Source organism: Narcine bancroftii, chromosome 2, assembly GCF_036971445.1.
Source record: "Narcine bancroftii isolate sNarBan1 chromosome 2, sNarBan1.hap1, whole genome shotgun sequence".
NCBI lineage: Eukaryota > Metazoa > Chordata > Chondrichthyes > Torpediniformes > Narcinidae > Narcine > Narcine bancroftii.
The window spans coordinates 191,577,265-191,644,661 of NC_091470.1; the positions used below are offsets into that span (position 1 = coordinate 191,577,265).

At 47.4% G+C, this 67,397-nt stretch overlaps 2 protein-coding genes across 3 annotated transcripts; one reads left to right on the plus strand and one right to left on the minus strand.

Moving 5' to 3' along the window:
* Positions 1 to 5,671: 5,671 nt before the first annotated feature.
* Positions 5,672 to 36,436, minus strand: psmb8a (proteasome 20S subunit beta 8A). Of its 2 annotated transcripts, none has more exons than XM_069919746.1 (6): positions 36,031 to 36,436; positions 30,095 to 30,236; positions 28,410 to 28,560; positions 27,853 to 27,982; positions 26,114 to 26,318; positions 5,672 to 5,909 (listed from the first exon to the last, which is right to left on the minus strand). In XM_069919746.1, the coding sequence occupies exons 1-6, from the start codon at positions 36,166 to 36,168 to the stop codon at positions 5,821 to 5,823; spliced, it is 855 nt and encodes a 284-aa protein (XP_069775847.1). In that variant the 5' UTR covers positions 36,169 to 36,436; the 3' UTR covers positions 5,672 to 5,820. The 2 variants fall into 2 exon arrangements, with proteins under 2 accessions (XP_069775847.1, XP_069775848.1); XM_069919747.1 differs by having other exon boundaries at positions 28,410 to 28,521; positions 36,031 to 36,426.
* An 18,148-nt stretch (positions 36,437 to 54,584) lies between these two features.
* LOC138754849 (proteasome subunit beta type-9-like) lies at positions 54,585 to 65,842 on the plus strand. Its single transcript, XM_069919748.1, has 6 exons — positions 54,585 to 54,865; positions 61,759 to 61,826; positions 62,857 to 62,988; positions 64,118 to 64,244; positions 64,707 to 64,848; positions 65,601 to 65,842. Exons 1-6 carry the CDS (start codon positions 54,818 to 54,820, stop codon positions 65,726 to 65,728), a joined length of 645 nt encoding a protein of 214 aa, XP_069775849.1. The 5' UTR covers positions 54,585 to 54,817; the 3' UTR covers positions 65,729 to 65,842.
* The last annotated feature ends 1,555 nt before the right edge of the window (positions 65,843 to 67,397 follow it).

Genomic DNA, 67,397 nt, shown 5'->3' on the forward strand with positions numbered 1-67,397 from the left:
TCCTCCCCGTCCCCTTCACCCCCTCCCCGTCCCCTTCACCCCCTCCCCGTCCCCTTCACCCCCTCCCCGTCCCCTTCACACCCCCTCCCCGTCCCCTTCACCCCCTCCCCGTCCCCTTCACCCCCTCCCCGTCCCCTTCACCCCCTCCCCGTCCCCTTCACCCCCTCCCCGTCCCCCCCCTCCCCGTCCCCCCCCACTCCCCGTCCCCCCCCACTCCCCGTCCCCCCCCCACTCCCCGTCCCCCCCCACTCCCCGTCCCCCCCCACTCCCCGTCCCCCCCCACTCCCCGTCCCCCCCCCACTCCCCGTCCCCCTTCACCCCCTCCCCGTCCCCTTCACCCCCTCCCCGTCCCCTTCACCCCCTCCCCGTCCCCTTCACCCCCTCCCCGTCCCCTTCACCCCCTCCCCGTCCCCTTCACCCCCTCCCCGTCCCCTTCACCCCCTCCCCGTCCCCTTCACCCCCTCCCCGTCCCCTTCACCCCCTCCCCGTCCCCTTCACCCCCTCCCCGTCCCCCTTCACCCCCTCCCCGTCCCCTTCACCCCCTCCCCGTCCCCTTCACCCCCTCCCCGTCCCCTTCACCCCCTCCCCGTCCCCCCCCTCCCCGTCCCCCCCCACTCCCCGTCCCCCCCCACTCCCCGTCCCCCCCCACTCCCCGTCCCCCCCCACTCCCCGTCCCCCCCAACCCCGTCCCCCCCCACTCCCCGTCCCCCCCCCACTCCCCGTCCCCCCCCCACTCCCCCGTCCCCCCCCACTCCCCGTCCCCCCCCACTCCCCGTCCCCCCCCACTCCCCGTCCCCCCCACTCCCCGTCCCCCCCCACTCCCCGTCCCCCCCCACTCCCCGTCCCCCCCCACTCCCCGTCCCCCCCCACTCCCCGTCCCCCCCCCACTCCCCGTCCCCCCCCACTCCCCGTCCCCCCCACTCCCCGTCCCCCCCACTCCCCGTCCCCCCCCCACTCCCCGTCCCCCCCCCCCACTCCCCGTCCCCCCCCACTCCCCGTCCCCCCCCCACTCCCCGTCCCCCCCCCACTCCCCGTCCCCCCCCCACTCCCCGTCCCCACCCTCCCCGTCCCCCCCCACTCCCCGTCCCCCCCCACTCCCCGTCCCCCCCCACTCCCTGTCCCCCCATTCCCTGTTCCCTCCCCACTCCTACAGCCCCCTCACCTCACACCATTCCCTGGCCCTGCTGGAACACCCATAATCCCCACCCCTGCCCTGGTCCCTTTTTCCATTTCCCACCCCAACCTCACTCTCTGCCAACCTCCACTGAACAGGTATTTTCCAGCCCAGCATTTCCCTGGGAATCCCCTTGCTCTGCCTTGTACTTTCCCTCCTGCTGGGATAGGCACAGGCATGCTGCTGTCTCAGGCAGCAGGTCAACCTGCTGCACCACATGTCTGAGCAGACCCTTTCCTCTGGCCACTCTGCCCCAGAGTGAGCAGTTCAGCAGGAGGTGGGGAGGTCACCTTTTAGTGCAATGTGCAGACATGCTGGAGAAACTCAGCAGGTCGCGCAGCATCTGCAGGGAGTAATTGGTGGTCAGCGTTTCAGGCCTGGGCCCTTTGTCAAGGTCATGGTGGGGTGAGGGTGGAAGGAAAGGGCTGAGGGAGCACTGGCCAAAAGTGAAGAGGTACTAGGGGATACAGGTGGGAGGGTAGAAGAGGAAGAAACTGAGAAGAGATCAGGCAGAGGGCCAATGTTGCCTCTCTGGTATATGGTCCCATTGCCCTAACATCACACTATGCAGCCATTTCATACAAGACTGGCACGGGGAATGGCTGTTGTTCTGACATGGAGTTTCCACCTTCTCCCACGTACACTCCTATCATGGAAAAGGTTTTACTGGGCACAGACTGGCAGGTCATTAAATTTAAATTTAGACATACAACACAGTAATTAACCAACAACTCCCAGTACATTTTGAATGGTGGGTGGAAAACGGAGTCCCTGGGCAAAACCCACGCTGACACGGGGAGAACTTACAAAGTCCCGATGGCTGACGCTGTGACGGCGTTGCGCTAATTGCTGTGCTAAGCATGCCACTCTTATCTCCAACATTCACAGAATGTGGGATCATAGAGCAAAGAAGGTCAGTTGGTACCAAGGCAGCGTCAGAGAACTGTGGTGGGGTTCATTCAGGAGCCTGATGGCTGTGCTGTGCTTTCACTCTCCAGAGCCCTCTCCCTAAAAGGAGAAGAGAGTGTGTCCGGGGTGTGACGGGGAAGGGTCAAGGCCAGAAATGCTAGGTACCCTTCACTTCCTACGGATGCTACATGACCTGCTGAATTTCTCCAGCACGATGGTGTGCTGCCTACTGTGTGTCGGTGCCTTTCCTGAGTTGCGGGAGGTGTGGTGGAGTCCGTGGAGGGGAGGGAGGATTCCGTGATGTTCTGAGCTTCATTCACTGCCCTCTGCAGCTTCTCCCAACCAGGACCAGAGCAGCTCCTGTCCCACACTGTGATGACCCCAGCAGCGAGCCTGATCTTGTCGGTGCCCCCGTAGAGGGTGTTGGGGGGTCTCAACGGTTCCCCCATGGAAGGTGTTAGGGGGGTCTCGACAGTTCCCTCGTGGGTGTTATTGAGGGTATCTATTGGAACCTGTGTTGTGTGGGAGGGCCTTGATGGTTCCCCTGTGGATGATGTTGAGGGAGAGATCGAGCTTGACCCCAGGCTGGTCATTGGAGATATTTGTGAGAAATTGAAGCTGTCCACTCTTTCAACCTCACTGCTATTTATGTGGTCTCTGGTCCCTGACCTGGTCAGTGTCATCTCCTACATCATTCAGCTGTTGAGAGACATTGTTATCTTGGCACCCTGTCACTTTTCATCTCCCTGCCCCGTCTCATTCTTGTTTGAGACATGCCCACTTCTGTGGCATCATCAATTAACTTACAAACTCAACTCCATCTTTTTCCCCTGGTCCAATCCTTCCCACCTCCACCCACAATATCTCACATGCCCCCCCCCCCCCATTTCTTCAATGACTTCCAATTCCCTGAACTTGATCGCCTCATTTTCACCCTAGATGACCAATCTCATTACATCCCCATCCACCATAGCTCTTTGTTTCTTTCTTGACAAGAGACCAATCCCCCTCCATGTCCACCCTCTCCCACCTGCAAAATTTGCCCTCATTTTAAATAACTTCTTCTTTAACTCATCCCACTTCCTCCAAATCAAAGGAGTTGCCATGGGTACCCGCATGGACCCCAGCTACGCCTACCTGATTGTGGGCTTTGTGGAGCAATCCATGCTGCAAGCCTACAGGCAAGTCCCCTCAACTCTTCCTCCAGTATATCGACGACTACATCGGGGCTGCCACATCATCCTCGATGAGCTCGTCAACTTCATCCACTTCGTGGCCAACTTCCACCTCGATCTCAAACTCACCTGGTCCATCTCCGACAACACTCTCCCCTTCTTGGATCTCTCTGGTTCCATCTCGGGGACAAGCTTTCCACCAACATATACTACAAACCCACCAACTCCTGGTCTACACTTCCTCACACCCTGTCCCCTTCAAGGATTCCATCCCCTTCTCTCAATTTCTCTGTCTCTGCTGCATCTGTTCCTAAGATGAAGTCTTTCAGTCCAGTTCTTCTGAAATGTCTGCCTTCTTCCACAAACTTGGCTTCCCCTCCATTCAGCCCTCACCTGCATATCCTCTATTTCCTACTCATCTGACCTGGCAACTCCCCTTGTCCTTACATACCACCTGTAGCCTCTGTAATTTCTGTAACCTACAACATGATTCCACTACTATATGCATCTTCCCCTCTCCGCCTTCTATAGCGACCACTCCATCCATGACTCCCTCGTCCACTCCTCTCTCCCCACCAATCGCACCCCGCCCCCCCACCCAGCAACTTCTGCTGTGATCACAGGAGTTGCCACACGTGCGCACATCTCCCTCACCACCAATCAGGGCCCAAACAGGCCTTTTAAGTGAAGCAACTCTTCGCCTGTGTATCGGCTGGACTGATTTACTGCATCCAGTGCTCCTGTTGAGGTCTTCTCTACATCTTAGAGGCTGGACGCAGACTGAGATTGCTTAACTGAGCATCTTTGTCCACATCATTGACAGGGATCTCCCAGTAGCCAACTATTTCAATACTGTGCCCCACTCCCATGCTGTCATGTCTGTCCATGGCCTTGTACTGTCCCACCAAGACCATCCATAAATTGGAGGAACAACACCTGATTTCCTGTCTGGGCCTTCTCCAGCCAGATGGCATTAACATCAACCTCTCTGGTTTCCGCTTAACCTGCTTCTCTGTTCTGCCTCTCTTCCCTTTCCCCTTGCCTTCTTTCCTCCAGCTCTCTACCTGCTTCCCTCCCCATTCACAGTTATCCCCCCCCCCCCTTATTGCTTCCTGCCTGTGGGACTGTTCCCCCCTGCCCCTCCCCACACCATTTTGATCAGTGTTAATGCCATCTGCTTGGAGAGTGCACAAAGAAAGCCGCCCTTTCCCCCATCACCTCCTTCCAGCTGTTATCCACCTATGACCACTCACTTGTTGGCTATACTCCTCCCCCACCCCTTCCTCCCTCCTCTCTCCCACTTTTCTATTCAGGTTTTCTTCCTTCAGGCCCAAAACGTTGTTCCATCTCCCCCTAGTCTCATCCATCCATCTCCCCACACCCTTCCCTTCTTTCTCCATTCAGACAGCTACGCACCCACCCCTCCTCTTCTACCCTACCACCTGTGTGGTCAGCACTCCTGTCCCTTCCTCCCTCCATTTTTTTATTCGGGCGCCTTCCTGCTTTTTGCTCACCCCTTGAGGAAGAGCCCAGACACAAATTGTTGGTTACCCTCGACTTCCTGTCAACGCTGCGTGACCTGCTGAGTTTTTCCAGCACGCTTGTGGACTGCACACTGAATCCATCATGGCAGATTGGTTCTTGTTCAGCAATAGTGGTGTTGGATGCTGTGGCCCGTCTAGTCCCAGTGGTAGATCATACTGTAGCTTGAGCAGAACCTGAACTGCTTTTAATCTGTGATGCACAAACATGTTGGAGACACTCAGCAGGTCATGCCAAAGGCAGTCGATGTTCCGTGCCTGAGCACTTCATCGGCAGTGTCAAAAATCAAGCAGACGGATGCCCGAATGAAAAGGTGGAGGGGAGGAAGAGCAGTGGGAGTGGGGCACACATGAGCACTCAATGGCACAAGGACAGCTTCTTCCCCTCTGCCATCAGATTCCTGAATGATCAGTGAACCAAAGACACTGCCTCACTTTGACTTTTTGAGCTCTATTTTTATTTATTGTTGTAAGCTGGTTTATATGAATGTTTGCACTGTGAAGTTTCCACAAAACAATGAATTTTGTTTGACTTATTCGTGACAATAAATTCTGATGAGCACAGACCTCAAATAGCTGAGAAGGAAGAAGGAGAGAAGGTAGCTTTGGGTGTGGAGAGGGAAGGGAAGGAGGTAGGGAGCTGGGGCAAAGGAGACAAAGGGATGTGGAAAAGAGACTTGGGAGGTAGAGTGGGGGGGGGGAAGGAGATCCCTCAGGAATTTGTGTGGGGCCACAGGAGACGGAAAAGGACCTCACTGAAAACTGTGGAAGGACATGCTGGTGTTTAAAAGCCAATCGAAGGGGTACCCTGAGATGAACAGAGTAACTGGAAGTGTCTCTGGAAAGGGCAATAAATTTGATCAAGTACAAAGTGAGATTTCACAAACATTTTTATTTTTCATTGAAAGCTTCACATCCAGGAATGGCATCCACCTGCCTCCTTGATACACTGGGATGCTTTTTGCTTTCTCTTTCATGCTGGAAGGTGCCGTTGATTTGGCAGAATGGATGGTTTCCACAGTCACTGCTGCTCTGCCATAAACTTGTAGTGCAAAGTCCCAACGTCTTCCTGAGACACTTTAATCCACCCACTCTTCTGCATGTGGTACACTGAAACCAAGCAGAATGGTCAGTGTTTGATAACATAAACCACCCCCCCCCCCCCCCGCACCACCACCACCTCACTTCCCCACGTAACAGCTTTAGGACTGTGTGTGGCACATGCACTCCCACTCGTTCACATTCAGACACACACACTTGACAGTCACACTTTACACATTCTTACTTGCAATCACACACAATCCCGCCCGCTCATAAACGAGCACTTACAATGACACTCGCTCGCATTCAAGGTCACTCGTATTCACGCACTCACAAATCATGCCCGCTCACAATCATTCACATTCACGTACATTCGCAATCAAGCCCACTCATGTTCACACACTCAAATCATGCCTACTCGCAATCACACATTCACAATCAAGCCCCCTTGCATTCACGTACTCACACTCGAAATCAAGCCCCCTCACTTTCATGCCCGCTCACAATCACACATTGCCAATAACGCCCGCGCACTCATATCACAATCAAGCCCACTTGTGTGTTCGGGGTATCGGGGAGAGAGAGACTGGGAAAAGGGAGTGCTGGTGCAGTGTAGGACCCGGCTGTGAGCTGCTGTGATGGATTCAGAGAGGGCAGTGTGTGGGTTGGTGGGCTTGCTCTCAGGATAGGTGTTTCTGTCAGAGTCACTGGAAACAGGCCCTTCAGCCCAACAAACTGAAATATCCCTGCCTGCCTTTGGCCTCGTATCCCTCTTAACCAGCGGTTCTCAGCCTTTTTCTTTCCACTCACATCCCACTTTAAGTCATCCCTAGTCCATTGGTTCTCTGTAATTAGTAAGGAGTTGCTTAAGGTGGGATGTGGATGGGAAGGGAAGGTTGAGAATCGCTGCTCGAGACCCAATTGTTACTGAAATATTTTGCTTGAGAAAAATTGTCATTGGCCCATTTTCTTTGGAGATCTGAAACCGTGCACATAACGAGTCAATGAGGGATGATTAAAACAGTGGTTTTCAAACTTTTTCTTTCCACCCACATACCACCTTAAGCAATCCCTTACTAATCACAGAGCACCTATGGTATAGGGAATACTTAAAGTTGTATGTGAGTGGAAAGAAAAAGGTTGAGAACCACTGATCTACACCCATCCCATCTATTGATTCATCCAAATGATTTTTAAACATTGCATTAGTACCCACCTCAACACCCTCCCCCCACCAACCTGGCAGCCTGAACCCTCCACATTCTAGGGTGGGGTCAAGCCCAGTCACCATCTCAACAACACCCACCCCAACTGGGGACCGATAATGACCCTGTGTCTCTGGACAATGGTATCAAATATTCTGAGGTCTATCCGAAAACATGCCCACTAAGTGATGCAAAATATCACAAATTGAAAGTTTGGCCTGCCTTTCAACGTAGTCAGGAGTCGGCCATTTGGCCCATCAAGCCCGCTCTGCCATTCAATGTGATCATGGTTGATTTGATGCTCAGCTCATCTCCACCCACCTGCCTTTTCCCCATATTCTTTAATTCCCTGTCTACGTAAAGATACCCAACCTTGTCTGAAATATATTTACTGAGGTCACCTCAAGGGGCAGTGAATTCCATAGATTTACCACCCTCTGGGAAAAGTAGTTCCTCCTCTATCCTCAACATACTACCCTGAATCTTGAGGCTATGTCCCCTAGTTCTGGTCTCCCCCACCGAATGGGAACAACTAACATACCATAGAAAACAGAGGAAAAAAGGGGACCCCTCCAGAATTAATGTGGCCAACTCTGGGGGAGCCACAGGAGATGGAGCCAGGGGACTACAGGCATGTGAGCCTAACGTCTGTGGTCGGAAGTCGCTGGAGAGTATTCTGAGGGAAGAGGTACACACACACTTGGATGGACAAGGGCTGATCAGAGAAAGACAGCAGGATTTTCTAAGTGGGAGGTCTTGCCTCACAAATCTGATTGAGGTTTTGAAGATGTGACCAAGATGGTTCATGAAGGTAGAGCTGTGGAATTCAGCAAGGCATTCAGTCAGGTTCCACACGCTAGGCTGCTTGGGTAGGTCAGATCATATGGGATCCAAGGAGAGAGAGCAGAATGGATAGAAAATTGGCTTCACAGTAGAAAGCAGAGGGTGATAGTGGAAGGTTGTGTTTCAGACCTGAGACCTGTAACGAGTGGTGCGTCACAGAGTTCGGTGCTGGAAGACCCGAGATCTGTGACTAGTGGTATGTCACAGAGGTCAGTGCTGGAAGACCTGTGACTAGTGGTGTGACACAGAGGTCGGTACTGGAAGACATGTGACTAGTGGTGTGTCACAGAGTTCGGTGCTGGGAGACCCGAGATCTGTGACTAGTGGTGTGTCACAGAGGTCGGTGCTGCGAGACCCGAGACCTGTGACTAGTGGTGTATCACAGAGGTCGGTGCTGGGAGAACCGAGACCTGTGACGAGTGGTGTATCACAGAGGTCGGTGCTGGAAGACCCGAGACCTGTGACTAGTGGTGTGTCACAGAGGTCGGTGCTGGGAGACCTGAGATCTGTGACTAGTGGTGTATCACAGAGGTCGGTGCTGGGAGACCCGAGACCAGTGACTAGTGGTGTGTCACAGAGGTCGGTGCTGGGAGACCCGAGACCTGTGACTAGTGGTGCGTCACAGAGGTCGGTGCTGGGAGACCCGAGACCTGTGACTAGTGGTGCGTCACAGAGGTCGGTGCTGGGAGACCCGAGACCTGTGACTAGTGGTGCGTCACAGAGGTCGGTGCTGGGAGACCCGAGACCTGTGACTAGTGGTGCGTCACAGTGGTCGGTGCTGGGAGACCCGAGACCTGTGACTAGTGGTGCGTCACAGAGGTCGGTGCCGGGAGACCCGAGACCTGTGACTAGTGGTGCGTCACAGAGGTCGGTGCCGGGAGACCCGAGACCTGTGACTAGTGGTGCGTCACAGAGGTCGGTGCCTGGAGACCCGAGACCTGTGACTAGTGGTGCGTCACAGAGGTCGGTGCCGGGAGACCCGAGACCTGTGACTAGTGGTGCGTCACAGAGGTCGGTGCCGGGAGACCCGAGACCTGTGACTAGTGGTGCGTCACAGAGGTCGGTGCTGGGAGACCCGAGACCCGTGGTGCGTCACAGAGGTCGGTGTTGGGAGACCCGTGATCTGTGAGTAGAGATGTGTCACAGAGGTCGGTGCTGGGCCCATTGCTGTTGTCATTTCCATCAATGCACTTGGCATGATCAGCAAGTTTACGGGTGACAATAAATATGTATTAAGAATAGTGAAAATGTTTGCCGAAGATTGCAGCAGTACAATGTTTGGCCTTGTCAGTAAGAATACGGAGGCAGCGAACAGAGATGAGGTGCAGTCGCTAACGGACTGGGGCAGAGCCAGCAAAAGCATTGAATAAACAAAAGAGATGGTTGTTTCAGAACAGCCCGGGGGGACCTCGCACTGCTGACCTTTGACAGTTCCGCCTTTGAGGTCGTCAAGAGGATCAAGTTCCTTTGGAGTGCCCCTGGCAGAGAATCTCACCTGGTCCCCACCAGCTCCATCGCCAAGAAAGCCCAGCAGCTCCTCTACTTCCTGCGAAGGCTGAGGAAAGTCCATCTCCCACCCCATCCTCACTACATTCTACAGAGGATGTATTGAGAGCATCCTGTGCAACTGTGTCACTGCCTGGTTTGGAAGCCGCACCTCCTCAGACCCCAAGGCCCTGCAGAGGACAGTGAAGGCAGCGGAAAAGACCATGGGGGGGGGGGTGGGGGGGACTGTGGGGGTGGTTCTGCTCCTACCATGAAGGATGTCTACAACACTCAATGCATGCCAGAGGCAATAAATATTGTGAAGGACCATACACTGCTCAGGTAAACTGTTCTCTCTTCTGCCATCTGGTGAGAGGTTCTGCAGCACTCAGGCCCTTGCATTCAGATTGGGAAACAGTTTCTTCCCCCGGTCCATCAAGCTCCTGAATTCCCAGAACAGATGTTGATAGTGTGTTGTCGACTTTTACTGTATACGTCTTAATATTTCAATAGGTTTAACTTCTCTTCTAACTTATATTTATGTCCTGGAGAAATGCTGTCTTGTCTTTCCTGTGTAACCATGATATGAACGATAAATAAAGGTGACTTCACATTGATCAGTTAGGCAGGGGAAAGGTTGAGTTTAGTACAGAGAAATGTGAGGTGTTGGGAGGTCTCATGTGGGTGGGACCCACAATGTGAATGGTACGGAACTTGGGGGGTGTTGTATACCAGGTGGATCTGGGAGCACAGGTACATAATACTTGGAAATGGTGTTACTGGTAAAAAGAGTGGTTTAAAAGTTTCCAGCATATTGACCATCATACAACCATTTACAGCACAGAAACAGGCCAGTTTGACCCTTCTAGTCCATGCTGAACAATTTCTCCCTCCTAGTCCCACTGGCTTGCTTTCTGCCCATAACCCTCCACACCTCTTCCATCCATATACTTATCCAACTTTTCCTTGAATATTAACATCAATCTTGTTTCTACCACCTCTGCTGGAAGTTCATTCCACACCCTCACTACCCTCTATGTGAAGAAATTCCCCCTCATGTTTCCCCTAAATTTTTCCCCATTTACTCTCAATCCCTGCCCTCTTGTTTGAATCTCCCCCACTCTCGGTGGAAAAAGCCCATCCACGCTGACTCTTATCTTTCCTCCTTATAATTTTGAACATTAAATTATCCCTCAACCTTCTATGCTCCATGGAATAAAGTCTCAGCCTGTTCAACCTTTCCCTGTAACTCAAACCCTGAAACCACGGCAACATCCTCTGCCCTGTAATTCGGTGACCAAAACTGCACACAATACTCCAAATTTGGCCTCACCAATGCCTTGTTCAACTTCAACATAACATCCCAACTCCTGTATTCTATACTCTGATTTATGAAAGCCAACATACTAAATTCCTTCTTCACCACCCTATCTACATGTGATTCAACTTTCAGGGAATTATGTACCATGACTCCTAAATCCCTTTGTTCCACTGCACTCCTCAATTGTCTACCATTTAATGTGTATTTGCCACCCTATCATCTAGATCATTAATATACATGACAAACAGCAATGGACCCAGTAGTTCATGCCCTGAGGCATGCCACTCCTCACCGGCCTCCAATTTGACAAGCAATTTTCCACTACTACACTCTGGCATCTCCCATCCAACCATTGCTGAATCTATTTCACTACTTCGTAATTCATACCTAATGCTTGCACCTTCCTTGCTAACCTCTTATGGGAAACCTTATCAAAAGCCTTTCTTCAGTCCAAATATTCAACATCCACCCGCCTTCCCCTCATCATCCTTTTTAGTGACCTCCTCAAAAAACTCTACAAGATTTGTTCAACATGATCTGCCTTGTACAAAACCATGCTGACTACTCCGAATCAATCATCAGTCAAGGTATTGAGTTGGGAGGTCATGTTGCTGTTGTATAAAGTGTTGGTGAGGCCCCATTTGGAATATTGTGTTCAGTTTTGGTTACCGTGCTGCAGGAAAGATATGGTGAAGCTGGAGAGAGTGTGGTGAATGTCTGCCAAGCTGCCTGTCTCCCCTCTGGCGAGCCTTGCTGTACTAACATTGGCTGTGCATTAATCTCGACTGTTAAGGACATTCCCCTTGGATATAACAGTTTATGAATCTATTATCTTTCATTATTGTACCATGAGTTTTGCTAATAAAAGCCATGATTATTGTTTGACCACATCGTCTTTGTCTACTTCATCAACTGGCACTTCAATTTTATTAGTAGAAATGGATGCAGCACTCAAGCCAGAGCAGCTGATAATCAACCAGTCTGCCCGGAGGGCCAGAGAAATTTTCAACCACTGGATTGCTTGTTTCGATTACTACATGGCTCGATAAAACGTGGTCGATGAGGTGATACAGTGGGGCCACCTGAACTCTCTGCTGGGTGAGGTCCCTTTCGCTGTAACGCAAGGAGCTACCACTCTGGCTATAGCCCGGGAACGTCTGACTGCTTACTACGCAGTGCCACGGAATGTGGTGGTTGCTCAACACCAGTTGCTGACTAGACGCCAGAAACCCGGGGAAAGTGATGCTGCTTATACACTGGCCCTCGACTCGCTGGGAAACGAATGTAATGTCAGGGCAGTCAATGTACAACAACACTGCAATGCCTTGAAGCTGGATGCCTTAGTCAACGGGACTGACTCCAGTTACATCCGACAGGCTGCTGGAGACTGAGCCCTTAACCTACAACTGGGCAGTCACTCTAGTCAAAACACTGAGAAGTACCATGCAGTCCAGTGAAATGCTAGAAACTGAAAAGGAAACATCCAGGAGTGCTGGAACCCCGAAGGAAAGAAAAAGGCAAACTCCTGAAAAATGCTACTTCTGTGATAAGAGCTGGCACCCCAGACAGAAGTGCCTGGCTCGATTTGCTACCTACAGCTATTGTTGGAAACTCGGTCACTTTGCTAAAGCATGTAAAGTGAAAAGTACTCCCACTGATAAGAAGAGAAGCACCAAGAAAATGCATCCTGGAGCTGGAGGAATTGAAGACAACTGTAAAAAGGGGGAATCTTCAGACGAGCAGACTGAATCGATTTCAAGTGATGGTGAGGTGAGATCCCCTGTGATAGCTCAATTGACTCCAAAGCTTGGGGGATGTTACGGACTGGAACGGTCGACTATGAAAGGTGAAGCGAATGGTGAGACTCTTGATTGTCTAATAGACTCGGGGAGTGCTGACAGCTACATCCATGAGAGAGTTGCCAGAGCCTTAAATTTGCGGAGATATCCAGTGAACCAAAAGCTATCGATGGCTTGTAGTGAACTTACCAAAACTGTACGGGACAAGTATAAAGTTACTTTAAATTTGCAGGGACATTACCTGGCTGATGTATGGCTCTTTATTATGCCGGAGCTCTGTGCCCCTGTGGTACTGGGGTTAGATATTCAATCTTAGATGAACAGTGTAGAGTTAAATTTTGGTGGGCCACTACCCAAACTTACCATAGTTACTGAGGTCTGACCACATTAAAGATCAAAGCTCCCTCCCTTTTCAGTGATTTATCCCCTGAATGTCGACTGATTGCCACTAAGAGCCATTCTTACAGCAAAGAGGATCGTGAGTTTTATCAAAGATTGCTTGAAGAGAGAGTAATTGAATCCAGTAAGAGTCCGTGGCAAGCCCAGGTGGTAGTTGTGAAAAATCACACTAAAAAACCACTGGCTTTTGACAAGAGCCAGACAATCAACCATTACATTAACCTGGATGCCTACCCCCGCCACGCATCAATGAAATGATTAATCAGATAGCGCAATACAAAGTGTACTCCACTATCGACCTCAAAGCAGCTTACCACCAAATCCCCATTTTAAAAAAAAAAGGAATGTCCCTATACAGCCTCTGAGGATGATGGGGGTTTATACCAGTTTAAAGGGTACCTTTTGGAGTCACTAATGGTGTGTCAGTGTTTCAGAGGGAAATGGATAAGATTGTTAGGACGTATGAGTTAGAGGGTACGTTTCCCTATCTGGATAATGTCACTATCTGTGGGAAAACACAGGCTGAGCACGACAAAAAATTTTAGCAACAGCTAAAGAACTCATCCTTACATTTAACGAGGGTAAATATGTGTTCAACGTGACAGAGCTACCCATTCTGGGCTACATTGTCCGCAAGGGTGAAATCCGCCCCAACCCAGAAAAAATGGCCCCCCCTTAAGAAGTTACCACCCTCAAACTCAGCAAAAGCCCTTAAAAGGTGTATGGGATTCTTTTCCTACTAATGTAAATGGATTCAGGACTACGCCACGAAGGCACGCCCTCTGTTTGACATTAAATCTTTTCCTCTCCAATGGCCTTGAAGGCTTTCGAGAGAATTAAAGCTGATATTGCCAAAGCTGCACTCTCGTCCATTGACGAAGATGTCCCGTTCCAAGTAGAAACTGATGCCTCAGATTGTGCCTTGGCAAGAACCCTTAATCAAAAGGGCAGACCTGTGGCATTCTCCTGCACATTATGCGGACCTGAACTTAAGCATCCTGACATTGAAAAAGAAGCCCAGGCTATTTTTGAAGCTGTTTGCTACTGGAAACAGTTTCGAGCCGGCAGAAAATTTACTCTTGTCACTGATCAGAAATCTGTAGCCTACATGTTCAGTACTAAACACAAAAGTAAAATCAAGAATGGTAAGATGGCATACTGGTGAATAGAACTCTCAACATATAATTATGAGATCCAGTACAGACCGGGCAGGTTAAATGATCCCTCAGACGCATTGTCACGATCTGCTGCTGGTGCTCAGCTGGAGGGGCTAAAAGAAATCCATAGCAGACTGTCCCACCAAGGAGTCATGAGATTCTTCCACTACATAAGGGCTAACAACCTTCCTTACTCTCTGGAAGAAGTCAGGAAACTGACTGAAAGCTATCCTGTTTGTGCAGAGTGCAAATTGCAATACTTTAAAGCTCCAGAGGCCACTCTCATCAAGGCAACCCGACCTTTTGAGAGGATTAGCTTAGATTTTAAAAGGCCATTACCTTCCAACAACAAAAATGTATATTTCCTTACTGTCATTAACAAATATTCCAGGTTTCCCTTTGTGATACCCTTCCCTGATGTCTTGTCAGCAGCTGTCATTAAGTCACTTGACAGAATTTTCAGCATTTTTGGTTTTCCCAATTACATTCATACCGATAGAGGCTCAGCATTCATGAGCTCTGAACTGTGGTGAGCCCTGCTACGAAAGGGGATTGCCACCAGCTGTACCACGAGCTACAAGCTGCAGGGCAATGGGCAGGTTGAAAGGGCTAAAACTACAGTCTGGAAGACTGTTAATCTTGCTTGAGAAACACATGGTTACCCCTGTTACCCGGTGGCAGGAGGTGCTGCCTGAGGCACTACATTCTATTCAGTCTTTATTGTGTACTGCAACAGATCAAACATCTCACGAACGTATGTTTGCCTTTCCTAGGAAATCAGGAACTGTGATGGACTGGCCAGCCTGTTTATCTGAACCTGGAACCGTGCTGCTGAAGAGCCACTCTTGGGCACGTTAAACAGACCCCCTAGTCCAACCAGTTCAGCTACTGCATACCAACCCCAACTACGCTCATGTTAAATTCCCAGACGGGAGTACTGACACTGTACCCCTAAGAGATCTGGCCTCACCTGGTTCACCCCTTCCTCACACCCCTACTCAGAGTGAGCCTGAGAGTTTGGACTCACCCCCCCACCCCCAGGCTGTGACCCCCAGTAAGCTTTCAGATGGCCATGCTGAGGCTCCACTGCCTCACGCTGGCAATTCTGGAGCGGGTCCAGAAGCCAGTCCTTCCCACACTACAGACCCAGAACCGTACCAGTTCCCAAGGTTGATGAGGAGCCACCTGTTTTGAGACGAAGCACCAGAATTCGTAAACAACCTGATAGGCTGACATATCAATAAAACATCTCATTATATTTTGATTGCTTGCTAGATACTGGCATATTTTGGCTGTTAGAGTATCTCAAGGCCAAGCATGGAATCCACATGAGGAGTCATGTGTTGGAGTAGTGGCCAGTAGGAGAATACCAGCCCTCTCCAGAAAAGAAGAAACAAAGTGAAGAAAACGCAAAGTTCAAGAAACACAAAACACAACAAATAAAAGATAAAGGTGTGGAGAAATGAAAGAAAATGGCACCCAAGAAGGAAAAAAAAGAAGGAAAGATGCCGGAAGAGAAAGTAGAAGGCCTTACCTGCATGAAGAGGCAGGGAGCCACCATGGAGAAAGGAGCCCGCTCCCCGAGGTTAGTGGAGACCCCGCAGGGTCGCAACCTCCCGAGCGCGGGACTGCAAAAATGTTCTCTGAGCCAAACCCGAAGTGCCCAACTGCGCACACCAAGGAAAAGGAAAACACCGACGGGAGGGGAGCCCAGCTGAGGACCGAACTTACACAGCGTGACCAGCTGAGAGATGCCCGACAGCAGGGCTCTCAGCTGAAAGAAGACGAAAGCGACAGGAAAGGGAGTGATAGGAAAGAAAACCAGCAACAGGAGGCACAACAGATAACTAGCCAAGAAGAAGAGGACCAACAACAAGAAGTTATGCAAAAAAAAACACCCAACAAACTAAGGCAAGCAACTCGACAAGAAAGTCAGAAGAGACACAGATACAATGAAGAGAAGTAGAAGAAACAAACACAGGTGCAGACACTGAAGAAGAGGAAGACCAAGCTCTGCACAGAGGAATAGAAGGTAAAATAGATGGACAGTATATAGATAAAAAAGAATTTCAAGAACAAATGAGAGCATTAAAAGAATGGTTGACATTAGAATTTAGTAAAATGAAAAGTACAGAAGAAAAAGTGAGTAGAATAGAGCTGGTCATGACAGAAATAGGGAAAAGATTAGAAAATGTGGAAGAACAAGAAACGGCTGTAGAAATGGAAGTGAATGACTGAAGAAAATTGGAAGACAGTGACAAAAAAGTCACAAGAGTTGTTAACTCAGAAGATGGATATAATGGAAAACTATAGTAGGAGAAACAATATAAAGATAGTGGGCCTAAAGGAAGATGAAGAAGGCAAAAATATGAAAGAATTTATAAAAGAATGGATCCCAAACGTCCTGGGAATGCCAGAAATACAGGAAGGAATGGAAATAGAAAGGGCACACAGAACACGAGCCCCAAAACCACAGACACATCAAAAACCAAGATCTGTTTTAGTAGAAAGTATGAGATACACAGCAAGAGAAAATATACCGGAGAGGGCAAGGAATAAAATTAGAGAAGACAAAAAACCATTGGAGTACAAGGGTCAAAAAATATTTTTTTACCCAGACATGTTTTGAACTCCTAAAGAAGAGGGAGGAGTTTAACACAACAAAATCGATCCTATGGAAAAAAGGCTATAAATTTATGTTAAGATATCCAGCTGTGCTTAAAATAGTTATCCCAGGGGAGCAAAACCGACTGTTCTCGGATCCAGAGAAAGCACGAGAATTTGCACAACGCCTGCAGGACAGAAAGAGAGATGAAGAGATGTAACAAGAACGACGACAAACTACATATAAAGATGTAAACCAACTGAAAAACCTCACAAAGATAAGCGTATACAGAGCCGTTGTCATACCCACACTCCTGTTCGGCTCCGAATCATGGGTCCTCTACCGGCACCACCTACGGCTCCTAGAACGCTTCCACCAGCGTTGTCTCCGCTCCATCATCAACATCCATTGGAGCCCTTACATCCCTAACGTCGAAGTACTCGAGATGGCAGAGGTCGACAGCATCGAGTCCACGCTGCTGAAGATCCAGCTGCGCTGGATGGGTCACGTCTCCAGAATGGAGGACCATCGCCTTCCCAAGATCGTGTTATATGGCGAGCTCTCCACTGGCCACCGTGACAGAGGTGCACCAAAGAAAAGGTACAAGGACTGCCTAAAGAAATCTCTTGGTGCCTGCCACATTGACCACCGCCAGTGGGCTGATAACGCCTCAAACCGTGCACCTTGGCGCCTCACAGTTTGGCGGGCAGCAACCTCCTTTGAAGAAGACCGCAGAGCCTACCTCACTGACAAAAGGCAAAGGAGGAAAAACCCAACACCCAACCCCAACCCACCAATTTTCCCCTGCAACCGCTGCAATCGTGTCTGCCTGTCCCGCATCGGACTTGTCAGCCACAAACGAGCCTGCAGCTGACGTGGACTTTTTACCCCCTCCATAAATCTTCGTCCGCAAAGCCAAGCCAAAGAAAAGAAATAGTAGGAGAAACAATATAAAGATAGTGGGCCTAAAGGAAGATGAAGAAGGCAAAAATATGAAAGAATTTATAAAAGAATGGATCCCAAACGTCCTGGGAATGCCAGAAATACAGGAAGGAATGGAAATAGAAAGGGCACACAGAACACGAGCCCCAAAACCACAGACACATCAAAAACCAAGATCTGTTTTAGTAGAAAGTATGAGATACACAGCAAGAGAAAATATACCGGAGAGGGCAAGGAATAAAATTAGAGAAGACAAAAAACCATTGGAGTACAAGGGTCAAAAAATATTTTTTTACCCAGACATGTTTTGAACTCCTAAAGAAGAGGGAGGAGTTTAACACAACAAAATCGATCCTATGGAAAAAAGGCTATAAATTTATGTTAAGATATCCAGCTGTGCTTAAAATAGTTATCCCAGGGGAGCAAAACCGACTGTTCTCGGATCCAGAGAAAGCACGAGAATTTGCACAACGCCTGCAGGACAGAAAGAGAGATGAAGAGATGTAACAAGAACGACGACAAACTACATATAAAGATGTAAACCAACTGAAAAACCTCACAAAGATAAGCGTATACAGAGCCGTTGTCATACCCACACTCCTGTTCGGCTCCGAATCATGGGTCCTCTACCGGCACCACCTACGGCTCCTAGAACGCTTCCACCAGCGTTGTCTCCGCTCCATCCTCAACATCCATTGGAGCCCTTACATCCCTAACGTCGAAGTACTCGAGATGGCAGAGGTCGACAGCATCGAGTCCACGCTGCTGAAGATCCAGCTGCGCTGGATGGGTCACGTCTCCAGAATGGAGGACCATCGCCTTCCCAAGATCGTGTTATATGGCGAGCTCTCCACTGGCCACCGTGACAGAGGTGCACCAAAGAAAAGGTACAAGGACTGCCTAAAGAAATCTCTTGATGCCTGCCACATTGACCACCGCCAGTGGGCTGATATCGCCTCAAACCGTGCACCTTGGCGCCTCACAGTTTGGCGGGCAGCAACCTCCTTTGAAGAAGACCGCAGAGCCTACCTCACTGACAAAAGGCAAAGGAGGAAAAACCCAACACCCAACCCCAACCCACCAATTTTCCCCTGCAACCGCTGCAATCGTGTCTGCCTGTCCCGCATCGGACTTGTCAGCCACAAACGAGCCTGCAGCTGACGTGGACTTTTTACCCCCTCCATAAATCTTCGTCCGCGAAGCCAAGCCAAAGAAAAGAAATAGTAGGAGAAACAATATAAAGATAGTGGGCCTAAAGGAAGATGAAGAAGGCAAAAATATGAAAGAATTTATAAAAGAATGGATCCCAAACGTCCTGGGAATGCCAGAAATACAGGAAGGAATGGAAATAGAAAGGGCACACAGAACACGAGCCCCAAAACCACAGACACATCAAAAACCAAGATCTGTTTTAGTAGAAAGTATGAGATACACAGCAAGAGAAAATATACCGGAGAGGGCAAGGAATAAAATTAGAGAAGACAAAAAACCATTGGAGTACAAGGGTCAAAAAATATTTTTTTACCCAGACATGTTTTGAACTCCTAAAGAAGAGGGAGGAGTTTAACACAACAAAATCGATCCTATGGAAAAAAGGCTATAAATTTATGTTAAGATATCCAGCTGTGCTTAAAATAGTTATCCCAGGGGAGCAAAACCGACTGTTTTCGGATCCAGAGAAAGCACGAGAATTTGCACAACGCCTGCAGGACAGAAAGAGAGATGAAGAGATGTAACAAGAACGACGACAAACTACATATAAAGATGTAAACATAATGTATAAGTAAGAACTAAAGAAGGGAAAGAAAAGGGAAGTAAGGGAGATGGGAAAAAAGAAAAGAGGGTGAGCTGTGTTAAATGTGAAGATAAAAGTCTTCTGGAGGGGGTTGGGTGGGAGAGAATAACAGTCACTGCAAAATCAGTTGACACTTGTGAGTATGTTCACAATCTGAATGGAGAGGGGAGTTGTGGTTCCCTGGCAAGGGACAAGGGGCAACTTAGAGAGGGGGTGGACGCTTGGGGTTAAAGAAATTTTAGATGTGGGAGTTGTTGAAGTATTTTATGTTTTAGAAGTGTTGTCATACATTGAGTTCAAAAAGGGAAAACATGAAAATTGGGAAAAGGGGGAGGGTGGTGGTGAGGAAGCAGAAATGAGGTGTAAACAGAGTATGAGATGGCCATGTTGAACTATATGACTATAAATATTAATGGAATACATAACCAAATCAAAAGGAAGAGGCTATTAAATTTACTGAAAAAAGAAAAAAATAGATATAGCATTCGTGCAGGAAATGCATCTAACTGAAGTGGAACATAATAAATTAAAGAGAGACTGGGTAGGGCATGTAACGGCAGTATCATATAACTCAAAAGCCAGAGGTGTAGCTATATTAATCAATAAAAATGTTCCAATCAAAATAGAGGAGGAAATAATAGATCCAGCAGGGAGGTATGTAATGATAAAGTGTCAGATATATTCAGAGTTCTGGAATTTGGTCAATATATATGCACCTAATGAAGAGGATCAAAAGTTTATGCAAGATATTTTTTGAAGATTGTACATACGCAGGGGAATATATTGATAGGAGGGGATTTTAATCTTAATTTGGACCCAAAGGTGGATAAAACTGGACAAAAGACTAACAAAAAAAAATAGTGGCCAAATTTATGGTTAAATCAATGCAGGAAATGCAACTTTTGGATATATGGAGGAGGCAACACCCAAAGGGATAGACGTAAAACATATTCAAGAATTGACTTGTTCCTGTTGTCAACCCACATCCAAGGGAGAGTTATGAAAACGGAATATAAAGCTAGATTGCTATCTGATCTTTCACCCCTATTATTAGCAATAGAACTGGAGGACATCCCACCAAGAACATATAGATGGAAATTAAACTCCATGCTACTTAAAAGACAGGAATTTAGAGAATTTATTGAACGCCAAATTAAAATATACTTTGAAATAAATATGGAATCAGTGAAAGACAAATTTATATTATGGGATGCAATGAAAGCCTTCATTAGAGGGCAGATAATAAGTTATGTAACTAAGATGAAAAAGGATTACAATTGGGAAATAGAACAGTTGGAAATGGAAATAGTAAGTACAGAAAAAGAACTAGCAACAAGGAAAGATACAACAAAAAGAAGAAAATTGGCAGACAAAAAAATAAAATACAAAACATTACAAATGTATAAGGTGGAGAAGAACATAATGAAAATAAAGTAGAAGTATTACGAGCTAGGAGAAAAAGTGCACAAAATATTAGCCTGGCAATTTAAAACAGAACAAGCTCAAAGAACTGTATTGGCATCAAGGAAAAGGGACAAACAAATTACATATAACCCAACAGAGATCAATGAAAACTTTAAGGAATTCTATGAACAATTATACCAAACTGAGAATGAAGGGAAAGAAGACAAAATAGATGAGTTTTTAGCTAAAAGTGAACTACCGAAATTGCAAGAAGAGGAGCAAAACAAATTGATAAAACTATTTGAAATAGAGGAAATACAAAATATATTTAAAAAGCTGCTGAACAATAAAATGCCTGGAGAGGATGGATTCCCAATAGAATTCTATAAAACATTTGAAGAGTTATTAATTCCTCCTCTCCTGGAAGTAATGAATCAGATAGAAGAAACACAAAACTTGCTAGATTCATATAAAACAGCAATAATTACAGTAATACCAAAGATGGGGAAGGATCCACTAACACCAGCATCATATAGACCAATATCTCTACTTAATTCAGATTATAAGATAATAGCAAAACTATTAGAAAACAGATTGGCCAACTGTGTACCAAAGATAGTAAAACAAGATCAAACTGGATTTATTAAGAAAAGATGAATAACGGACAATGTCTATAAGTTCATTAATCCATGCAGTACAAGAAAATAAGATACCAACAGTGGCTGTAGACACAGAAAAAGTCTTTGACAGAATGGAATAAAAATATATTAATTGGATTAAAGCATTATATAAGGGACCATTGGCGAAGATGACAGTAAATGGATATGTATCGAACCAATTTAAATTAAGCAGGTCAACTAGGCAAGGATGTCCACAATCTCCCTCACTGTTCGCTTTAGCAATAGAACCATTGGCAAAACTGATAAGAACAGAAAATAAAATAAAAGGGATAAAAATAAAGGAGAAGGAGTATAAAATCAGTTTATTTGCAGATGACATCATAGTATACTTAACAGAACCAGAAATATCAATAAAAGAATTACATAAGAAATTGAAGGAATATGGAGAAGTATCGGAGTACAAGATCAACGCAAATAAAAGTGAAACAATGCCAAATGAATAATGAGGATTACACAGAGTTTAAAAAAGAATCACCATTTAAATGACAAACAAGCAATCCGATACCTAGGTATCAGATTAGATAATAATTTAGGCCACCTATACAAATTAAATTACCAGCCATTAATGAAGAAATTACAGGATGACTTAGAACATTGGAAAGAATTGCCTCTAACACTGATAGGGAGGGTAAGTTGCATTAAAATGAATGTCTTCCCAAGGATACTTTTCTTTCGCTTGGCTTCGTGGATGAAGATTAATGGAGGGCTAATGTCCACATCAGCTGCAGGCTCGTTTGTGGCTGACAAGACCGATGCAGGACAAGCAGACACAGTTGCGAGGGAAAATTGGTTGGTTGGGGTTGGGTGTTGGGTTTTTCCTCCTTTGTCTTTTGTCAGTGAGGTGGGCTCTGTGGTCTTCTTCAAAGGAGGTTGCTGCCCGCCGAACTGTGAGGCGCCAAGATGCACGGTTTGAGGCGATATCAGCCCACTGGCGGTGGTCAATGTGGCAGGCACCAAGAGATTTCTTTAGGCAGTCCTTGTACCTCTTCTTTGGTGCACCTCTGTCACGGTGGCCAGTGGAGAGCTCACCATATAACACGATCTTGGGAAGGTGATAGTCCTCCATTCTGGAGACGTGACCTACCCAGCGCAGTTGGATCTTCAGCAGCGTGGGTTCGATGCTGTCGGCCTCTGCCATCTCGAGTACTTCGATGTTAGGGATGAAGTCGCTCCAATGAATGTTGAGGATGGAGTGGAGACAATGCTGGTGGAAGTGTTCTAGGAGCCGTAGGTGATGACGGTAGAGGACACATGATTCGGAGCCGAACAGGAGTGTGGGTATGACAACAGCTCTGTATACACTAATCTTTGTGAGGTTTTTCAGTTGGTTGTTTTTCCAGACTCTTTTGTGTAGTCTTCCAAAGGCGCTATTTGCCATGGCGAGTCTGTTGGCTATCTCGTTGTCGATCCTTGCATCCGATGAAATGGTGCAGCCGAGATAAGTAAACTGGTTGACCGTTTTCAGTTTTGTGTGCCCGATGGAGATGTGGAGGGGCTGGTAGTCATGGTGAGGAGCTGGCTGATGGAGGACCTCAGTTTTCTTCAGGCTGACTTCCATGCCAAACATTTTGGCAGTTTCCGCAAAACAGGACGTCAAGCGCTGAAGAGCTGGCTCTGAATGGGCAACTAAAGCGGCATCGTCTGCAAAGAGTAGTTCACGCACAAGTTGCTCTTGTGTCTTGATGTGAGCTTGCAGGCGCCTCAGATTGAAGAGACTGCCATCCGTGCGGTACCGAATGTAAACCGCGTCTTCATTGTTGAGGTCTTTCATGGCTTGTTTCAGCATCATGCTGAAGAAGATTGAAAAGAGGGTTGGTACGAGAACGCAGCCTTGCTTCACGCCATTTTTAATGGAGAAGGGTTCAGAGAGCTCATTGCTGTATCTGACCCAACCTTGTTGGTTTTTGTGCAGTTGGATAACCATGTTGAGGAACTTTGGGGGGCATCCGAGGCGCTCTAGTATTTGCCAAAGCCCTTTCCTACTCACGGTATCGAAGGCTTTGGTGAGGTCAACAAAGGTGATGTAGAGTCCTTTGTTTTGTTCTCTGCACTTTTCTTGAAGCTGTCTGAGGGCAAAGACCATGTCAGTAGTTCCTCTGTTTGCGCAAAAGCCGCACTGTGATTCCGAGAGAACATTTTCGGCGACACTAGGTATTATTCTATTTAGGAGAATCCTAGCGAAGATTTTGCCTAGAATGGAGAGCAGCGTGATACAATACCTATTTAAATCATTACCAATTCCCTTAACAGAGAAATTCTTCAGTGAACTAAAGAGAATAATAAGGAAATTCTTATGAAAAGTGGGGAATCCAAGGATAGCGCTAGATAAATGAACAGAGAGGTACAAACAAGGTGGTTTGCAGTTACCAAACTTTAAAAATTATTACAGACCAGCACAATTAAGGTATCTATAAGATTTTTATCAAACAAGGGAAAAACCAGATTGGACCAAGATAGAGCTAGATAAAATAGGGGAGAAGGTACCAGAACATATACTTTACAAGTGGGATGAAAAACTGGTGCAATATAGAAGTTCACCAGTACTGCACCATTTGCTCAACATATAGAAGAAGAATCACGTAGAAAGGTAAATAAACAAATTACCAACTACCAAAATTATTATTGACACAGAATCAACTTTCACAATAGATAACCTTTCCTTTAGAGAATGGGAGATAAAAGGAATTAAAAGAATAGAAAATTGTTTTTTTGCGAAATAATTAACATTTGAACAGTTGAAGTACAAATATGGAATAATTCATGGTACAATGTTTGCATACCATCAACTGAAAACCTACTTAAAGGATAAATTGGGAATCAGACTGAGATTACCAGAAGGAAGCAGCTTTGAATATGTGATTACAGACACAATGATAATATAAAGATTTATAACAAACATGTACATTAAGCTGCAAGAGAAGGAAAATTATGAAATAAGCTATAAATCCAAGCAAAAGTGGGAAAAAAGATTTAAACATAAAGATAAAAAATGAAATATGGGAAAAGTTATGCTCTGGAACTATGAAAAATATAATAAACATGAGGTTATGCATGATACAATATAATTGGTTACACAGGCTATATATCACACCCCAAAAGTTAAATGAATGGGATCCAAGATTATCAGATAGATGTTTTCGCTGTAAGAAGGAAATGGGAACAATAGTACATGCAATTTGGGCATGTGAGAAAGTGAGAAAGTTTTGGGAAGATCTAAATCAGGTATTAAATAAAATCACAAAAAGCAACATACCAAAAAATCCAGAGATCTTTCTTCTAAGTAATACAAGAAGTAAAGAATTAGGCCTCAAATTGGATGAAGCACAAAAAAGATTTATTATGGTAGCCTTAGCTGTAGCAAAAGAATGTATAATGTCAACTTGGAAATCAGAAGAGAGCCTGAGAATACAGCAATGGTACATGGAAATGAATAAATGTATTCCATTGGAAAAAAGACATAATTTAAAAAATAAAGTCACATTATTTGAACAAATGTGGGAACCATACATGGAACACAACAGAGAAGGCTTGTCTTGGACCTCCACCCCCTAAAATGATAAAATGAGAAGACAAAATGACCTGATCCAGTGTATAAAAGTAGATGACACATTTTTATTGTTTATCTTCATTGTGTGATGACATTGTTTAATGGTTTTATTGTATTGTCTATGTTGAACGTTTAATGGGTTTGGGGGGGTGGGAAGGGAGGAGGGAAGGTAGGGGGGGAAAAGCGGAGAAAATGCCACTATATTTAAGAGGAAAATGTTTGTATGTATTTTGATTGATATGGTTCACAGTGTGAAAAATAAAAAAAATTTAAAAGATGGTGTCCATGTATCGCTTGCTTCAATCTTTCCTAGCATCTGTCCTTTTGATTTTAACCCTGCTTCTGCCGGGGGGGAGACTGTGGTGAATGTCTGCCAAGCTCCCTGTCTCCCCTCTGGCGAGCCTTGCTGTACTAACATTGGCTGTGCATTATCTCTACTGTTAAGGACACTTCCCTTGGATATAACTGTATTTGCATCTATTGTTCTTCATTATTGTACCAAGAGTTTCTGCTAATAAAAACCTTGATTATTGTTTGACCACATCATCTTTGTCTACTTCATCAACTGGCACTTCAGAAGGTTTACAAGAATGTGGCCAGCACTCGGGGGCCTGAGGTATTGGGAGAGGTTGAGGAGGCTGGGGCTTTATTCCATGGAGCAGAGCAGGATGAGAGTAATCTCACAGAGGTGTACAAAATAATGAGAGAAACAGATGGGGCGTACACTGAGAGTCTTTTGCCCAGTTCAGGGGAATCAGTCACTATAGGTTACTGGCAGGGGGAAGGGATGTAACAGGAACCCGAAGGTGGGTGGAGGGTGTATGGAATGGGGTATCAGAGGAGGGGGTTTTGGGAAAGACTGGAGAATGCTGTTTTGTTGGGTTGTACTTGTACAATCAGTTAACAATAAATTTGACTATTGCAAAGTTTAAGAAACATTTGGATGAATCCATGGATAGGATGGGTCTTGAGTCAAACATGGTCAGGTGGGACTGGTGTGGATGAGACACTTGGGTCGGCATGGGAAGAATGGGCAAAGGGCCTGTCTCCCCAGGATGTGACTGTGATAAACAGTAAAAGGTTGTGCTTACTGTTGACGGTGCCTCCCGAGTAAGCATCTCGATGGGTGCCATGGTAGATAGCTCGCTGTGCCAGATCATAGGCCTCCTGCAGTGACAGGTCGTATCTGTACCCACTGTCCATGATACCATATGCATAACTGCAGCCAGACCCAGTGGAGAACATGCTTCCAGAAAGTCTCAGCCCAATGTCGTTCACATAGTACAGGCCAGGCCCCTGGAAAACACACATGGGGGAAACAGACAGATTATTTCTAACTTTGCCACCAGCACAGTCCTGCTGTCAATGGAGAGGTCTCTCCCTGCCATCACCTTCTTCGCTGCCCCATTGAAGACAGCAAGTGTTATGACTTGAACCACAGTGTCTACGAGCTTTAATGTTTTATCATCAGACCAGATTCCTCCCATCCATCACACATCTTTGGCCCACTGTAGCAGTATGGATACAATCACCAATGTATACATTTACATATAGTAGTAGTGATTGGCTGAGAGCCGTGGCCACGCCTACTGGCAGGTCATAAAGGGCTGCTCCTAACCAGACCCAGGTCAGTCTGGACTGGTCGACCTCGATGTACTGCACCCCAGTCTTTTGTTAATAAAAGCCTTAGTTTGAGTCAACAAGTCTTTGGGTCATTTGACGTGCTACACCCACTACCATCAGGAGGGAGGTACAGGACATTCCAGCACAATACAGGCCCTTCAGCGCAAATGTTTGCAACCTTTGCCAACCACAACAGTCTAACCTTCCCTACCTCACACTCATAACCCTCAACATTTCTTACATCCATGTGCCTATAGTACATGACAGCCCAGTACATGCCCTTTGACCTTCGATGTGGTACCAACCTATCTATTCCTACCTCGTAACCCTCTATTTTTCTTTAATTCTTATGTCTGCCCCCAATGTTTCAGCCTCCACTACCATCAAGGCATTCCATCATCACCCCAGGAAATGCATTTCAGGCCCTCGCCACTCTGAGTAAAAAAAACTCTTACCTCTGATATCTCCCTGAATCTTCCCTCCATTCACCTTAAACAGATTGGCCTCGGATATCTGCTAGTGTCGTCCCAGGGTCCCTATGTAAACCTCTCCTAATCTTATGAACCCCTTCCTGTGCAGAAGATAAAACAACTGAGAGCAGCTGCTGTGCCATCACTCCTGCCTCAAGTGTTGCCACAGCAGTCCTGGAGGAGGGAGCAGAACCCCTCGCAGGGACCCGACTGGGCAGTTTGATGGAAACTTGCCACTGAGCTCCCAATGCTCTATCCTCCCAGGAGATGGAGGATGGTGAGAGAAAGGCCACACCTTCACTGACAACCAAAATACCTCTTCAGAGGAAAGGATTGAAACCCCAGAGCTCCTATGATCTTGCCCAGCCAGAGGCTCCACTTTGCCAAGGGATAGATGATGGGGAGGTAAAAATAACGCATTTGCATAACATCAGGTCATTGCTGTACAACTCAGCATCAACTTCAACCCCAATCTTCCCCTGATCGTCTCAGAAGGATATAACACAAGGCCATTTGACTCATTGAAACTGAACTACACCACTGGTCACCTCAATGGTGTGACATTCCTTCTAGGTTTGCTGCCATCTTTGGGCCTTGTTTGCTGTTTGAAATGCTTCACAGACATGAAGGTTTAGCTGAAGGGGAGAGCGTCCTTCGTTGGCCACACTTACAGCTCGTTGCAAGATCATCCACCTTGCGAGAGCGCAGCTGAAGGCTTTGCAGCCTATCTCACATACCTTGCTATCCCAGCCACAGACCATGGATCCCATCGACAGACCCATGCCTTTGTACTCCGAAACCATGTTGGCCAGAAGCTTGGAGGCTGCAGACACTGAAATGCGTTTCTTGTTCCGCAGTTTATAAATCCTGCAAGATTCAGAAAAGGAAATGTCCAGGTTGTTTCAGAATAAAGAACATTCAACCCATGGCGTGTAGTGTTGACCAATGAAAACCTGCTCCACAACACTCTCACCATTCCCTCCCTCACACCCATAACCCTCAATGTTTCTGACATCCACGTGCCTGTCGAAGAGACTTTGAGTTGTCCCGATCGTACCAGCCTCCACCACCACCCCCGGCATTGCTGTGGCATGGTCTAATTGTGAAAAGTTGAAACAAAATTTAATCACGAGATCATGAACCCACTGTCCTCTCCCTGGTGATCTCTGACCTCCCCCACATTTCCCAGTGACCTTTGACACAACCCCCACCTTCCCTAATGACCTCTCACCCCATCAACCTTCCCCTCTGATCCCCTCCACCTTCTCCAGGGAGCCTGATTGGGTTCACTTACCTGCACTGCTTGGCCAGCATCCTCTCCCAGAAGGCACAATCTGCCGCACAGCCTGACATCGTACCCAGAAGGTAGGGGTTAATCTCAATCACCTTCTTGAATTCCTGAGAGCCTGAACAGAGAACCGTCAATACACCTGGGGGACTGTGGACTGTTATGAGTGGACATGCTTGTTAGTGTCTGTGAATTTATATGTAACGAGAGCAACAGATCGGGTGAACGCCCAGACTTTTGCCCAGAGTAGGGAATCTGTAACCTGGGGACATAGAAGTAAGATGAGGGGTGACGGAAAGGAAGAGATTTAACAGGAACCTGAGGGGTAACTTTTTTTTATACAGAGGATTTGGCGGGAGTACGGAATGGGCTAGAGGAGGTGGATGAGGCAGGTACTATTGCAACATTTGGATGGATTCATAGAGAGGATGGGTTGGGAGGGATGTGGACCAGACACAGGCAAGTTGACTGGAGTAGATGGGACATTCCGGTTGGCATTGGGAGGTTGGGCAGAAGGGCCTGTTTCCATGCTGGATAACTCTGTGTGTGTGTTTATGTGTGTCAGAGAATGGGGGGTGTGTGAGTGATTTTACATGTCTGAGCATGTGTCTGTGAGTAGGGCCTAAGTGTGTGTGAGTGTGTATGGGTGTGTGTTTGCATGCTTTGAGGTGTATTTGTGTGTTAAGGTGTGTGTGTGGATGTCACTGACAATGTACGTTGACAATATACAGACATTTGCACATCTCGCTATACGAGGGCAGGACTGTGTGTGGAGTTGTGTGTGTGGGCAGGTCTGTCAGTGTGGAGTTTTGTGTGTAGGGGCAGGTCTATGTGTGGACAGGTCTGTGTGTGGAGTTGTGTGTGTAGGGGCAGGTCTGTGTGTGGAGTTGTGTGTGTGGACAGGTCTGTGTGTAGGGGCAGTTCTGTGTGTGTAGTGATGTATGTGTGTGTGGTGATGCATGTGTGGGCAGGTCTGTGTGTGTGGAGATGCATATAGGCAGGTCTGTGTGTGGAGATGTGTGTGTGGGCAGGTTTGTGTGTGGAGTTGTATCTGTGTGGAGATGTGTATGGGCAGTTTGTGTGTGGAGATGTATGTGTGTGGGGTTGTATGTATGGGCAGGTCTGTGTGTGTGGAGATGTGTGTGTGGGCAGGTTTGTGTGTGGAGATGTGTGTGGGGGAAGGTTTGTGTGTGGGGGCAGGTCTGTGTGTGAGGGTAGGTCTGTGTGAAGTTGTATGTGTGTGTGGAGTCGTGTTTGGGGCAGATGTGTGTGTGGGCAGGTCTGTGTGAGTGGAGTCATGTAGTCATGTTTGGGGCAGATGGGTGTGTGTGTGTGGGCAGGTTTGTGTGTGGAGTTGTGTTTGGGGCAGATGTGTGTGTGGACAGGTCTGTCTGTGTGGAGTTGTGTGTGTACATTGAGTTGATCATTGCTGAACAGACCACGGCCACTGGTGTTTGCCTCCGATGCTCCCGATACTCATCTCTCACAACAGCAGGCCCAAAAGCCGCAGGCTGCCATGGCAACTTTGATCCAGCATTGATCAGATTCCAGCTCACTGCTGTGTAAAGACACCTACCCCCCTCCCCTCTGCATTCATCTGATTTCTCCTGATTACGACCCCCTCAATGAGATTGCAACCCTTATCCGAAAAGAATGGACTGTTGGTTGGGCGAGGAACCAAGGGGACTTACTGATGTAGGAGCCAGAGGATGCCCTGGAATCCACAGCAACCATGACTCCATGCTGAAACTTGAAAGCCAGAGTGGTTGTTCCGTGCTGCAGTTTGATCTGTGCTTCCTCCTCTCCTGTGTAAGCTTCCAGGAATTTCACCGGCTGAAGAAACCATAGAACACTGCAGCACAACCCTTCTAGTCAGTGCCGAACCATTTCTTGGTCTAATCCCACTGGCCTGCACCCAGTCCAAAGCCCTCCATACCCCTCCCATCCATGTACCTGTTTAAATACTTCTTAAATGTTAAAATAGAGCCTGCATTTACCACTTCAGATGGCAACTCAGTCCACCCTCCCACCACTCTGAAAAAGTTCCCCTCATATTCCCTTTAAAGTTTTCCCCTTTCACTCTTAACCCATGTCCTCTGGTTTGTATCTCACCCACCCTCACTGAAAATGCCAACCAACATTATTAATTCTGTCTCTCCCCCTCATAATTATAAATACCTCTATCAAATCTCCCCTCATTCTTCTCCACTCCTGAAGTCCAGCCAACATCCTAGTAAATCTTCTATGCACTCTTTCTATCTTATTGTCCTCACCTCATACAACTTTATCATAACATCCCAACTCCTGGACTCAGTACTTTGATTTATGAAGGCCAATGTGCCAAAAGCTCTCTTTACAACTTTGCCTACCTGTTATGGCACTTTCAGGGAATTCTGTATCTGTATTCCCAGATCCCTCTGTTCTACTGCACCCCTCAGGGCCCTACCATTTACTGTGTACATCCTTTCTTGGTTTGTCCTTCCAAAATGCAACCTCACACTTATCTGCATTAAATTCCATCTGCCATTTTTCCAACTGCTCCAGATCTCTCTGCAAGCTTTGAAAATCGCAATGTCTCCAATCTTAGTGTCATCTGCAAACTTGCTGATCCAATTACCCACATAATCATCCAGATCATTGATATAGATGACAAACAACAATGGTCCCAGCACCGACCCCTGAGGCACATCACTAGTCACGGGCCACCAGTCTGAGAAGCATCATCCTCCACCACTCTCTAGCTTCTTCTGTATAGCCCATATCGAATCCAGTTCACTACTTCACCATGAATACCTAGTGACTGAACCTTCCTGACCAACCTCCCATGTAGGACCCTGTCAAAGGCCTAGCTAAAGTCCATGCAGACAATATCCACAGAAGAAAGGGCATCACTCCCACTGAGATGAAGGAGACGAAGATGGAGCTACCTCAAGGACTGGGGTTGGGAGCCTTACTGCCTGGAAACAGAGTGAAAACACAACGCTGGAGAAACGCAGTAGGTCAAACAGTGTCCTGTATGCAAAACACATCACTGACGATTTGGGCTTGAGCCCTTCATCAAGGTAAAGAAAAATAGCATCATGCACCCAAACAAAATGGTGGAGAGGAGGGGCAGGAGGAGGAGCTCAATCCCACAGGTGGAGGTGGATAAGGGAGGGAGGCCAGGGCAATGAGGTGCTACCACTATGTGTATAGACATATGTATGGGCCCCCTGAACCTGTGACCCCTCCCTCCTGGATATCCCCATAAAGGCTGTTATGCCCAAATCCCTCCCTCAGTACCTGCCTTGGAACTGGGCCAGCAATAGGCAAGCTGTGCTGACACTTTAAGGTGATTAAAGCCTATTAATCATGACTCTCTGTCCGATTGTGGTTGATTGGTAATATAATTTAATCACCTTAATTTTAGACCATGGACCTGGTAGTTCAGGCAGAGAGATTAGACACTGACCCCAAGGATCCAGAGGCCCTGACTAAATTCGACCAGTAGGTACTCTGGCACAACGCATTCATGAGGTGCAATGACACGCGGAGTGAAGAAGACAAGAGGGAAGTGCTCTTTGCTCTAGTTGGCCACCGGGTTTTCCAGGCAATAAGAGACTTTGCAGAAGCAGTACTGGGCCCCGACAAATGTCATATATGCACGATTCCTCCTGGGCAGCCGAAAACAAGCGCCAGGTGAGTCGACTGATGAATATATGCGGGCACTGGGGCAGCTGAAGCGAGCCTGCAACTGCCGAGAAGTCTCTGCAGCTGCCCATCTAGAAGGCCTAATATGCGACACGTGCGTAGCTGGATTCTGCTCTAACTACGTTAGACAGATACTCATAGAAAAGGGTGATTGGAGCCTGCAGTAAGTAGTGGGCTTGGCTATATCTCTGGAGACAGTGCAACAAAGCGCCAAAGCATGCTCCAGGCCATGCAGCCACCATGTAGGGGACACGGGTGTTGCCATCTTGGGACACAGGGTCCCACATCACTGCCGCCGCTATCGAGCATCAGAGGTGCTCAGCCCAAAGTGCAATGTATTCCGCTTGTGGGAAGAAGGGACCGTACACTAAAGTATGTAGGTCCCAAACATCCCCCAGCAGCGCTGCGTGTGGCCGACTGCTGCCACCATCTTGGACCACCCCACCTCCAGCTTCACCTCAGGCGTCACTTCCGGTGGCCATGGACGGATCAATGGGGCCCTGAGGACGACAAGCCAGGACGGCATCACTTCTGGCTCCACTTCCAGCGTCATGGAACAACACCGCGTGCGCGACATGGAGGAAGCCAACTTGGGGAGCACCCCCCCAACCAACACAGTAGCGCCTCCATCATCCTCATTCAAGACATCCCGCACCAACTGGCCAAACCCATGATGAGCGTTGAGGCAAGCTGCCACCCTACTACGGACTGTTTATTTGACACCGGAAGCACCAAGAGCTTCATCCACCCGGGAACTGTACAGCAATACTCCCTCATGGTGACCTCAACACAATGGCCTCCCAATTCCACTCGGCCAAGATCAGTGGCTGCTGCCCTGTGACGCTGACTATGCAGGGCCCAGAGTACAGGAACTTTAAACTCCTGATCATGCAGTACCTCTGTGGACTGGGACTGCATCCGCATGCAGTTCAACGGCTCCCATCCACCCCTCACAGTCTCCAACACCAACCGGTCGACACCCCCTGTACATGACCTGCAGCCTCTCTACTCTCCAGGTTCCACTACCGCCCCTGTTTGAGAACATCACCCGGGGACAGAGCCTTCATTAAAGCAGAGGTCAAACAGCTCCTAACAGAAGGCATCAAAGAACCCAGCACCAGCCCATGTAGAGCCCAAGTAGTGGTGATAAAGGGCAGAGAGAAACAACACGTGGTCATTGACTATAGTCAGACCATAAACCACTTCACCCTGCTCGACATGTCACCCACATCCCCGCATCACTGATGGTCAACGAGATCTTTCAGTTCCAGGTTTTCTCAACCATTGACCTCAAGTCAACTTATCACCAACTACCAATTCAGCCAGAGGACAGCCCTTACACTAACTTCAAGGCAGACGGTCGCCTCTACCACTTCCTCTGAGTCCTTTTCAGAGTCACCACTCTCTGTTTACCAGAGGGAGATGGACTGAATAGTCGATAATATGGACTCAAGGCCACATTCACCTACCTGAACAATGTGACCATCTTCGGCCACGACCAGCAGGACCATGATGCCAACCTCCACAAGTTTCTCCAGGCAGCCAAAAGCCTCAACCTGATGTACAACCTGAAGTGTGTCTTAAGCAGTTCATGGCTGGCCATCCTGGGCTGTGTGGTGGAGAATGGCCTCATTTGGCCAGACCCTGACCACATTACCCCAGACCCTCAAAGCCCCGAAAAGGTGCCTATTACGCTCAAAGGGTCTCAAATTATGCGGACAAAGGCCATCCCCTGGTGAAATTGGCCAGAAGCCCAAACAGCATTCACACACATCAAAGGCAGCGATGCAGGCTGTTGATGAATCCATCCCCTTCCAGGTGGAGAGAGATGCATCTGACTTCACCCTGGCCACCAGACAGGCAGGCCAGTAACTTTCTTTTCCCAAACCCTCCGGGGCCCTTAACTCCGGGACTCAATCATCGAGGAGTTGGCCCAAGCCATAATGGAAGCTGTGCGCCACTGGAGGCTCTACCTGGCCAGAAAACCATTCACCCTGCTGACTGACCCTCTGCTCAAGAAGGTCCATCTCCTCCACTCCAACCCCCAATCAGGATGTCTGTCAGGACACCATCTCCAACAAGGTCTTGACGCATGCAGGAGACCCCCTCGGCTGACTGGCTAGTCCCCTTTCCCAGTAACCCTGACCAACTGGCCCCATCTGATTTTGCATTCCAAACTCCAACCGATCTGAACAGCACCACAGTACCAACCCCACCATGTATTTAGATGTATGTATGGGCTAGCCCGCCTCCCGAACCTGTGAGTCCTCCCTTCCAGATATCCCCATAAAGGCTCTTACACCCAAATCCCTCCCTCAGATCCCCTTGGAACTGGGCCAGCAACATGCAAGCTGTGCTGACACTTTAAGGTGATTAAAGCCTATTAATCAGGACTCTGATTGTGGTTGATGGGTAGTACAGGCACCAGACAGGGAGGGAAGGGGGCAGAGAGCAAGGTTAGAGGCAAGGGAGGGGGCACAGGGAGTGGGCTAGCGGAAAGTGGAGAAGTTAACATTAATGCCCTCTGGTTGGAGAGGGCACAGCCAGGGTATCAGGTGTTGGTCTTCCTGTGCAGAAGCAGGGGTTGAGGAACTCAGCAGGGAAGAAACATATCACTAATGTTTTGAACCTGGGTCGCTCCTTGGGTGGGACTCAGGACCTGAATGTTGGTCCCCCTGCACAACCTGCCACCTTACGTTTGGTTATTGGCCAGGACAGAGAATACAAAACCAGGCAGCTTCTGCTCCACTCTCTCTTTCCTGCCGTCTCCGCCTCCTGGGCTCAGGATCTCCAGATGTTCAGGAGCCGCAGAAAGAAGAAACTTCTCCATCTCAAATGGGCTTATTTCTGAAGCAACAGTCTGGTTCCAGAGATCCAACATCCCATCATAGTCCTACTGTGTGGGAACCTTCTTCCCCCACCCTTTAATTCAGATGCCTGGCCTTTTTCACTCCTACCTCGATGAAGGGCTCAGGCCCGAAACTTCGGGAAAGTATCTTTATCTCCTCTGGGCGCTGCGAGACCGGCTGGTGCCTATACCATTTACTTTGTTTTGACCACATCACAGCGAATGCAGGCTCTGGTGTTTCTCTCTCTCTCCTTCTCCCCGACTCATTCTCTCTATCCCTTCTCTGTGCTGCTTCCTTTCTCTCTCTCCCCTGATTCTTTCTCTCTCTCCATCCCTCCGACCCTCTCACTCAAGCCTGAAATATTGGTTATATATCTTTATCTTTGCTATATGAAGTACAGTTTTTGACCTACTGAGTTTTTCCATCATGGATTTTACTTCAGCCACAGGTCTGCGGATTTTTATGTTTTGTTTTACCCCCTTCTCTCCCTCTCTGTCTGTGCCGTTCCGCATCTCTCTCTCACTCACACACACAGACACATACTCACAGACACTCACCCAAACACACACACTCACAGATACACAAACACACTCAGACTCAGACACACACACAGACATGCATACTCACACACTCACAGACACACACACAGACTCACACACTCACACACACACACTCAGATACACACACACTCAGACACACACACAGATACACACACTGACACACACACACAGACACACACACTTACAGATACACACAGTCACAGACACACACACAGATACACACACACTCAGACAAACACGCACACTCACAGATACGCACACACTCACAGATACGCACACACTCACAGACACACACACTCACAGACACACACTCTCACCTATACACACACTCACAGATACACACACTCAGACACACACTCACAGACACACAAACACTCACAGATACACACACAGACAGGCACTCACACAAACACACACTCATTCACACACACACATTTTACACATTTCCACGGGGCTCCGGGCGGACCGAACTCGGATATCAGCCCCAGCCCCAGGGCACAGGATGAGCACACACTGCTCTGTACTCACGTCCAGCCCCACCGGCACCGCCAGTTCGCCGCCTCCGGCCCCGAAAAACGGAGGGCCACTCTGACACTGGGTTTCGGCGCCGAGAATCGAGAACTCTTGGCCCCAGCCCTCGAATCCGCAAACATCGGCAAGCGCCATATCTCGGGAAACGCAGAGACACAAGTGAAACCAAAACTAACTCTGCAAGCGGCAGCACGGGGGCAGGGACACGAAGACTGGTACACGGCCAGTGGCAGGATCACAGGGACCGGGACACGGACTTGGGGAGGGACACAGCCAGCGGCTGGAACACAGGACACGAGGACTGGATACGGACAGGGGCATGAGGACTGCACACGGCCAGGGGCAGGGGCACAGGGGTGGGACACGGACATGGGCAGGGACACAGGGACTGGGACATGGCCAGGGGCAGGGACACAGGGACAGGGGCAGGGTCACGAACAGGGGCAGAGATGGCTGGGGCAGGGACAGAGACAGGGGCAGGGACAGAGACAGGGGCAGGGACACAAACAGGGACAGGGTCAGAGACGTGAAAGGTCACAGACAGGGGCAGGGGCAGAGACAGGGAATGGGACACAGACAGGGGAAGGGGCACAGTTAAGAGAAGGGACACAGCCAAGAGCAGGGAAGCAGAGAGGGACAGGGTCACAGGCAGGGTCTGGGACACAGACTGGGGCAGGGTCATGGTCAAGGGCAGGGACACAGCCATCCATTGGAGAGGGCCCAGACAGAATGTACAGTGTTGCTTCTCCAAGTCATGGACAGACAAGTCGGTGTGAAGTGAGACGTAGAATTGAATTGTGTGGCTACTGGGAAATCTCTGAAAATTATGCCGACAGAGTGAAGGTGCTCAGCGAAGTATCTCCCAGCCTGCGCCCAGTCTCTCCGATATAGAGGGGACCACAATGGGAGCCCCGAGCACAATAGACGAGCCCTGTTGATCATTAGTGAAGTGCTGCTTCACTGGGAAGGAGTGTTTGGGTCCCCAAATGGTCGTGAGGGAGGAGTGTTTGGGTCCCCAAATGGTCGTGAGGGAGGAGTGTGGGTGCAAGTGGGGCTTCTCCTGTGGTCACCGGGGTAGGTGTCAAGGGGGCGATTGGTGGGAAGGGATGAGTGGATGAGGGAGGTCCTGAGGGAGTGGTCCCTACAGATGACGGATGAGAGGGGAAGACGTGTTTGCTGGTGGGATCATGTTGTCGGTGATGGAATTTGCAGAGGATAAAGTGTTGGATTCGGAGGCTGGTGGGGACCTGTTGAGAGGTTTGTGCTGATGGTAACAGCCAATAGGAGCCGAGCGCTTGAGAGTCACCAATTGCCGGGTAGATCTCAGTTCACCAGTTTGATTCTGGACTGAACAGAGAGCAGCCGAGTTTGGGAATCACGTGATTTGGTGATTGGTTAATTATTGTTCACAAGGAACAATTTTTTATTCATATCGTCTGGACACACACACAGGCAGCGCGGAAATTAGGGTGAAGCGCCCTTTTAATCGTCACACTCTCCGGATGAAACAGAGTGAAACTCCCACCACACCGTCCCATCACACACTCCCTGGTTCAGACACAGTGTGAAACTCTCACCACTCCGTCCCATCACACACTCCCTGGTTCAGACACAGTGTGAAACTCTCACCACTCCGTCCCATCACACACTCCCGGGTTCAGACACAGTGTGAAACTCCCACCACACTGTCCCATCACACATTCCTGGGGTCAGACACAGAGTGAAACTCCCACCACACCGTCCCATCACACACTCCCGGGTTCAGACACAGTGTGAAACTCCCACCACACTGTCCCATCACACATTCCCGGGGTCAGACACAGTGTGAAACTCCCACCACACCGTCCCATCGCACACTCTCAGGTTCAGACACAGTGTGAAACTCCCACCACACTGTCCCATCACACATTCCCGGGATCAGACACAGTGTGAAGCTCCCACCACACCGTCTCATCACACACTCCCAGGTTCAGACACAGTGTGAAACTCCCACCACACCATCCCATCACACACTCCCGGGTTCAGACACAGTGTGAAACTCCCACCACACCGTCCCATCACACACTCCCGGGTTCAGACACAGTGTGAAACTCCCACCACACTGTCCCATCACACATTCCCGGGGTCAGACACAGAGTGAAACTCCCACCACACCGTCCCATCACACACTCCCGGGTTCAGACACAGTGTGAAACTCCCACCACACTGTCCCATCACACACTCCCGGGATCAGACACAGTATGAAACTCCCACCTCTCCGTCCCATCACACACTCCCAGGTTCAGACACAGTGTTAATCTCCCACCACACCGTCCCACCACACACTCCTGGGTTCAGACACAGTGTGAAACTCCCTCCACACCGTCCCATCACATTCTCCAGGGTTCAGACACAGTGTGAAACTCCCACCACACCATCCCATCACACACTCCCGGGATCAGACACAGTGTGAAACTCCCACCACTCCATCCCATCACACACTCCCGGGTTGAGACACAGTGTGAAACTCCCATCACACCATCCCATCACACACTCCCGGGTTCAGACACAGTGTGAAACTCCCACCACTCCATCCCATCACACACTCCCGGGTTGAGACACAGTGTGAAACTCCCATTACACCATCCCATCACACACTCCCAGGGTCAGACCTAGAGTGAAGGTCCCTCCACACCATCCCATCACATACTCCAGGGTTCAGATACAGTGTGAAACTCCCACTGCACTTTCCCATCTCACACTCCAAGGGTCAGGAATAGGGTTAAACTGTGGTGGTGGGGGGGGGGGGTGGTCCAGGCTATGTCAGTGATTGGTGGGGGTTGATCTGTGGGGGGTACAGGTCATGTCAGTGATGGATGGGGATTGTTCTGTGGGGAGCGGTATGGGCTATGTCAGTGATGGGTGGGGGTTGTTCTGTGGTGGGGTCCAGGCCATGTCAGTGATGGGTGGTGGTTGTTCTATGGGGGGGGGGTCCAGGCCATGTCAGTGATGGGTGGTGGTTGTTCTATGGGGGGGGGTCCAGGCCATGTCAGTGATGGGTGGGGGTTGTTCTATGGGGGTTCCAGGCCGTGTCAGTGATGGGTGGGTGTTGTTCTGTGGGGAGCGGTACACGCTATGTCAGTGACAGGTGGGGGTTGTTCTGTGGTGGGGAGGGCACGGGCTGCATCAGTGATGTGTCGGGGTTGTTTTCTGGATGGGGCTACAAGCCATGTCAGTGATGGGAGGGGGTTGTTTTGTGGAGGGGGGTGTACGGGGCATGTCAATGATGAGTTGGTTTGTTTTTTATTTGGGGGTTTGGGTATGAGTTTCCCCTGTTCTACAAGTGTATTAATGCCATCAAAGGTAATGCCAGATGTGAATGTCTGTTTAGATGAATAGTCCCATTCTAAACACTTTTTCTGCATCTGAAGCCACTGATGGTATTTTTCTTTTTTGTGCCATATTTAACAAACTTTAAAATCTAACAATATGGTCATCAAATGTTCTATTTTTAATAAAACCTGTTTGGTCCATATTAATCAATTTAGGTAAACATTTGGTTTATCTATTAGCTATTAATTTAGACAAAATTTATAATCTGTATACAATAGTGCAATTGGTCTATATGAAGATGGAAGCAAAGGATCCTTCCCTTTTTTGGAATAACTGTTATTAATGCAGTTTTAAATGACAGGTAAATCACAAAAATCTTCCATTTGATCTAACAACCCTATAAATATCGGCATTAACAACTCTTTAAATTCTTTATGAAGCTCTAGAGAGAAACCATCTTCACCTGGAGCTTTATTATTTGGTAAAGACATCAATATATCATATATTTCTATAATTGTCAAAGGACCTGTTCATTCATTCTTCTCTCCTATATTTAATTGTGACAAAATAATTTGTGACAAATATTCATCTATTTTATATCCAAAGATTCCGATTTACATAATTTCTTATAACATTTCATAAAAATATCATTAATGCCTTGGGTTTTATAAGTAAGATGACCTGAATATTCTTTTACAACTACTATTGTTCTTGATACTTGCTCAGTCTTCAATTGCCATGCTAAAAATTTATGGGCTCGATATCCCAATTCATAATATTTTTGTTGGGTTCACCTTATATCTCTCTCCACTCTATATGTTTGCATTGTATTAAGTTTCAAATTTTTTAGATCCAATATTCCTTGTTTCTCATCGTTTACTTGATTTTGCAATTCTTTTTCCATATTTGTTATTTCATTTTCCAAATGGCTAACTTCAAACATATATTCTTTTTTAACCTTAGCCATATAACTTAGTGTTTGTCCTCTTAAATAAGCCTTCAAAGAATCCCAAACCATTAAGTTACTGGTTACAGAATGTTTGTTGATGTCTAAAAAAAAATGATCTGTTGTCTTATAAATTCACAAAAATCTTGCCTTTTTAACAACCATCTAAACCTCCATCTATAACTTCTATTTAGCTCCTCCTCCAATACAATTAACATAACAAAGGTGAATGATCAGACAATATCCTCACTTGATATTCAATATTTTGAACTCTTCCTTGAAGTTGAGAGGAGATTAAAAACCTATCTATATGTGAAGATGCCTTATGTCTAAGGAAATAAAATTAATAGTCTCTCATATCAGGATACATTCTCCTCCAACTGTCAACATTTTTCATTTCATTCGTAAAATTCATCACAAATTTAACCATAATTCCACCTGATGTCCAACTTCAAATCAAAAGTAAAATTAAAGCCTTCTCCCATAATTATTTTTTCCTTTGCATTAGCTAACTGCACAAAATCATCTTGTATAAATGTTCCATCATCTATATTTGGTGCATATATATTCATCAAATTCCAATATTCAGAATAAATTTTACAATTTACCATATCATATCTCCCCATTTTATCAATAATTACATCCAATATATTAAATGGTAATTTTTTATTTAGTAATATCGACACTCCCTTAGCTTTAGAATTAAATGAAGAAGACAATATCATTCTCTCTTTAATTTCACATGTTCTATTTCCATTAAATGTGTTTTGTAAAAAATCCACATCTTTAGTTTTTTTCATATATAACCATATAACAGTTTATGGCATGGAAACAAGCCATCTCAGCCCTTCAAGTCTAGATTAATACCTTTTTCTCTTTATTGGATTCTGAATTCCATTAATATTGATAGTAATAAAAGACAATTTCCCATTATTAGACACCAAAATTAAAACATATGTCCATCCAGCATCCCCCTTGCCCTTCCCACTCACCACAACCCTCCCTATATAATTTCTTTGGCTTGGCTTTGTAGACGAAGATTTATGGAGGGGTATGTCCACATCTGCTGCAGGCTCATTAGTGACTGACAAGTCTGATGAGGGACAGGCAGGCACGGTTGCAGCAGTTTCAAGGGAAAATTGGTTGGTTGAGGTTGGGTGTTGGGTTTTTCCTCCTTTGTCTTTTGTCAGTGAGATGGGCTCTGCGATCTTCTTCAAAGGAGGTTGCTGCCCGCTGAACTGTGAGGTGCCAAGATGCACGGTTGGAGGTGATATCAGCCCACTGGCAGTGGTCAATGTGGCAGGCACCAAGAGATTTCTTTAAGCAGTCCTTGTACCTCTTCTTTGGTGCACCTCTGTCTCGGTGGCCAGTGGAGAGCTCGCCATATAACACAATATTGGGAAGGCAATGGTTCTCCATTCTGGAGATGTGACCCACCCAGCGCAGTTGGGTCTTCAGCAGCATGGATTCGATGCTTGCGGACTCTGCCAGCTCGAGTACTTCAGTGTTGGTCATGAAGTCATTCCAATGAATGTTGAGGATGGAGCGGAGACAGCGCTGATGGAAGCGTTCTAGGAGCCGTAGGTGATGCCGGTAGAGGACCCATGATTCGGAGCTGAACAGGAGCTTGGGTATAACAACGGCTCTGTACACGCTGATCTTTGTGTGTTTCTTCAGGTGGTTGTTTTTCCAGACTCTTTTGTGTAGTCTTCCAAAGGCGCTATTTGCCTTGGTGAGTCTGTTGTCTATCTCGTTGTCGATCCTTGCATCCGATGAAATGGTGCAGCCGAGATAGGTAAACTGGTTGACCATTTTGAGTTTTGTGTGCCCGATGGAGATGTGGAGGGGCTGGTAGTCATGGTGGGGAGCTGGCTGATGGAGGACCTCAGTTTTCTTCAGGCTGTCTTCCAGGCCAAACATTTTGGCAGTTTCCACAAAACAGGACGTCAAGCGCTGAAGAGCTGGCTCTGAATGGGCAACTAAAGCGGCATCGTCTGCAAAAAGTAGTTCACGCACAAGTTGCTCTTGTGCTTGGGGTGAGCTTGCAGGCGCCTCAGATTGAAGATCCATGCGGTACCGGATGTAAACAGCGTCTTCATTGTTTTGGTCTTTCATGGCTTGTTTCAGCATCATGCTGAAGAAGATAGTAAAGAGGGTTGGTGTGAGGATGCAGCCTTGCATCACGCTGTTGTCAATGGAGAAGGGTTCGGAGAGCTCATTGCTGTATCTGACCCAACCTTGTTGGTTTTCGTGCAGTTGGATAACTATGTTGAGGAACTTGGGGGGGTATCCGAGGCGCTCTAGTATTTGCCAAAGCCCTTTCCTGCTCATGGTGTCAAAGGCTTTGGTGAGGTCAACAAAGGTGATGTGGAGTCTTTTGTTTTGTTCTCTGCACTTTTCTTGGAGCTGTCTGAGGGCAAAGACCATGTCAGTAGTTCCTCTGTTTGCACGAAAGCCACACTGTGATTCTGGGAGGACATTTTCGGCGACACTAGGTATTAGTCTATTAAGGAGAATCCTAGCAAAGATTTTGCCTGCATTGGAGAGCAGCGTGATTCCCCTGTAGTTTGAGCAGTCTGATTTCTCGCCTTTGTTTTTGTACAGGGTGATGATGATGGCATCACAAAGGTCCTGAGGCAGCTTTCCTTGGTCCCAGCAGAGCATGAAAAACTCATGCAGTTTGGTATGCAGAGCTTTGCTACATAAATATATATATATATATATATAAACAGTCCAGGCTTAAAACAAGAAAAAAGAAAGGAAAACCCCAGAGGTGCATGATGTTAAAGCATCTCTACTCCCCTGATCTATACAGGATGCAAGAAGTATCACATTAGTGCCCATGACTCTGCTGTAGTCAGCATCATATTCCCCACTAACTCACTCAAAATACCATACCATCCCTTACTATAGTCTTTTCCAATAGACCTAATAATCCATTAATCTTATCAAATATAATAGATCACACATGTTAAACTCAGGCCCGCGGGGCAAATTTGGCCCGTGATATAATTATATTTGGCCCACAAGATCATATCAAATATGTATTCGAGCTGGCCCGCTGGCCACCGTGCCAGTATAGCGCATGGACAGCTAATACTACAAATCCCAGAATGCTTTGCAAATGCGTTGGTGCCGGTCCGTCAGCCCGCTAATCACCCCCATCTCCTCTGTTTACTTTCATTAGCATCTGCGACCTGTCACCCAACTCACATGTAATAAACCCCTTTCGGAAAATGGCCAAAAGAAAGACAGAAAACAGGACCTTTCAAGACAGGTGGGAGGCAGACAAGATGTTCATCATTTTAAAAGACAAACCTGTTTGTCTTGTGTGTGGAGCCAGCGTGTCTGTAGTTAAAGAATATAACATATGACGTCACTATGAAACGAAACACCAGGACAGGTATAAGGATCTGAACGAGAAGCAAAAGCTCCAGAAGGTGGAGGAGATGAAAAGAAGTCTGGTTTTACAGCAAACTATGTTCACCAAAGCAGAATCCCAAATTATTAGACCCTATTATTAAACATTTATTTTAATAAGAAAAAGTTTAACATTACATCTGTTGAAAGAAGATAAAACATGCAGATGTTGTTGAAAATTTTCAATAAATATTTAGTTTTGGCCCACGACTTAGTCCAAGTTTTTAATTTTGGCCCTCTGTGAATTTGAGTTTGACACCCCTGTAATAGATCATGCACATTATAGGTTAAACCTTCCTCCCCCTTTAAGCTCTCTCGAAACATAATATACTTTCAGTTACAGCAGAAAACTTTCAATTATGTAATTAGATTTACTAAAATGTTGCCTGGATTGCATTATCTAGAATACGGAGAAAGGTTGAGTAGACTGGGTCTTTATTCATTGGAGCGTAGAAGGTTGAGAGGGGATTTGATAGAGGTATTTAAAATTATGAAGGGAATAGATAGAGTAGATGTGAATAGGCTCTTTCCCTTGAGAGTAGGAGAGATTGGTACAAGGAGTCACAAGGTAATGGTTGGGGGCAAAACTTTAGAAGTAACATAAGAGGAAGTTTCTTCCCTTCGAGAGTGGTGGCTGAGTGGAATGACCTTCTGGAAGAGGTAGTTGCGGCAGGGTCAATTCTGTAATTTAAGAGGAGATTGGATGAGTGCATGGATGTGAGGGGGTTGGAGGGTTATGGGCAGGGAGCAGGTAGGTGGAACTAGTGGAGTTTCACTTAAATCGGTGCAGACTAGAAGGGCCGAGATGGCCTGTTTCTGTACTGTAATTGTTATATGGTCGTATAATTCAGGTAACATCAGCTAAATCTTGATCTTCAGCAGGCAATGAATTGGCATATACTTTTGCTTCATTAGAGGCTCAGTAAAAAATCTATTCCTCCCTCCTGGGATGAATAATTTCAATACAGCGGGTATCTCAAAACAAAGGCATGGCCTTTTTTCCATAACACATCTTTAATCGGATTAAACTTTTCTCTTCTTCAACAGATCAAAACCTATGTCTGGATAAAAGAAAATTTTATTTTCATTATAAATTAAAGGTGATTGTCTATCTTTAACTTGCTTCGCTGCTGAGTTCAATATATTCTCTCTTACTTGATATTGAAGGAATCTGACAAGTATTGGACGGGACCTTTGGTCATGCTGTGGTTTGGGTATCAGTGCCCTTTGGGCTTGTTCTATCTCCAAATCACCTTGAAATGCAGCCTGACCCAAAGATTCCAGTATCCACCATTGCCAAAAAAATTTCATATCTTGTCCTTCATCCCTTCTTTAAGTCCAACAATCTTAATATTAATCTGTCTACTAAAGTTTTCTTATTCATTAACTGATCATGCTTTGCAGCAGCCTCTGCTTGTACTTTGTTCATTTGGTCTTCGATAGTTTGAATCACAGATTCATTCCTTTTAATTTTACTGTCCACTATTTCAGATCTAGTGTAATGGAGGATAATTTGGGAGAATTTGGTAAAATTAGAGTAGGTTACATACATACACACATTTTAAAACAGATCTTATTTGAAATACTGAAGAATTCATATTTAGTAACAGTGCAGGATCTCTGGAGAATGTGATGCACATTTCACAAGTAGGTGCTAATTGAAATGACATCATGAAATGAAAAGACCATTGTCTTGTTGGAGACAAACTGGCTATAAGTACCTTTCTGCAAAGTGCTTACTGAAAGATCACTCCTGGATTTTGTTGATCTAGGACAACAGCTTGACCAAGGAGAACTCCTGTTGTTTGCTGAAGAAGGTGGGGCTTTTTAGCAAGTGAGAGAGTCATATGGCCTTTCTGGCATTCTCATTTGGAGAGAGAGAGAGAGAGAGAGAGAGAGAGAGGAAAGACAAGCTTTCTCAGCTAGTGTGTGTGACACTGAAAAGCAATTGAAAAGTGCAAGCCAGGAAGAGCTGATTGAAACTAATAGGAAGTTCCAGATGGCTGGAAGTACTATCTGTCTGATGTTTCTCTTGGGATAAGAAGAACAGAAAGGAACTTTTTGAAAGCCTGAAAGAAAGAGGTTATCATCTGGAAAACCATGATGGGGGTAAGTTCCATCAGCGAGATCTTGAGGTGACTAATGGTGGTACCTCATTTGTGGAAATCCTGGAACAACAAATCTCTCTCTGCAAACCCTACAAGAACCTTCCTGAACGGTAAACATTTACCTTTTGAGCACCAAAGCCTGATGAACTTTATACATGTTAAATTCTGTGCACAGTATAAGAATTGCCTGCATCCAGAGAACTTGGAAAAAGGAGAAGTGAGATTGAACTGTGAACCAAAGAACTTTTCTTAAATTTACACACACATTACATTCACGTGTGCTTAGAATTAGAAGGGGTTTAATTTGGGTTAGTTTGATTCTATTTTCAGGTTTAAAGTTGATTAAAAATAACTTTTTTAAAAACCACTTGTCTTGGTGAATGTCTACTGCTGCTGGGTTTTTAGGTCCTTTGGGGTCGTAACACTAGTGTCAATTGGTTGCATTAATCTTTCCATCTTATCACCATCCTTCCTTACTTCATCAGTTAATACTTCCATAGATTGTAGAAAAAAGTCTAAAAGTTGCTTCATTTCCACCAGAAGAAGCCGCTGCACCTTTTTTTGCTTTCTTTCTTGATTGTAGGTTGTTCTTGATCTTTCCTTTGTTTTTCCAGGTCCTCTTCTTGATCGCTGGAGCTGCGTCCAAGGTCTCCCCGGTTTCTGGCCGCTCTCCTTTGGATGTTACCTTATGGACAACTCCAAGATCCTTTCTCAAGGTCGGCCACTCTTCCTTTTCTTGCTCGGTTTCCTGTACTGCAGTAAGGCCTTTATCCTTTTTGGTGGCATTGTTAATGACTTCTGTATGTCTTCAGACAGTTCTTCCTCATACTTTCTGTATCTTTTATAGTCTTTATCACTGTTTCTCAACTTTTTCAAGGAGAGCAGGGATTATCAGTCTAATCTAACATCATCATGTGGCACGCCCCAAACTAAGTATATTGAACAAACAACTCCAAGTAGCAAATATGACGCTCGTTGTTGCAAAAACAAAGATATTTGGATTCATGACGCTTCTAGAATTATGCCATAGGAATATTTCTGCAAGAAATTTCAGTCAATTCTATTGGTTGAATAAGTGTGAGGGAACTAATGCTGCCTAATGTTAGTTACCAACTTCAATGGGAAATTTTGTGATTTAAAGGCAATATATTTTCCCTTTTGGTTAACTCCACCATTGCTGATGGACTTATCTGAAGTTCCAGTACAAAACCAAGAGGAGTTATAGGAGTTGCAACATGATGAATCTGTGAAAACTCTGTTCAAAGTGAAAGGAACCATGATGTGGCCGTCGAACGAGATCGAAAAGAAATTCCCAAACTCAACTACTTTAGCAAGGGAACTATTGACACATTTTCCATCATCTAATTTAGTAGAATGTGGCTTCAGTGGTGTTAGTGATTTGTTGCAAGCTAAGAGAATGCGACTGGAAATTACAAGATGTGGAGATTTAACTGGCCACCATGACAGAGGTGCACCAAAGAAGAGGTGCACCAAAGAAGAGGTACAAGGACTGCCTAAAGAAATCTCTTGGTGCCTGCCACATTGACCACCGCCAGTGAGCTGATATCGCCTCAAACCGTGCATCTTGGTGCCTCACAGTTCGGCGGGCAGCAACCTCCTTTGAAGAAGACCGCAGAGCCCACCTCACTGACAAAAGACAAAGGAGGAAAAACCCAACACCCAACTCCAATCAACCAATTTTCCCTTGCAACCGCTGCAACCGTGTCTGCCTGTCCCGCATCGGACTTGTCAGCCACAAACGAGCCTGCAGCAGACGTGGATATTTACCCCTCCATAAATCTTCGTCCACGAAGCCAAGCCAAAGAGAAGAAGAGAACAAAATTAGTCCCTTAAATCAAAAAAATCTGCAGCCAGCATCAGGGGCGAGCTCCCACTGAAGTGACGACAATTGTTGAATGTGTGTTTGAGATGGTCGACATTTTGAAGTAGTGGTTGAATATAAAATATGTATTCCAGTGTGTTCCCAACCTTAATTGCATTGAAACATACTTGCAGTAAATAATTTAATTAAAACACCTTTGGAATATATAAATTTTTCCCACTAATGGTGGATGTATGTTTTTTTGGAAAAATTAACGTGGGGCCTAGGGCAAAAACGGTTGAGAACCACTGGTTTAGTATATTTTTAGGAACAGATATATGGGCCAGCACAACATCGAGGGCTAAAGGGCCTGTATTGTGCTGTGTTCCGTCTGGTTTGGGAGACCTGGACAGGGAAGCAGAGGAGCTTCCCCACCTTGCGGCTGTGTTGGGATGTGGGAAAGGCTCAGTTCCATTTCTTTTGTCAAGAGTAAACGTGAAGGTTCTGAGATCCAGTGGCTCAAGAATGAGCTGCTCAACATGGAGTTCCAACTGGGTCCAACTGTTGGAATCTGCTCCTAGAACCTAGAACCTAGAACATAGAACATTACAGCCCAGTACAGACCCTTCAGCCCTCAATACTGTGCCAACATACATATTCCTCCCAAAAAAATGTACTAAACCATTCTTATCTCATAACTCTCTAGTTTTCTTCCAATTAATCACATGCCTGCCTAAGAGTCTCTTAAGTGCCCTTAATTTTTCAGAATCCAACACCATCCCTGGCAAAGCATGCCAGGTACCCACAACTCTCTGTGGAAATAACATACCCCTGATGTCACCTCTGAACTTTGTACACATGTTCTTTGGTGCTTGCTGATCCTGCATGGGAAACAGGTGCTGGCTGGCTGCCCTGTCGAGGCCCCTCCTAATCTTGTCTAGAATCTTGTTCCTGTGGCAGAGGTATAGGGAAGTGTGCAGGCTGAGGCAAGAGGTGTGCATGTGAGGTGACAGGTCAGATGTTGGACGATTTGGACGGCACCTCCCCCTTCAACTCTCTAGAGAAGTGGTGGAGTGTGCGCATGGTTGGGGTTGGGTGTTGGGTTTTTCCTCCTTTGTCTTTTGTCAGTGAGGTGGAGCTGCTGGTGGGCGCTGGCTCATCTGCCACTGACCTGGTATGCCTCTTCAAGATGATCTGGTCCTCATTAGAGATTCTGTTCTTGTCGAATCTCTCCAGCATGACACATGTGGGGTTTCGTGGGTGAACCTGCCAACAGTCAGCCTGGAGAATGCCAAGTGACTGGATGGTTCCCTGTCACTGGGAGAGCTGAGCAGTAGACAGGTGAGTCTCCAGGGCCGAATGGCCTGACCCATGAAGTTCCTCAGGGCTATCTGGGCATCCTGGAAAATCACTACCCTAAGGTTTTGGGGGAGAGAACTAAGAACAGAACGGAAGAAATATGAGCAGAATTCGGCCATCCGGCCCGTCGAGCCTGCTCCATCATTCAGTGAGCTGATCTGGTGATCGGCACACCTCCATCTACCTGCCTTTTCCCCATATCCCTTAATTCCCCAACTATATAAAAATCTATCCCACCTTGTCTTAAATCTGAGGTCACCTCCAGTGCTTCAATGGGCAGTAAATTTCACAGATTCACCACCCTCTGGGTAAAGCAATTCCTCCTCATCTCCATCCTAAATCTACTCCCCTGGATCTTGAGGCTATGACTGTAGTTCTGGTCTCCCCAATCAACGTAAACAACTTATCAACCTCTACTGACCTGAAGCTGCCTTCAGAGTGGGCGACAAGGTAGGCAAGAGCCAAGCTGTCTCAGGCCATCAGGGAGGCAAAGCACATGCCCAGCATATTCACAGTCACTTCCTGGACAGCAAGGACTTGTGACAGATGTGGAAGGGCATCCAAGACATCACCAACCACAAGACCACACCATCTGCCTGTGCTGGTAATCCTCCCTCCCAAATGCACTGAACATCATCAAAAAAGCCACCTCTCCTCCAAATGTCCAGGTGCTGTGTCTAACAGTGGCAGATGTGAAGAGAGAGCTAAACAAGGTCGACCCGGGGGAAAGCTGCTGGACCAGATAACTTTCCAAGAAGAGTGCTCAGGAGATGTTCGGCTCAGCTACCAGATGTTCTCACCGACATAGTTAACATCTCCCTGAGAAGCGCCATGGTCCCTACGTGATTCAAAGCCACCACAATTTTCCTTGTGCCAAAGAAAGTTGCCTGTGTCCTGCCTCAACAAGTACCGTCCTGTCACACTCATGTCCGTCATCAAGAAGTGCTTCGAGAGGCTCGTCATGGGGGCACATCAAGTACTTTCTGCCCCCATCACTGGACCCCCTGCAGTTTGCATACAGACCCGCCCTCACCCACCTGGAAAACAAGGACTCGTATGTTTGCATGCTGTTTATTGACTTCAGCTCAGCATTCAACACAATCACACCTCAGTACCTGATAAGGAAGATGGGCCTGCTGGGTCTAAACACCTCCCTCTGCAATTGGATTCTTGACTTCCTGTCGGGGAGACCTCAGGCAAACAGCACTTCCAAGACCATCACATTGAGCATGGGATCCCCCCCCCCACCCAGAGCTGTGTGCTGAGTCCACTGCTGTTCGCTCTGCAGAACTACGACTGTGCAGCTCGAACCACATCATCAAGTTCACTGACGACATGACCGTGGTGGGCCTTGTTCATGAGAATGAGGAGTCAGCGTACAGAGATGAGGTGCAGTCGCTAATGGACTGGGGCAGAGCTAACAGCCTGTATCTGAATGTTAATAAAACAAAAGAGATGGTTGTTGACTTCAGGAGGGCCCGAGGGGATCACGCTCTGTTGATCATTGATGGCTCTACCGTTAAGGTCATCGTGCATCATGTCCGTTGGAGTGCCCCTGGCGGAGAATCTCACCTCATCCCTTAACACCAGCTCCATCGCCAAGAAAGCCCAGCAGCACCTCGACTTCCTGCAAAGCCTGAGGAAAGTCCATCTCCCGCCCTCCACTCTCACTACATTCTACATAGGATCTATCGAGAGCATCCTGTGTAACTGCATCACTGCCTGGTTTGGAAGCTGTACCTCCTTGGACTGCAAGACCCTGCAGAGGATAGTGAAGTCAGTGAAAAAGATCACTGAAGGCTCCTTTCTTGACATGAAGGACATCTACAACACTCGATGCTGGCGAAAGGCAATGTACTTTGTGAAGGACTTGACGCACCACTCATGTAAACTGTTCTCTCTTCTGCCATCTGGTGGGAGGTTCTGCAGCACTCGGGCCCTTAAGTCCAGATTGGGAAACAGTTTCTTCCCCCAGGCCATCAGGCACCTGAATTCCCAGAACAGATGTTGATAGTGTATCGTGGACTTTTACTGTATACGTCTTAATATTTCAATGTGTTTAACTTCTAACTTATATTTATGTAAGTATGCTCTGTGGTCCTGGAGAAATGCTATCTCGTCTTTACTATGTGAGCGTGATATGAATGATAAACTTGACAACTATCTTATCTATGCCATTCATAATTTTCTATGTTTCTATAAGATTCCCTCTCATTCCTCTAAATTCCAGCAAGTCCAGTGAGAAAGGCCTGATCACCTTTTCCTGACCTCCCTCTCTCCTGGGGCTGAGGAATAGGCAGGGCCCTGGCAGTAGGAGAGATGTACTGAGCCTGGCAACTGGTGAGATGCCCCTCTCTTGGCGCAGAGCAGTTGTGGTCCTACTGCCTAAGAAGGGACATCTCCACTCCCTGAAGAACTGGCACCCAGTCAAAGTATAAGCCTTTGCCCAGGCGATGGCCAATCATCTGGGCTTCCTGGAGGAACAGTGATCCACCCAGATAGGTCCTTCCCAGCCCCTGGCTGGTCCCCTCAGGACAACATCCATCTGTTCTGGGACCTGGTCCGTCCAATCACCATCTTCTACGGGAGTCTATCGAGAGTGTCCTGGTTGACTACATCACAGTGTGGTATAGTTGTTGCAGAGAAATGGTTTGGAGGTCAATCCTCAGGACCATAAGGAAAAAACCCACAGAAACATGGAATGTTAAAGCACAGAAAAATAGGCCATTCATCCCTTTGGGTCTGAGCTGACCAATAAAACTAGCTAGTCCCACTGACCTATTCTCATTCCATAACCCTCCAGACCTCTCCTATCCATGTATTTATCTAATTTATTTTTAAAACTCAAGATTGAATCTGCATTCACTACTTCAGATGGCAAATCATTCCACATTCCTGTCTCTCTCAGAGTGAAAAACTTTCCCCAAATGTTCCCCTTATACCTCTCCCCTTTCAGCCTCTCGTATTTATCTCCCCCAATCTAAGTGGAAACCTCTATCAAGTCTCCCCTCATTCTTCTTTGTTCCAAGAAATAACCTGTTTAATCTTTGCCTGTAACTCAACTCCTGAAGACACGCAAACATCTCTGCACTCTTTCAATCTTATTTATATTATTATGGAGTCCAGAGGACCCCAAAAATCAGCAGTAACAGATATGCACCACAACACAGGGTTAATTAAACAAAAGTAGTTTTTAATTATAATTGAACAAGAAAACAGAATTAAACTTCAACTTATTACTTAACCTACATAACCTACTTAATCCCCCCTCTAATACTAAGCACAGGCATGTGTCATGTATATTTAAGATTAGAAAAGTTCTTTGGATCACAGTCCGATCTCACTGGTTGCAGGCAATTCTTGTACTGTGCACAGAAGTTAGCATTAACAAAGTTCACCAGGCTTTGGTGTTTAACAGGCAAATGGTTACCACTCAGGAAGGTTCTTGCTAGCTTTCAAAGAGAGATTCCTTTTCCAGGACATCCGCATCCGATTCCTTCTCAATCAGGCTTGCTGACAAAACTTGCCCCCTTCAGGGTTCTCCAGATGATCCTCTTTCTTTCAGACTGTCAGTCTTCTCCTTCGACAGGCAAAGTTTGCCAGCTTGTCCCTCTGGAACTGATTTCTGTGACTTCTTCTCTCTCTGTTTCACACTCTCCCTCTCTGAGAGCAAAACTGTTCTGTCCCTCCCTGCAAAAATCACATGCTCTCCCAGGCAAGCTACTTGTTGCATTTTTGCAAACGGCACTCTGCAAAAGTCCTGCAAATATTCTGTGTTTTAAAATGTATGTGTACAAGCTGCTCTAACAATTCCTCCCAAACCACCTCAAAACTCTGTCACAATATCCTTCCGGCTGCTGGGTGACCAGAACTGCAAACAGTATTCTAAGTGTGGCCTCACCAATGTGCGTGTTTCTACCGGGGACACCTCGTATCACCCCGCATCACCTCGTATTACCGCAATTTTTTGTCTCCCGCATCGCCTCATATTTTACGACTACCCGAACTGTTTCTACTGAGCGATAAATACGCAGTGATGCAGGGCAATGCGAGGTGATGCAGGGCGATGCGAGGTGACCAGGAAGTCACGCATTTTAAGGTCGCACGCACTGCCTTATGATTTAATTGGTCTACATAATTAGCAGATTTATAGACGTTTGTGTTGGATGGGCAGGACGAGCTCATGATGCCCAAGTCCTGAGGAATTCCAGTCTTTTTCAACGTGGTGAAGTGAACACACTTTTCCCACCTGTAAGTCTGCTGATTTTTAAGATATCACTGTGGTAATGTCTGTAATATCAAGTCCTTAAACTTTACCCAGAAGTGATAAGTTCTTTGCTAGCAGTCACAGCTTTGTTGCTCCTGCTGGTTTCTGGTACACCGCGAATTCGTCACTTGCTGTGTTTCCACTCTAAGTCGTCCCTCTCATCATCGCACATCGGCCACTACCAGATGTTTTTCCACTGTGGCAAAATTCGAGGTGTTACCAAGGATCACCGTGCATCACCGCGCATCACCTCGCATCACCGCGATTTTCACCGCTCAGTAGAAACACACCCAATGACTTGAATAACTTCAGAATAACATCCCAACTCCTTTACTCAATGCTTTGATTTATAAAGGCTAAGATGCCAAAAGCTGTCTTTACAAACCTGTCCACCAGCGACGCTACCTTCAGGGAACAATGTATCTGAATTCCCAGATCTCTCTGTTCCTCCGCACTCCTCAATGGCCCTACCATTCATGGTGTACATCTGATTCACTCTTCCAAAGTGCAATACCTCACACTTATCTGCATTAAATTCCATGGTTCAATTTTCCAGCTGGTCCAGATCCCTCAGCAAGCTTTGAAAATCTTCCTTACAGTCCATGACATCTTCTATTTTCATGTCATCAAGCAAACTTGACGATCCAATTCACGACCATCATTTATATAGATAGCAAACAATAATGGTCCCAACACAACTCGACACAGACCTCCAGTCTGTGGAAGGGGCAACCATCCACCACTCTCTGATTTCTTCCACCATGCCAATTTTGAATCCAGTTTGAACCTCTCTATATATATATACCTCGTGTCCTAACCTTCTGAACCTTCCCAAAGGCCTGGCTAAAGTCCATATAAACAACATCCATATCAACCTTCCTGATAACTTCCTCAAAATGCTACAAGATTTGTTACCTGCAGTGCACAAAGCCACACTGACTGCCCTTAATCAGCTGATGACGTCCAAAGGACTACTTATCTATCTCTCAGTGGCAGAAAGGATCACTGGAATCTCCCTCCTTCACCCATGAACGAGATCATTGAGGACCCCCTTCCACTCCAGTCACAGCTGCTCCCTTCGAGGAAGAGATCCAGGGGTATTACACCAGCAGGTTGAGAAACAGCTTCTTCCCCCGGGCAGCGAGGATAATTTTTCGCAACTCTAGTTACATTCATTTGAATCTATGCTCTGAGTGAATGTGGGGTTGATTTGTGTTCGTTCGGGTGGCGAGTGAACTCCTACACTGGTTCTGCGGGAACATCCAGGCACCATTTCTGCCCGGCAACAGGTGACCGATTCGGGGTGCCTGCTGATTGGTGGAAGCAGCAGCTGCTGTTTGGGGGACTGGGGTCGCGTCCGTTCCCTCCGGTTTGGGGACCGGTGTGGAGACCCATGCCTCCATTCCCCGCTCCAGCCCGGCCGGACCGGTTCCCCCCCTCCCCCACCCACCCCGCTGCCTCCAGCCGGACGGGAGTGAGGGGTGGAAGAGGTACCGGTCCCGCCCCACCCCACCATCTACTTTCTGTTTCATTCTAGCCGACCCGAGGCGATGCAGGCGGGGGCACAGCTCCCGGCCACGGACCGGGTCAGCACCGGGGTGAGTGGGAGCCCGAGCCTAGAGCCGCAACGAGGGGAGGGAGCAGCGGAAGGCGGGACACCCAGGAGCGGGGGCGGGACCGGAGAGCGGGACCAGAGGCAGCGGGGGACTGGATCCAGGGGAACGGGGGCAGTGGGGGGGGGGGGGCAGAACTACAGGGAGAGGGAACGAGGGACCGGGGAGCGGACCATGGAGAGGGAGCGGGAAGGGGTTGCGGTACCCAGGGGAGCGGGGGGGGGGGCGTGGAGGGAGCGGACGGACCGGGGAGCGTGGTGGGAGCGGGTGGGGACAGTGGGGAGCGGGACCGGTATCACTGGGGAGCAGGGTCACGGGAGAGCTGTGAAGCCGTCATTAACAGGAAAGGGTGTGGGGGTCTCCACTTTGCAATATTCCAACTTCCTCCCTGGGACCCTCTAATTTCTCCCTGAGACCCCACTTTCTCCACAGGACGCAGTAACTACCCTCCCCTGGATTCCCACAACCCCCTACCTGTGAGCCAAATCCCTTCCTGGGTCACCCCCAAAACTCCATCCCCACACCTCCCTCTCAGGGACCCCTGCCCCACCCGGTCCTGGAAGCGACCTGGAATCCAACGCCCCCTTCCACAGATTTGTGAAACCACAGGTTCTTTCTTTGTGACATATTGATCCCTCCTGTGAGAAGAAGGGAGATATTGGAGGGAACAGGGATGGGCTGAGAGGGTGAGGAGGGGGAGGGAGTGTGAAGAGAGGAGGGGAGGGAAAGTGAGGAGGGGGATGGGAGGGTGTGCACAGGGAGGGAAGGGAGTGTGAGGAGGGGGACGGGAGGGTTGGTTTAGAGGGGAGGGAGGGTGTGTGCAGGGAGGGGATGAGTATTGTGTGGGTAGGAAAATGGAGGAGGAGGAAGAGACGTCAATAGGATGATGTGGAAGGAAAGAGGGGAGAAGGGGGTGAGCAGAAGGAGGGAAAGGAGAGGGAGATAGAGCAGGGGAAGGAGGGGACAAGGTGGAAAGAGGAGGGGAAAGGGGGAGAAGGAAGTAGTAGTGGACGGTGGCCTCTCAGACTGGAGGCCTGTGTTTAGTGGTGTGCCTCAGGGATTGGTGCTGAGACCATTGTTGTTTGTCATCTATATCAATGATCTGGATGATAATGTGGTAAATTGGATCAGCAAGTTTGCTGATGACACAAAGATAGGAGAGTTGTGGATTGCGAAGAAGGGTTTCAAAGCTGCAGAGGTATCTGGGTGAATGGGCCAAAAAATGGCAGATGGACTTTAATGCAGACAAGTGTGAGGCAATGCATTTTGGAAGGACAAACCAAGGTCGGACATACACGGTAATTGGTCGGGCACTGAGGGGGCAGAGAGATCTGGAGATACAGATGCGTTTACCTTGAAGGTGGTGTCACAGGTGGACAGGGTTTTTTGAATATTTTAAACTTTCATACATCAAGATACTGAAAATATCCCTCTTGCATCTCATATCAGTAATGCATAGAATATACCCCCAACCCTCCTCCCCCCACCCCCCAAATAATAATAGTCCCCAAAAACAAACACAAAATAAAAAGGAAAAAGAATTGTAAAAAGGGAAAAAGATCCAAGAAAAAGATAGGAGGGTGGTTACTAAAGTTTTTACACATCCGATCAAATGTTGCCTTTACCATATTAAACATTGACTAATTCCCAGGAGTTGATCTGGTTCTTCAGGTTTCAGAGATAATTTTCATAATGTAATACCTACATTATGTAAATATGGACACCAAACTTTTCAGAAAATATCATGTTTATTTCTTAAGTTGTATGTAATTTTCTTGAGAGTTATTTCAGTCCAATCCCAAATACCAACCCGATTTGCCTGTCACTGCTCTACATTTTCTTGCAACTGCTCTTGCAATTTTCACAACTTCCTTTTGAAACCTATTAAGTTTCAGTTTTGGCCTCGTCCCAGGTACATTACCCAATAAGAAAAGCATTGGATCTTGAGGAAATTTAACATTAGTAACCTGTTCTAAAAATGTTCCTAATTCTACCCTCAATTTTGAACATGACCCAAGTGTGAGGGTGAAAACATACCCCTCTCTTTATTGCACCTGAAAGATTGATTTGATCAATCTAGTCTCAGCCTGTTTAATTTCTGTGGAGTAAGATCTAATTGAGGTAAAAAAATTACATTGAACATTTATTGTGCTTGTCATACTGTCATCCCACCATTCCAACCAATTTTTCTCCCCAATACCAAAATTTAAAACAATCTCTCACCTTTGTCTAGATATGTGGGTTCAGTGTTCTCGTGTTCCCTTTTGCAGTAGTGTATACATAGCTGAAATAAACTTCTTAATATATTTATTACAAATCAAACTTTCTATTTCACTCCATTCAGACAATAACATTGTCAGGCCCAATTTATCCCATAAATAAGGCTTTATTTGGTAACAAAATATTGCAGTATTTTGTATCCCATATTTATTTTTCACTTTGTCAAATAACATTAAACTTCTCCCTTCAAAACAGTCCACTATTCTCCTAATTCCTTTGCTAGACCAAGGATTAAAAGTAGGTTATTCATTGCGAAGAGAATGTCTATTTTGAGTCAAGGGCATTTTACGTGTCTCATTTCCTCATTCCCATTTCAACATTTAGCTTGTTCCATGTATTAATCAAATGTTTCAACAGTGGAGTATCCCTGTCTCCAATTATTAACTACATCCATTTGTATATTAAATCTTCAGGCATCGTCTCCCCTATTTTATCCATCTCTATCTTCATCCATGCTGGTTTATCTCCCTCTTCAAAGAGGGAAGAGAGAAATCTCATTTGTGCAACTTTATAATAATTTTTAAAATTTGGAAGTTATAAACCTCCCATTTCAAATTTCCAGGTTAATTTTTTGCCATCTTTCCCTTCCAAAGAAACTTTCTTATATCTTCAAAAATATATTGTAACCAAGGAAAAATATTCATTTTTATACAATTAACTCTTCTCAATAAAGTTATAGGTAATTTCATCCATTTTAAAAAATCTTCATTAATTTTCTTAACTTCAATTTAAATATATTTTAAATTAGTCATATGTTCCTCTCTACCCACTCTAAAACCTTTAATATCAAAATCAGACTTAATCAATTCTGCCAAAGGTTCTATTGCTCAAATAAATAAGACTGGCGACAGTGGGAACCCTTGTCTACTGGATCTAGTTAACTGAAAAAAGTAAGAGACTGATCCACCTTAGCCTTTGGTCCATTATCAGGGCTTTAATCCAGTTAATAAATGTTTGTCCCAGTCTAAACTTTTCAAGTATATTAAATAAAATGTTCCATTCTAATCTATCGAACAACTTTTCCACACCTAAAGCCACTGCTACATTCAGACCTCCTCTTTTCTGCACTGACTTTCTCTTTTAAACAAATCCACTTTGATAAATATTTTGCCAGTTTATTTGCTAATATTTTTGCTACTATTATAATTTGCATGTAACAAGGATATAGGTCTCTATGAAGATGGATTTTAAAGGATCTCGTAGCATTCACTCTATGTGAGTGTGGATAAGAATGACACGATCACCAAAGCCTTGGAGAACGAGACTGGTTTATTCCTCTGACTGTCACACTTGTATGGGCCCCTAGCACTGACATCAGGGCCCCACGTTATTGGAGCGCTAGCCTGGGATTGGCTGGCGTTCCCACCAGAGTTCCCCATCTTCCCGCCATGTAGGAGGTCACCTGAGACAACAGCTGGGGTCACCACTAGGTCCCCACAATCATTGGCTATTTTGTGGGCTGGTCAGCATCTCCATGCGCTGGCCACTACACAACCCCGCCCCCCCCCCCCCCAAGAACTGGCAATTGGGCCATTGTCGGTTGCCTTGGGTGGTCTGCCCTTGCGTTGTGGGGAGGAGTGGAGACTGGCTGGTCGTAGTCTAGATCCACTGGTTTCAGGCAGTCGACGGTAAAAATCTCCTTACCTCCAATATCGAGGATGAAGGTGGAACTGTTGTTTCTGATGACCCTGTAGGGTCGTTGTAGAAATGGCTGATGTGCGCCCCCTTCTCATAAATATGTATGACGTCCTTGGGGACGTTGTTTGGGCTGGCCATGTGGTGCAGGTTGCCACGGGACCAGTGTCCCCAGTTTTTGCTGTGTTCTCGAGGGTTGCCATGGGGTCTTCTGGTGCTGTAGACGATGTCTGCCGCCGAGGCATCAAAGTCCTCCTTCGGTGCAGTATGAATTCCCAGAAGGGCTCAAGGCAGTTCATCCACCCAGTTGGGACCCTTGAGCTGGGCCATCAAGACTGCCTTGAGGTGCCTGTGAAATCATTCCACCATCTACATTCAATAAAGAAATAGGTCTATGAGATCCTGCTTTTAGTGGGTCTCTATCTTTCTTAAGAATAACTGTAATAATTGCATTAGATAAAGAATCTGGAAAAGAACAAATCTCTGTCGCCTGTTTCAATACATCCATCAATAAAGGGATTAATAAATCCTGAAGTTCTTTATAAAATTCAGACGTAAAACCATAATCCCCTGGTGACTTCCCACTAGGCACAGACCGAAATGCTTCCATGACTTCTTTAACAGTAAAAGAAGCATCTAAGTCCTTAATGTCCACATCCTTCAAAGAAGGTAAGACTAAATCAGACAAAAAAAACTTTAATTTTCGCTTCATCTTCCGAGTACTTCAGAAGTATACAATTTCTCATAAAATGTACAAAACTTATCATTAACTTCTTGAGGTTTATATATAATAATTGAATCAAGTCTGATAGCATTTATTGTTCTGGAAGCTTTGCTCTGTCTTTAACTGCCACGCTAAAACTTTATGAACTCTCTCACCAAACTCATAATATCGCTGTTTAGTTCTCTGCAATAATTTCTCAAACATAAGTTTGTAATGAGCTTTCTGAACTTGCATAGAGTCTCGCTACAAATCCTTTTCCAAAATCTATATCTCCTCTAATTTACTAGTCACGACCATATGTTGTTTCTTAATTTTAACAGTGTAACTAATAATTTGTTCCCGCAAATAAACTTTCAAAGCATCCCATAAAACAAATTTATTATCAACTGAATCGACCTTTGTTTTCAAAGACAACTGTATTTGGTTCCTCATGAATTTAATAAATTCAGGATTTCTCAACAACATAGAATTAAATCTCCAACAATAAAATTCTCCACTATCTCAGAACCAGTACAAGTAATTAACAGCAAAGAATGATCAGACAAAATCCTCCTCTTATATTCAGCTTTAAAAACTCACCCTTGTAATTGTGCTGATACTAAAAAATAAATCTAAAATAGGAATCATATAGAGAGGAATAAAATGAAAAATCTTTCTCTTTAAGATTCAATTTCCTCCATAAATCTACCAAATTCATATCCTTCATTAATACCATTAATTGTTTTGCCATCTTAGTTCTAATTATCGATTTTGGAGAGTTATCTAACAATGGATCTAAACAATTAAAATCACCCCCTATCATAATTTTATCATCCACTTGACTTAAATTAAGAAACGAATCCACCATAAATTGCTCATCATCTATATTAGGAGCATAAACATTCATTAAAGTCCAGGACTCAGAGAAAATTTTACAATTAACAATCAAAAGCCTACCAGCTGCTTAAAAAACTGAATCCAATTTAAAAGATAACTTCTTATTAATTTCTGATGTTCCTTTTCAATCAAATGTGTTTCTTGTTTAAAAAAAAAGCCACATCAACCTTCAACTTTTAAAATATACCTTCTTTCTCTTAATCGGATTATTAAGCCCGTTAACATTAAAAGTATCAAAATTTAAATTAGCCATAAAGCATCAGTATAAACTTCCCACCATAAATCATAAATGGCGGAGCACCTCCCCATGGTGCTAATACACACAAATTCATAGACCTCCTCAAATAAATGAAGAAACATAGAGAAAAAATCCCCTAAAAAAAGAATACTATAAAAGTATTACCCCCTTCCCCCACCCCCACCATTTCTACGGGAGTGACAAATGCCACAAAGTGGCCAATGACTTTGGAAAGATTGGTAGTCGAACCACCTCCTCCAAACAGAACAATAAAAAATGCTTTTTGATAAGCTTCTTCTGAGAGGTTTAACCTGATCATCATCAATTCCAATATCAATCAACTGTTGAGTTTCCAACTCTCGCTTCTCATTCTTCCCTTTTGGAACCAAAAGAACCTGTTGCGGGAACCTTTCTTGACCTTGCCCCTGCTTATTATCAGGTAAAGAATTAGCAAATGTAAAAGCTTCAGCAGCATCAGTAAAAAACTTTGATAATCTCCATAAAAAACTTTAAGCGCAGCAGAATAAAGAAATGCAAACATATCCATTCTTTCACAGAACAACCTTTGTTGAATTAAATTCTTTATGACATTTAACTACAGCTTGACTCAAGCAGCAAATAAAAATATTATTCTTGACAAGTAAAGGACCTTGATTACTTCTTGCATTCTGTACAGCAAGTCTTAAAATCAATTCTCTGTCCTGATAACGCAGAGATCAAATCAAAATGGGAGGAGGGGAATGAAGGAGGAGGAGGAGAGATGAGGAGGGGAGGAGGAGGGACAATGGTGGAAGGAGGAGGAGAGATGAGGGGGAAGGAGGGGGAATGGAGGGGGACAAGGGGGGAGGGAGGGATGGGGGAATGAAGGAGGTGAGGGGGAATGAGGAGGGGGGTGATGAGGAGGGGATGGTCAAGGGGAAGGAGGAGGAGAATGCAGGAGGAGGAAGAGATGGATGCGGGAGAAGGAGACGAGTGAGGAGGGGGATCGAGGGAGAAAGATGAGGGCAATGGAGGAGGGGATGAAGGAGAGGGAGGAGAAGGGGAAACAAAGGAGAAGAAAAAGAAGGGGGAAGGAGGGAAATGATGAAGAATGAAAGGTAACCAGCATGACCCTCTCCCCTACAGACCACCATCATGGCTGTGGAGTTCGATGGAGGAGTTGTGATCGGCTCGGACTCTCGTGTCTCTGCGGGGTAGGTCACCCTGCTAGGGATTGGGTTCTGTCACCCTGCCCGAGGGGGTTTGTCCCCATAACTCTGTCTGGGTGAGAGGGGACGGGGAGGGGAGGGACGAGGGGGATGGTGCTCAGAGAGTGAGGGGTGAAAGGGATGGGGCAAGGGGGATGGGGTAAAGGGTCTGGGTGAGGGGGTCGGGATGAAGGGGATGCGGATCAGAGGGTGTCAGGGCAAGGGGGATGGAATGAAGGGAAGGGGGCTCTGGGTGAAGGGTTGGCGCTAGGAGGATGGATAGGGCTCAGAGTGGGGGGCGAGGGGGATGGTGCGAGGGGACAGAGTGGGGGATGGGTTGAATGAGTTGGGACTCATAGTGAGGCATGAGGCGATGGGGGGATGGGGCTCGGAGGGGTGAAGGGGATGGAGAGCGGGTGTCTGGGAGAGTGGGATGGGGTGAAGGGGACAGCACGAGGGGGGGTCATGGCAAGGGGGATGGAGTGAGGGCATCTAGGTGAGGGGGACAGGGAGGATGGGTTGGGGCTCAGAGGGAGGTGCGGGGGATGGGGTGAAGGGGAGGGGGCTCAGTAAGGGGCGAGGGGAATAGAGCAAGGAAGATGGCTTGAGGGGGTCTGGGTGAAGGGGACGGTGTGAGGGTGTGTGGGTGAGTGGGACGGGGTGAAGACAGCGTGAGGGGGTTATGGCGAGGGGGATGGAGTGAGGGCATCTAGGTGAGGGGGACAGGGTGGATGGGTTGGGGCTCAGTGAGGGGTGAAGGGGCTGGCGTGAGGGGGATGGCATGAGGGGGACGGAGTGAGTGGGTGTGGGTGAGGGGGATGGATGAAGGGGACGGGGCTCAGGTAAAGGGGTCTGTGTGAGGGGGACGATGTGAGGGGACAGAGTGAGGGGGTCTGGGTGAGGGGAATGGCATGAGAGGATGGAGTGAGGGGGTCTGGGTGAGGGGGATGGCATGAGGGGATGGAGTGAGGTGGTCTGTGCGAGGGGGACAGCGCTCAGAGAGAGGGGTAAGTGGTGTGTGCCTTGGCCCCCACAGGGTGTCGGTGGTGAACCGTGTGATGAACAAGCTCTCACCACTCCACCAGCGGATCTACTGTGCTCTGTCAGGATCAGCGGCTGATGCCCAGGCTATCGCTGACATTGTCAACTACCAGCTGGAGCTGCACAGGTACCTAGAGCAATTCTGTCCACCCCACCCCACCCCTTCAACCAGTCTCCAGGCGGCAATCCACATATCCTCAGTCAGCCGCATATGGACGGAATGGGTGTCCCTGGGATGGGGGGGAATGTGGGGGTCAGGATTGGGGTGTGGGGTCAGGGTGAAGGGTCAGCATTGGCATGAGGGTTGGGGTGAGAGGTGAGGGTTGGGGTCTGCGTGAAGGTTGGTGTGAGTGGGTGAGGTGTGGAGGTGAGGGTCAGGGTGAGAGGTGAAGGTCGGGGTGAGGGGTGAAGGTTGGGGTGAGGGTCAGGGTGAGAGTTATGATGAGGGGTGAAATTTGGGGTGGGGGTCAGGGTCACAGTGATGGTGAAGGTTGGGGTGAGGGTCAGAATGAGGGGTAAATGTTGGGGTGGGGTGAGGGTTGAAAAGAAGGTGAGGGGTGGTGAGGGTCAGGGTGAAGGTTGAAGTGAGGGGCAGGGTGAGGGTCAGAGTGAGGGATGAAGGTGGGGGTGAGGGTCAGGGTGAGAGTTATGATGAGGGGTGAAATTTGGGGTGAGGGGTGAGGGTTGGGGTAAGGGGTCAGGGTCACAGTGATGGTGAAGGTTGGGGTGAGGGTCAGGATGAGGGGTAAATGTTGGGGTGGGGTGAGGGTTGAGAAGAGGGTGAGGGGTGGTGAGGGTCAGGGTGAAGTGAGGGGCAGGGTGAGGGTCAGGGTGAGGGGTGAAGGTGGGGGTGAGGGTCAGGGTGAGAGATGATGAGGGGTGGAATTTGGGGTGGGGGTGAGGGTCAGGTTGAGGGTGAGGGTGGGGAGAGGGTGAGGGGTGAAGGTCGAGGTGAGGGGTAGTGAGGGTCGGGGTGCTGATGAGAGGTGAGGGGCAGGGTGAGGGTGGGGAGAGGGTGAGGAGTGAAGGTCGAGGTGAGGGTAAGGGTGAAAGGTCAGGGTGAGGGGTGGTAGGGTGAGGGTCAGGGTGAAGGACGGAGTGAGTAGTAACGGTAAGGATATTAGGTGAAGTTTGGGGTGAGGGGTAATGGACTGAGTGACAGTCCGGGTGAGTGGAGGTCATGACTCGGGGGTGGGTTAGCATGGTAGTGATGGGCAAAGGGCCGGTACACACTGATCACCCCCTCTTGTCCCCAGTGTGGAGCTGGGTGAGGAGCCACTGGTCACTGCGGCTGCTTCCTTGGTGCAACACATCTGCTACCAGCATGAGGAGCTGTTGGCCCACATGATTGTGGCTGGATGGGACCACAGGAATCGAGGGCAGGTAATCCGTCTGTTTGCACACAGACCCTCACTGAGTATACTGGGGTAAATGCAGACTCATAGTGCAAATACCACCTAAACGCAGTCTGGCACTGGGCGCAACCACTTAAATGCAGTCCAGCACTGGGCACAACTGCTTAAACCCAGTCCGGCACTGGGCACAACCACTTAAACCCAGTCCGGCACTGGGCACAACCACTAAAACGCAGTCCGGCACTGGGCACAACCGCTTAAACACAGTTTGGCACTCAGCACAACCACTTAAACGCAGCCTGGCACTGGGCACACTTGCTTAAATGCAGTCTGGCACAGGGAACACCTGCTTAAGCTCAGTCCAGCACTGGGCACAACCGCTTAAATGCAGACGGGCACAGGGCACACTTGCTTAAACGTAGTCCGGAGATGCTGTGGGTGGGGTGGGGGATACCCCCTGTGTGTAACTGACCCACTTCCTGTGCCCCAGGTGTACACGACGTTGGGGGGGATGATTCTGCGCCAGCCCTTTGCTGTGGGGGGATCCGGCAGCACGTACATCTATGGCCACGTGGACGCTGCGTTTCGTCCCGGGATGGGGCAGGACCAGTGTGTGCGCTTTGTCACTGATGGTGAGGGGGGGTGTTGGAAGGGGTTGGGATTTGGGTGTGGTAGAGGAGTTGAGGGATGGGGTGCGGTAGGAGGGGACTGGGGTTGGGTAGGGTAGGAGTGGGTGGGGTAGGGGGGTGGGGTGGGGTAGGAGGGGGTGGGTCGCATAGGAGGTGGGTGGGTGGGGTAAGAGGGGGTGAGGGGTGTGGGTGGGATAGGAGAGGGTGAGGGGTGTGGTGATTTGGGAGTGGGTTGTGAGGTAGGAGTCAGTGAAGGGGTGGGTTGGGTAGGAGTGGGTGAGGGGGTGGGTGGGGTATTAGAGGGTGGAGGTTGGGGTATTAGGGGATGGGGTAGAAGAGGGGGTGGGTGGGTGGGTGGGGTAGGAGAGGGGGAGGGTGTGGGGGGTGGAGTTGGCTGAAGGGATGGGTGAAGGGATGGATGGGGGGTGAGGGGGTAGGAATGGGTGAGGGTGAGGGGTTTGAGAATGGGTGGAGATGTGGAGTGGGTTAGGGGGTGAGGGGTTGGGAGAGGAGGGCGAAAGTGGGGAGGGGGTGAGAGGGGTGAGTGTGGGAGAGGGAATGAGGTGGGTGAGGGATTGGGGATATGGTGTCCTGGGGTGGTTGGTGTCCGGGGAGGCTGGTTTCTGGGCTGTGTGGTGGGGGTGAATGGTGTCCGGGGTTGAGATTCGCCGGGGTGTGTGAATTTCGGGGGGAATGGGGGGATGTCTGGGTGTTTGCTGGAACCTGCAGACTCATTACCTGCTGATATGTTGCAGCCATCACCCTGGCCGTGAACCGGGATGGTTCCAGTGGCGGTGTGGTATTCCTGGCCACCATTACCAAGACCGGTACTCAACACAAGGTGTTCCTGCCCAGTGAACTGCCACACTTCCACGACGAGTGAAGTCTGTGTCCATATCCACAGACAGAGCCCAGAGTGGGCATAAACCTCCATATGTGTCAGAAATATGTAATGGGCCAGCCACAGTGGAAATAAACTCTCATCCATGTCCGTGTCCATGATGTGTCACTAAGGGTTTGTGGGGACCAGCCATAAACATTTCATCCATTGTTCAATCCAACCATCAACTCCATGTCCCAGTGATCATCAACTCCAAGCCCTGGTGACCTTCACTGCCGGGTCCTGGTGACCATTACCTCCAAGTCCTGGTGACCATCACCACTGGGTCCTGGTGATTATCACCACCAGGCACCGCAGCAAAAGGATGTGACCTCTGGTGGATTTTTGCTAATGGATCAATCACTCAGCAGAGCCAGGACATGTCCAGACTGCTTCACACAGCCCGTTAGCGCAACCCCCATCACCCCGACTCCAGAACACTGACCCCTGTCACCCCATACCTCGTCAGCCCGATCCCATCACCCTGACTCTGGAACAGTGACCCCTGTCAACCTGATGCCCATCACCTCAACATCATCACCTTGACTGCCATCACCCCTGACCCCTGTCGCTATGAACCTGATACCCGCCATCCAAACCCTGTTAACCTGACACTTGTCACCCTGACCTCCAACCGTGACACCCAGACACATGTCAACTTGACCTGCATTACCCAAGCTGTTTCCACACTGCAGGGAGAGGGTAGTCTGGGAACATGTACCGGGGCCGGGGCCGGGGCCCTTTGTCACTCTGCAGGGAAGTGGTGATCTGTGAACCTTTTCTGGGGCCATTGACTTTCACAGCACAGGGAAGGGATGGTTCAGGAAAATTTCTTCGGGCTCCGGCCCACTTCACACCATCGGGAGAGGGTGGTCCTGGAACATTACCAGGGGCTATGGCCCTTTTCACACCGAAGGGAGAAGGTGGTGCGGGAACATTTTCTGGAGCCATGGCCCTTTTCACATTGCAGGGAGAAGGTGGTTGGGAAACATGTCCTGGGACTGTGGCCCATTTGACACCAGGGAGAGGTTAGTCCGGGAACATTACCCGGAAGCATGACCCTTTTCACAACAAAGGGAGAGGATGGTCCGGGACCATTTCCTGGGGCCAACCTTTTCACACCACAGTGAGGGTAGTCCAGGAATATTACCAGGGAGCATGACCCTTTTTACACCGCAGCATGAGGGTAGTCCGGGAACATTTCCCAGGGCCAACCTTTTCACACCGCAGGGAGAGGATAGTCTGGGAACATTTTGCTGGGGCCATGCTCGTTTTCACACCGCAGTGACAGGGTGGTCCAGGAACATTTCCTGGGACCATGTTCCATTTTACACCGCAGGTGGTGCAGGACATTTCCCTGAGCCACGGCACTTTTCACACTGCAGGGAGAGGGTGGTCTGGAAACATTTCCCAGGCTACGTCCCATTTCATATCATGGGGAGAAGATGGTCTGGGAACATTTCCCGGGGCCATCCTTTACACACTGCCGTGAGAGGGTGGTCCGGGAACATTTCCCGGGGCCATCCTTTTCACACTGCAGCAAGAGAGTGGTCCAAGAACATTTCCCGGGGCCAACCTTTTCACACTGCAGGGAGAGGATAGTGTGGGAACATTTTGCTGGGGCCACGTTCCATTTCACACTGCAGGGAGAGGGTGGTCTGGGAACATTTCA

Bases quoted from the DNA above. Each gene is read 5' to 3' on its own strand.
- LOC138754849 (XM_069919748.1), top strand. From the start codon at position 54,818: ATGCAGGCGGGGGCACAGCTCCCGGCCACGGACCGGGTCAGCACCGGG. The intron at 54,866-61,758 runs GTGAGTGGGAGC...TCTCCCCTACAG, and splicing joins CGGACCGGGTCAGCACCGGG to ACCACCATCATGGCTGTGGA. The intron at 64,849-65,600 runs GTGAGGGGGGGT...GATATGTTGCAG, and splicing joins TGTGCGCTTTGTCACTGATG to CCATCACCCTGGCCGTGAAC.
- psmb8a (XM_069919746.1), bottom strand. From the start codon at position 36,168: ATGGCGCTTGCCGATGTTTGCGGATTCGAGGGCTGGGGCCAAGAGTTC. The intron at 30,237-36,030 runs GTGAGTACAGAG...TGGTTTCTTCAG, and splicing joins CGGTGCCGGTGGGGCTGGAC to CCGGTGAAATTCCTGGAAGC. The intron at 27,983-28,409 runs GTAAGTGAACCC...TGAATCTTGCAG, and splicing joins ATGCTGGCCAAGCAGTGCAG to GATTTATAAACTGCGGAACA.